Consider the following 72,089-nt stretch of genomic DNA (forward strand, 5'->3'; position numbering starts at 1 on the left):
TATGTTAATGAGGTTGAATTTGTATTTGGATTGTGTTTTATTTGATACATTAGTTGAATTTTATTTAGATTTTATTATAGTTGTGTTAAATTTTTAAATTTTTTTAAAAACTCAATATCTATAAATACTTGTAGGTATACGTATCCCATAAAAAACAAATAAATAGGGATCCATGATCGGAATGGATGAGAATAGAGGGCGTTTTACTAAATCAGATGGTCTCTTGTCCCTCATAAAAATCCGTTATCATGCCTAATTATATATGTATATCTAATTAAGTAATTCTATGTTAGTAATATAATGTAAATTGCATGCTTCTAAAAATCGATCCAAATTGGTTAATTTAATAAAAAATTAATCGATAGTTAACTGGTGAATAGTCAAAACCTGCTAGATTTTTAAAGGGTCAGCTATTCGGCTGTTAACCCCCCCACCCCAAAGCGGCATCGTTTTGCTTTTTTAAAAGAAAAAGCAAAAAAAAATAGAAATCCTCCCTTTCTACCTGGCTCAAAGGCCTTGCAATCCTAAATCTTTTTCCATTGCATTACCCCATAGTAATATCCAACCACCATCCACTTTAAGCTCTTCACTGACCCCTTCTCCTCGGGTAGAGGGAGTTGTTGCCGCCGGTGGGGACAAGACATGAGTGCCGTTGTCGCCTGTGGAAGGTCTGTTCGGCCCTAATCTCATCGTTCTTCTTCTCCTCGCTGTCTTTGCATTGAGCTCGTAGCACCACAGTCGCGAAGGGTTCCTCTTCTCCTTTTCTCCTCTCAAGGTTCCTCTTCTCTTCGATCTCTCTCTGTCGAGCTTTCTCTGTCCGAGTCTCGTTCCTCCTTCGCTGTCACTTCGCTTCCTCCCTCCCTCGCCGCTGGTAAGCATAGCTTTGTCAATTTATTTTTGCTTATTTTGTTAATAATACTAACTCTAAGTTGCTGGGTTTACTGATTCTTATTTTGCTAATTTTTTCTTATTTTGTTAAATTTTCTAGAAAGAGTTTGTTCTTTAGTTTTTTATTTTGTTATTTTTTTGTTTTAAGAGTAAAGTATCGTTTTTGTCCCTAACGTTTGGGGTAAGTCCCAAAGTTGTCCTTAACATTTCAATCGTTCTATTTAAGTCCCTAACATTTCAAAATTGGCTCAATGTTGTCCTGCCATTAGGCATCCGTTAACAGAATTGACGGTGGGACAAAATTGAGACGATTTTGAAACGTTAGGGGCTTAAATAGAACGAAAACGTTGGGGACAAAAATGATACATAGAAATAAATTTTAATTTTATCCTTCAATAATATCAATTTTTTACTATACATAATATTTAATTATTTTTAATTACATCTAAGTAAATTACACTTAATCACATTATTTTCATTCTAAATAAAATTTTTTATATGTTTATATTAACTTATAACTTTCAGTGTAAAATTATAAAAAAAAATTATTTAGAATGAAAGTAATGTGATTAAGTGTAATTTACTTAGATGTGATTAAAAAAAATTGAATACTATGTACAGTAAAAAATTGATATTATTGAAGGATAAAATTAAAATTTATTTCTATGTATCATTTTTGTCCCCCAACGTTTTCGTCGTATTTAAGTTCCTTACATTTCAAAATCGTCTCAATTTTGTTCCGCTGTCAATTCTGTTAACGGATCCCTAACGGCAGGACAACATTGAGTCAATTTTGAAACGTTAGGGACTTAGATAGGACGATTGAAACGTTAAGGACAACTTTAGAACTTACCCCAAACGTTAAGGACAAAAACGATACTTTGCTCTTGTTTTAAAAATTTTTATGAAACTGGATTTGATTATAACATAGTTATCAAATCCAGCTCGACCCGGCCGGTTCGACCGAAAACCTGGTCACCAGGTCGGGCCAAGCCACTCGTCGAACCGACTATGCATGGGACCCGGTGGAACCTGGTTCGACCCGATGGGTTTTCGTCAAAACCGGTGAGCCGGCTAGTTAATTCAACCTGGGCCGGGTTGAGCTTTTATTTTTTTGAGTATATACCCATTTTGGTCCTCAAAAAATTTCAAACCAGACATTTTAGTCCCCAACTAAAATTAATTACTCGATTGGTCCCTAACAATTAATTCCGTCAGTCACTTAGGTCCTTGACTCTGTCAACTCTAACAGAAGACAAAATGGTCCTTGAAAACTCTAACATGGGACAAAATGATCCCTGACAACTCTAACAAGGAACAAAATGATCCCTGACCCCTTTATTCGAAAATGACATTGTTCTTTCCCAATTTTTATCATATCTCGCATAACCCTAACATTCATACTCTCCTTATTCACCTTCACAGCCTTCTTTTCCATCTTTTCCTTCCTCCTCTTTAGCTCCAAGATTAAGCCATGGTGTAATTGTCACACGTGTCGTACCTACCTCAACATGTCATGGACCACACACTTCCTAAATCTTTGTGACTGGTACATTCACCTCCTCTGCACTTCACCCACCAAAAGTATCCACTTCCACGTCTTTGATAACATCACTTCCAACCCTGACAACGTCCACGACATTCTCAAGACCAAGTTCCACAACTACTCCAAGGGCACGCCTTTTTGCACTCTCCGGCAAGCAATATAGATTGTTGGACATTAGGACATCATGAGAAGATTCTTCTTCGACATCATATGTAAATTCTCATTTGAAATAGACACCGAGTGCTTCATTCCTTCTTTTTCGAAGCCCAAGTTGGTAGAAAGCTTCAACCTCGCATCCAAGCTATTACAACAAGCAATGTCACCGTTGCCATTCATATGGAAACTGAAGCGATTACTAAACTTTGGTTCGGAGAAGAAGCTGAAGAAAACGATCAGAGTGGTGGACAATGTGGTCATGGAGATGTTAGGGCAGAGGAGGAGGGAGATGGCAACGACGACGATAAGTCTTAACAAATCAGACTTGCTGTCTAGATTCATGGGATCCATCGAAGACGACAACTAGTTGAGAGACTGATGAGCGGATAATTTGTATGCTTTTTGGCATTGTTTTTAGTATGTTATAGTTAGTTTTTATTATATTTTTATTAGTTTTTAGTTAAAATTCACTTTTTTGGACTTTACTAGGAGTTTGTGTGTTTTTCTATGATTTCAGGTATTTTCTGGCTGAAATTGAGGGACTTGAGCAAAAATCTGATTCAGAGGCTGAAAAGGACTGCAGATGCTGTTGGATTCTGACCTCCCTGCACTCAAAGTGATTTTCTGGAGCCACAGAAGCCCAATTGGCGCACTCTGAACAGTGTTGGAAAGTAGACATCCTGGGCTTTCCAGCAATGTATAATAGTCCATACTTTGCCCGAGATTTGATGGCCCAAACCGGCGTTCCAAATCAGCTCAAAACTGCCCGGCGTTAAACGCCGGAACTGGCACAAGAATGGGAGTTAAACGCCCAAACTGGCACAAAATGCTGGCGTTTAACTCCAAGAAAAGTCTCTACACGAAAATGCTTCAATGCTCAACCCAAGCACACACCAAGTGGGCCCGGAAGTGGATTTTTATGTCATTTACTCATTTCTGTAAACCCTAGGCTACTAGTTCTCTACAAATAGGACCTTTTACTATTGTATTTTCATCTTTTGATCACTTTAGATCTCTAGATCATCTTTTGATCATGTTTTTATGATTGAACCCTCTTTGGGAGGCTGGCCATTCGGCCATGCCTAGACCTTGTTCTTATGTATTTTCAACGGTGGAGTTTCTACACACCATAGATTAAGGTGTGGAGCTCTGCTGTACCTCGAGTATTAATGCAATTACTATTGTTCTTCTATTCAATTCGGCTTGTTCTTATTCCAAGATATTCATTCGCACTCAAGAACTAGATGAATGTGATGATTATGTGACGCTCATCATCATTCTCACTTATGAACGCGTGCCTGACAACCACTCCCGTTCTACAAGCAAACAAGGCTTGAATGTTTATCTCTTGGATTCCTTAATCGGAATCTTCGTGGTATAAGCTAGAATTGATGGCGGCATTCAAGAGAATCCGGAAGGTCTAAACCTTGTCTGTGGTATTCTGAGTAGGATTCAATGATTGAATGACTGTGACAAGCTTCAAACTCCTGAAGGCTGGGCGTTAGTGACAGATGCAAAAGAATCAATGGATTCTACTCCAACCTGATTGAGAACCGACAGATGATTAGCCGTGCCGTGACAGGGTGCGTTGAACATTTTCACTGAGAGGACGGGATTGTAGCCACTGACAACGGTGATGCCCAACATACAGGTTGCCATGGAAGGGAGTAAGAAGGATTGGATGAAGATAGTAGGAAAGCAGAGAGACGGAAGGGACAAAGCATCTCCATTCGCTTATCTAAAATTCTCACCAATGAAATACATAAGTATCTCTATCTTTATTCTATGCGTTATTCATATATCATCTATAACCATTTGAATCTGCCTGACTGAGATTTACAAGGTGACCATAGCTTGCTTCATACCAACAATCTCCGTGGGATCGACCCTTACTCGTGTAAGGTTTATTACTTGGACGACCCAGTACACTTGCTAGTTAGTTGTGCAATGTTGTGATAAAGAGTTGAGATTGCAATTGAGCGTACCATGTTGATGGCGCCATTGATGATCACAATTTCGTGCACCAAGTTTTTGGCGCCGTTGCCGGGGATTGTTGAGTTTGGACAACTGATGGTTCATCTTGTTGCTTAGATTAGGTAATTTTCTTCAGAGTTCTTAAGAATGAATTCTAGTGTTTCAAGGTGATGTTCTTATCATCACCAAAGCTGATTGATTCTCATCAATTTAGCTTTTGAATGTAATGTCCTGCTGAAGCTTGGCTAGCCATGTCTAATTTCTTTAGACTAAAGCTTTAGACTAACATTGCATGATTCCTGGAATTCTCATTGAGAATTTTGATATCTTTATTTTCTTCTTCCATTTAATTTTCGAAAAATCCAAAAAAAAAATTACAAAATCATAAAAACCAAAAATATTTTATGTTTCTTGTTGAGTCTAGTGTCTCATGTTAAGTTTGGTATCAATTGCATGTTTCTGTTCTTCTTTCATTCATTCATGTGTCTTAAGTGATCTTCAAGATGTTCTTGATGATTTCCTTGCTCTGATCTTTGAATCCTCTTGACTTGAGTGTTCTGTTATATGCATTCTCATTTTGTTAGTGCCAGTAGTATACAAACTGCTAAGTTTGGTGTCTTGCATGCATTGTTATTTGATTTTAGTTGCATTTTGATTATTCTTCATTATTAAAAATCCAAAAAAATATTTTTAATTTGTGTCTTTCAAGTCAATAATACAGAGAATTGAAGATTCAGAACATACAGCAGAAGAATTACACAGAAAAAGCTGGGCGTTCAAAACGCCCAGTGAGGAAGGCAAACTGGCGTTTAAACGCCAGCCAGGGTGCCTGGTTGGGCGTTTAACGCCCAAAAGGGTAGTGCTTTGGGCGTTAAACGCTGATGAGCGGATAATTTATACGCTTTTTGGCATTGTTTTTAGGTAGTTTTTAGTAAGATCAAGCTACTTTTAGGGATATTTTCATTAGTTTTTATGTTAAATTCACATTTCTGGACTTTACTATGAGTTTGTATGTTTTTCTGTGATTTCAGGTAAATTCTGGCTGAAATTGAGGGACTTGAGCAAAACTCTGAAAAAGGCTGACAAAAGGACTGCTGATGCTGTTGGAATCTGACCTCCCTGCACTCAAAATGGATTTTCTGGAGCTACAGAACTCCAATTGGCGCGGTCTCAACGGCTTTGGAAATTAGACATCCAGGGCTTTCCAGCAATATGTAATAGTCCATACTTTATTCGGAAATTTGCGACGTAACTTGGCGTTGAACGCCAAGTTCATGCTGCTGTCTGGAGTTAAACGCCAGAAAAACGTCATGATCCGGAGTTGAACGCCCAAAACACGTCATAACTCGGAGTTCAACTCCAAGAGAAGCCTCAGCTCGTGGATTGATCAAGCTCAGCCCAAACATACACCAAGTGGGCCCCGGAAGTGGATTTATGCATCAATTACTTACTCATGTAAACCCTAGGAGCTAGTTTATTATAAATAGAACATTTAACTAATGTATTTGACATCTTTTGATCACTTTAGATCTTAGGATCAGATCTTTGAACGCATAGTTCTTAGACCATGGGGGCTGGCCTCTCGGCCATGCCTGAACCTTTCACTTATGTATTTTCAACGGTGGAGTTTCTACACACCATAGATTAAGGGTGTGGAGCTCTGCTGTACCTCAAGTTTCAATGCCAATAAGATGATATCCTATTCAATTCTATTTATTCCTATTTCAAGATATACGTTGCACTTCAACTTGATGAATGTGATGATCCGTGACACTCATCATCATTCTCACCTATGAACGCGCGTGATTGACAACCACTTCCGTTCTACTCTAGGCCGGGCGCATATCTCTTAGATTCCCCAACAGAATCTTCGTGGTATAAGTTAGATAGATGGCGGCATTCATGAGAATCCGGAAAGTCTAAACCTTGTCTATGGTATTCCGAGTAGGATTCTAGGATTGAATGACTGTGACGAGCTTCAAACTCCTGAAGGCTGGGCGTGATGACAAGCGCAAAAGAATCAATGGATTCTATTCCAACCTGATTGAGAACCGACAGATGATTAGCCATGCGAGTGACAGCCGCAGAGGACCATTTTCACTGAGAGGATGGGATGTAGCCATTGACAACGGTGATGCCCTACAAACAGCTTGCCATGGAAAGGAGTAAGAAGAATTGGATGAAAGCAACAGGAAAGCAGAGATTCAAGAGGAGCACAGCATCTCCATATGCCTATCTGAAATTCCCACCATTGAATTACATGAGTATTCCTATCCCTTTTCAATTATTTTATTATTAATTTTCGAAACCCATAACTATTTAATCTGCCTATCTGACAAATACAAGGTCACCATAGTATGCTTCATACCAACAATCTCCGTGGGATCGACCCTTACTCACGTAAGGTATTACTTGGACGACCCAGTGCACTTGCTGGTTAGTTGTGCGGAGTTGTGAATTGAATTTTAGACACCGTAATATTGAGCACCAAGTTTTTGGAGCCATTACCGGGGATTGTTTCGAGTTAGAAAAGAATGAATCACAATTTCGTCCACCAAACGCCAGAATGGATACCATTCTGGGCGTTTAACGCCAGGATGACATCCTTTGAATTAGCATTTGATTATGAGAGTTCATTGTTGGTTTGGACTATTCTACTAACGAATTGATTCTTGTTTTAATTGATTCTAAACCAGCAATGAGTTATCGTTATCAAACTTGGTGCCGTTGTCGGAGAATTGCAATGGTGTATGTTTTTCCTTTTGTAAATATGTTAATATGTGAATAGCTTGCCCATGATGCAAGGAGATGAACACCCTTACACTAGAAGGGTCAACTTTGATCAAAGGTTGGACCAAGTCCTCACAGTCATTTGTGAAGAGGGCGCCCAATGGAAGAGAGATTCAAGAGGGAAGCCGGTTCAATTGAGAAGGCATGACCTCAAGCCCGTAGCTAGGGGATGGTTGGAGTTTATCCAACGCTCAATCATTCCCACTAGCAACCGGTCTGAAGTTACTCTAGACCGGGCCATCATGATCCATAGTATCATGATTGGAGAAGAAGTAGAAGTTCATGAGGTTATAGCCCAAGAACTTTATAAGGTGGCGGACAAGTCCTCTATCTTGGCAGGGTTAGCCTTTCCTCATCTCATTTGTCACCTCTGTTATTCAGTTGGAGTTGACATAGAGGGAGACATCCCCATTAATGAGGACAAGCCCATCACTAAGAAAAGGATGGAGCAAACAAGAGATCCCACTCATCATGAAATCCCTGAGATGCCTCAAGGGATGCACTTTCCTCCACAAAACTATTGGGAGCAAATCAACACCTCCCTAGGAGAATTGAGTTCCAACATGGGACAACTAAGGGTGGAGCACCAAGAACATTCCATCCTCCTCCATGAAATTAGAGAAGATCAAAGAATCATGAGAGAGGAGCAACAAAGGCAAGGAAGAGACATTGAGGAGCTCAAGCACTACATAAGATCTTCAAGAGGAAGAACAAGCTGCCATCACTAAGGTGGGCCCGTTCTTTAATTTTCTTGTTCTTTATTTTTCTGTTTTTCGAAAAAATCATGCTTATGTTTATCTATGTTTGTGTCTTGTGATCATTGGTGTCTTAGTGTCTATGCCTTAAAGTTATGAATGTCCTATGAATCCATCGAAAAATGTTCTTAATTGAAAAAGAGAAGAATTGCATGAATTTTAAATTTTATAACAGATTAATTATTTTGATGTGGTGGCAATACTTTTGTTTTCTGAATGAATGCTTAAACAGTGCATATGTCTTTTGAATTTGTGGTTCATGAATGTTGGCTCTTGAAAGAATGATGAAAAAGGAGACATGTTACTGAGGATCTGAAAAATCATAAAAATGATTCTTGAAGCAAGAAAAAGCAGTGAATACAAAAAAAACGAAAAAAAAAAAGAGAAAGAGAAAAGGAAAAAGAAAGAAATAAAGTTGTGATCCAAGGCAAAAAGAGTGTGCTTAAGAACCCTGGACACCTCTAATTGGGGACTCTAGCAAAGCTGAGTCACAATCTGAAAAGGTTCACCCAATTATGTGTCTGTGGCATGTATGTATCCGGTGGTAATACTGGAAGACAGAGTGCTTTGGGCCACGGCCAAGACTCATAAAGTAGCTGTGTTCAAGAATCATCATACTTAACTAGGAGAATCAATAACACTATCTGGATTCTGAGTTCCTATAGAAGCCAATCATTATGAATTTCAAAGGATAGAGTGAGATGCCAAAACTGTTCAGAGGCAAAAAGCTAAAAGCCTCGCTCATCTAATTAATATTGATCTTCATAGATGTTTTTGGAATTCATTGCATATTCTCTTCTCTTTATCTTATTTGATTTTCAGTTGCTTGGGGACAAGCAACAATTTAAGTTTGGTGCTGTGATGAGCGGATAATTTGTACGCATTTTGGCATTATTTTTAGTATGTTTTAGTTAGTTTTTATTATATTTTTATTAGTTTTTAGTTAAAATTCACTTTTCTGGACTTTACTAGGATTTTGTGTGTTTTTCTGTGATTTCAGGTATTTTCTGGCTGAAATTGAGGGACTTGAGCAAAAATCTGATTCAGAGGCTGAAAAGAACTACAGATGCTGTTGGATTCTGACCTTCCTGCACTCGAAGTGGATTTTCTGGAGCCACAGAAGCCCAATTGGCGCGCTCTAAACGGCGTTGGAAAGTAGACATCCTGGGCTTTCCAGCAATGTATATTAGTCCATACTTTGCCTGAGATTTGATGGCCCAAACCGGCGTTCCAAATCAGCTCAAAACTGCCCGGCGTTAAACGCCGAAACTGGCACAAGAATGGGAGTTAAACGCCCAAACTGGCACAAAAGCTGGCGTTTAACTCCAAGAAAAGTCTCTACACGAAAATGCTTCAATGCTCAGCCCAAGCACACACCAAGTGGGCCCGGAAGTAGATTTTTATGTCATTTACTCATTTCTGTAAACCCTAGGCTACTAGTTCTCTACAAATAGGATCTTTTACTATTGTATTTTCATCTTTTGATCACTTTAGATCTCTAGATCATCTTTTGATCATGTTTTTATGATTGAATCCTCTTTGGGAGGCTGGCCATTCGGCCATGCCTAGACCTTGTTCTTATGTATTTTCAACGGTGGAGTTTCTACATACGATAGATTAAGGTGTGGAGCTCTACTGTACCTCGAGTATTAATGCAATTACTATTGTTCTTCTATTCAATTCGACTTGTTCTTATTCCAAGATATTCATTCGCACTCAAGAACTTGATGAATGTGATGATTATGTGACGCTCATCATCATTTTCACTTATGAACGCGTGCCTGACAACCACTCCCGTTCTACAAGCAAACAAGGCATTCAAGAGAATCCGGAAGGTCTAAACCTTGTCTGTGGTATTCTGAGTAGGATTCAATGATTGAATGACTGTGACGAGCTTCAAACTCCTGAAGGCTGGGCGTTAGTGACAGACGCAAAAGAATCAATGGATTCTACTCCAACCTGATTGAGAACCGACAGATGATTAGCCGTGCCGTGACAGGGTGCGTTGAACATTTTCACTGAGAGGATGGGATTGTAGCCACTGAAAACGGTGATGCCCAACATACAGCTTGCCATGGAAGGGAGTAAGAAGGATTGGATGAAGACAGTAGGAAAGCAGAGAGACGGAAGGGACAAAGCATCTCCATTCGCTTATCTGAAATTCTCACCAATGAAATACATAAGTATCTCTATCTTTATTCTATGCGTTATTCATATATCATCTATAACCATTTGAATCTGCCTGACTGAGATTTACAAGGTGACCATAGCTTGCTTCATACCAACAATCTCCGTGGGATCGACCTTTACTCGCATAAGGTTTATTACTTGGACGACCCAGTGCACTTGCTGGTTAGTTGTGCGAAGTTGTGATAAAGAGTTGAGATTGCAATTGAGCGTACCATGTTGATGGCGCCATTGATGATCACATTTTCGTGCATCAGAGACACAGGCATTAGTTTTCTGAGTATGAATTGGTTGAGAACAAGTTGAGGATTTTTTTCTTATGAACATTAAATTTATAGAGTGTGCATTGTGTAGTTTGAAGTTATAGTGTTAGACGGTTTGTGTTATGCGAGATATGATGGAAAGTGGGAGAGAATAGTGTCGTTCTCGAACAGAGGAGATCCGAGACCATTTTGTCCCCTGTTAGAGTTGTCAAGGACTATTTTGTTCTCTGTTAGAATTAACAGAGTAAAGGACATAAGTGACTGACGGAGTTATTTGTTAGGGACCAATCGAGTAATTAATTTTAGTTGGGGACTAAAGTGTCTAGTATGAAATTCTTTGAGGAACAAAATGGGTATATACTCTATTTTTTTAAAACAATCGGGAACGACGTCGTTTGGCTATCAGATCCCCCTACCCTTTTATTCAACGAAACCCTAACGCTATTCCTCCCCTCCCCATTGCCCATAATCTGATTCTAGTGGAAGCCCCCAGGCCCCAGCACTTGTTTGTCGTCTCTCTGCTCCTCCGTCCTCCGTTGTCGCCTCGTCGACACTCGGCAGTCCCTCACCCTCGCCCTCACCTCGTCATTCCATCAATCCATCGTGGGTCACCTCGTTACTTCATCGCCTCTCTACTACCTCGTCACTCTCGGTCTCTCACGGTCACGACCTCACTCCCTCACCTTGTCACTCACCTCGTCTCCTCACTTCGTCATCGTCGCGGTCCCGTGCTCCTGCCTTGCGTTCATTTCATTGACGGCAGAAAGCTCATAAAAACAGAAATCAAGCAGCATCTCTGCATCTGCTCCCTCAGGTCAGTCGGGTGATGGTGATCGTCTTCTTGGTTGCTGTCTGGGAACCAGTTATCCAGGTGAGCTCCCTTCAATTTTTTTACCTGGCCTTTCACTAGAATTGTTGCATACTAAACTTGGTGGTTGCTGTTGACTATTGTAATTGAATTTTAGAGTTGTTGAATAGTTGAAGCTGAGCATATTTTAGTTAGTATTGTTATTGAATATGGTGGTTATTACTAATTTCCTATTGTATTTGATTTGTTAGAGTTGTTATTGAATCTGGAAGTTATTACTTTAGTTAGAATTATTGTTGAACTTGAATCTGGTGGTTGCTAATATTGCATTTAGTTTTTTAGTGTTGTTTGTTGCTGGTTGCTATGTTTTAGAGTTACTATGTTTTAGAGTTGCCGTGTATTTTAGAGCTGTTGTTATTTGTTGTTGGCGCTTTTATTGAATTGTTGTTTGTTCACTCTGTTGAATCACAACGTCAGTGAACTTTGGTGGAATGGTGGTGGTTGCTGTGTTGCTTAAAAACTGACTGAAGTAAATCTTTTGTTGCTGAAAATATTTTTAGTTTCTTTTGCTAGAATTTTAAAAATGTCTTCATCTCAAACACCACCAGAAACACCACCATCTCAAGAACAAGCATCATCAGCAACTCCTACCCCTGATCTTACCACTAGAGACTAGTTTATTATCTTTTTTTAAATTATTAGTTATGTTTAAGACTTGATATTAGATAATTAATGTGTGTAAAGACTTACATTTTAAGTTTTAAGACATTACTTTAATTTTATTTATATAATTTTATATTTTTTTATATTTTTGTTGATTCTGGAGTCTGGTGGCCACTACAAGAAAACAGCTCTATTGCCACGCTTTTAAAGCGTGGCGAAAAGCTGAAAAAAGCGTGGACAATTGAACCCAGTTAATATGAGAAAGTTGGCTACTATGACAGGCTCAGTTCAAGAAAATAAGGAGAGTTTGAGAGAATGGACAATTGAACCCAGTTAATATTTTCTCATCCACCAGCATTGCCCTCTGCTTAAAACTAGTTGGAACATTCACTGGTTGAGCCTGTAATGCAAGATATATATATATATATATATATATATATATATATATATATATATATTAAAAAAAAACTCAAAAGCTACATGCAAGATATATATCCAATGCCTAATAATACTTCAAAGCAAACAAAACATCATCCGATGTACTTCGAATTTCAGATCCAAAAACAGCAGAGTCCCATTGTTTCAACCACAAGAGTACCTGTCTCAGACAATAAACTTAAGAAACTGCATTGTGAATTCTTGATTCCTCTACTTGTCCCTGCATACATGCCCTTTATTTTCGTTTCCCATTCAAGAACAGATTCAAATTTAGAAGGACGCAAAACATGAAAATTAAATCTAAGTAATCAAACAATGATGCATTTAGTTCAAGTAATTGGAATTTAGAAGCATGGAGAAGTGGGTGCTTACTGGGATATGGTAAAGAACAAAAAAAGAAAGGAAGTGAAGATAGGGGCAACCACTTACCATACCACTTGGCGAGTTCATCATTGGCAGGAGTGATAGCAGTAGCAGCTTTCTTTGAAGGAGGAGGTGGTGCTGCCTTCTTCTTACTAAAGAGAGCCAGTGGAGAGTATAAGTACTCAAAACTCGAAAGAATTCCTATCTTACCACTGAGAAAGATAAGAGAGGAAAAAACAAACCTTGCCCTTCAGTATGACGACATTGGAATTGCTGCCGGTCCTCCTCAAAGGAAGCGGTAAAGCTGATCGTGTTACACCAAATCAAAACCGTCCAAATCCATAATTTGATAAAGAACAAATAAATCTCTAAAACAGATCAAAATTTGCACAATTAAAATCAGAACCAAATAAGGATAACAAATCATCATAATAGTTTTTCCAATCAGGTCTATAAACTAATCATAGGCTTGCAAACAATTTTTTTTTTCTATTAAAAAGATTTTAACAAAAAAAACTAAGCAAAAAACAAACTAGATTAACCATATGCATCATATAACTAAAATTTATCATGAAAGTAGTAGACTATGACCTGTGCAAGACCAGGCTGCCGGGAACATTGAATCATCAAGCGGCCAATGACATCATGAGCTACAACAGTTTCAACAAATAAATAAATCACTGATTAAACTTGATATTATGCTGAAGGGGCCGAGCAATTTACCTATTGCTTTGCCTGAAGTCATAACCATAACCAAGCAATGTGGTTCTTGTAGCTACACCCGACAAGCATGCAATCATATCATGGAAATGATACACCTCAGTCGAATGTATACATTTCGTAAACTGCAACAACATTTCACATAACAGCAGAAAATCAAATCAAATCACTTAATTAAAATACCCAAAAATAACAAAAAATAAAACAGGCTATGTTGAACTGTTGATTATTGGTTTAATCAATTAACAATTCAATAAATTACCAAGGATGGATCTAGAATATCAATTGCATAGAGGCCGAGATCATCTTCAGGGACCACAATATCAGATTTCCGGTCAAGTGTTTCAGTGTAACCTGAAAAGTTGAACACAATCTGACTAGGAATCAGAACTAATCAAGTTTATCAGAACATAACATGTATCATTTTGAGTATAAATTTGAAAATTTTACTCCAAAAACAAGCTGATAGAACCACGAAGCTCCATTTCCATTTTCAATTAACCCTAGCCTTTAAGAAATGTTTTGATTTGGGGGAAATAGGTGAAACTCACGGAAAGTGAAGGATTGAGAGAAAGGGCAGAAGAGAACTTTGGACGAGTAAGGATTCGATTGCAGACAGAGCTCCATGATTTGCTGACGCAAGCAGCGGAAGTGAACCAACGAGCCGGGAGCCTCGCCAGAATGTTCTGGAGAAGGTCCTTGTTCACCGAATCAAAACTTCTACCGTTCCCATTGGCTGAGAAGGCAGTAGAGCAGAAGAGGAAGGAGGGCAGAGACTGGCGGTGCGGAGGAAGGAAAGGCGACCTCCGTTGGCTAACCGACGCGGTGAGTAATGAGCGCCAAGGGAGTGCGAACGCCAGCAAAGACGGGTTAGGGGAGACGACGGAGGGAGCGCCGGCAGATGAGAGAGTGCAAGCGATGCCGATGACGAGGTGGCGCTGACGCTGACGGTAAGGATGCTGGTAACGGCGACGAGGAGACGAGGCGGAGAGGGAGCAGAGGCTAACGACGCAGCGAGGGTGGTGCTGGTGACGGCGTGCTTCTAAGCTCTTCCAGGGTAGCTCGATTAGGGTTGGTGCTGGTGGAAGAGTGACTAGGGGATGTGCGCTGGATTAGGGTAGCTAGATTAGGGTTGGGGACCGGGTTGAAAGAGGGTCAATTGGATTGGGGACCGGGTCTTAGGGTTTTTTTTTTAAAAAAGCTTTTGGCCACGCTTTTTTAGCGTGCCAAAAGTGGTACCAGGATATGGCCACGTTTTGTAAGCGTGACCGTAATGAAACCCTGTCGCCACGCTTTTAAAACGTCCCTGTTTCTCTCTATGGCCACGCTTTAAAAGCGTGGTAGAAAAAAAACGTGGTACCAGGATATAGCCACCTTTTGTAAGCGTGGCCGTAATGAAACCCTGTCGACACGCTTTTAAAACGTCCCTGTTTCTCTCTATGGCCACGCTTTTGAAGCGTGGCAGAAAAAAGCGTGGCTTTTTCTCAAATCAATTGCCACCCTTCCAAAAGCGTGGCCGTTGACCCTTTTCGCCACGTTTTTGAAGTGTGGCAAGAAAAAACGTGGCCAAATCTCTATTCAATTGTCACCCTCACAAAAGCGTGGCCATTGACCACTTTTAGCCACGCTTTTGAAGCGTGGCAAGAAAAAAGCGTGGCCATAAGCCTTTTTTCTTGTAGTGTGGCATTCTTTTGTTTTTTATTTTGTTGATTATAATGATTGTGAGTTGTTATTTTTTTTAATCTTGTTTTTGTTACTTGTAATAATTTTGAGTTGCTATTTTTTTATTGTGGTTGCATTCTAAAACATTTTGTTTTTGTAAGCAGCTTTTCGATATCTAAATAATTTCTAAACATTATGTGTGTTGCTTTTGTGCGTTTTGATTTTTTTATTAACAAACTTTGATGTTTGAAATTGTGTGTGAACTTTTAATGATAAATTATGGACAATTTATTATTTGAAATTGTTAAATTTAAATTTATTAGTTTAGAAATCATTGAATTTTTAATAATTTTATTTTATATATAGTTAATCCGGTTGAACCGGGATTAGACCTAGAGGTGACAAATGGGCCGAAAACCACTGGGCTGGCTCACGTAACTCGCCAAAAAAGGTGGGTCAGAGTATAAATTTTAGACCGCCATAATAAAAAATCCCGCCTAACCGATACCGCCTAATCTATGGGTTTTGGCAGTGTCTTACTTTTTTTTTCAGCCAATGATAAATTTATTTAAATTTAATAAAATTGTCCGTAGACGCTTAAAGCACAAATTTCAACTCCAGGGTCAAAATTCAACCACAAATTTTGTCTTAGATATTGCTTCAATTCCATATTGTTCTACTTTCTTTCCCAAACATGTTGCATACTTCCACAAATTTGTGACTTTATATTGGGTTATTTTTTCTGCTAATGGCATCAATTCTCAATACATGAACATCATATTAGAATTCCGATATAAATCATAAAAGAATGAGAAAGTTGCTTAAATTTCTAAAACAATTACATGCAAATAAATTAGGAATTTACTTTCCACATGTTCACTTATGTGTCTGATAAATTAACATTTGAGTAAAGTGACAAATAAGCCCTTGAATATTTATACTTCGGACAAATTAGTCCAAAAGAAAAAAAAAGTACCCATGAAGTATTCACGATAGTAGACGTGAACAAATTAGTTCAAATTAAGATCTTCTGCCTCGATCATAGGGCTAATTTGGACATAATATATCCATGTCTATTATTGTAAAGGACTTCATCGGTTTTTTTCCGGGGGCTAATCTGTCCAAAGTATAATCAAGTTGGCCATCGTCAATCCAAAAACACTCACTCCAAAACCCATGAAACCACGTATTCATGCTCAGTTCATCTCTTTCAAATGATTACAAACATTGAGTAACATCATGTTTTTCACTCTTGCTTTCTGTATTTGTATGTAAGAGTTTCTATTTTGGTATTAAAGACTAAAGAGTTTAAGTTGGTTCCAAACGATTTTCTCAGTTGCTTCAGTAAATTTCCAAGTTAGTTTAAGAGCATTTATGTGTTATGTACTCATAATTTCTGTGTTGGATTATGTGGTTTGGTGTTTATTTGAACCAACTTGATTTTTGCACATTTCGTTGAATTTTGACATTTTTTGTTGGCTAAGCTGCAAAATAGGTTCAAGTTGACCTCACAGCTTGTCAGTGAAACATAGGCAAAATGTGCACTATGATAAAGATTTCAAAATTTAAACAAATTTCAAATAAATAATTTTTTTAATATTTAAAAAGAATACCAACAAAATTTTGTCCTCTAGAAGCAGCAATATTTTATCATCTACATTTGCTTAGTGTCCATAATAATAATAATAATAATAATAATAATAATAATAATAATAATAATAATAATAATAGTGCTTATGTTATGTTTTATTGAGACAGGGGATAACGTGAAAAATATATAAAACATTGAGCAGAGTGTCAGTGACCTCAACTACCAGCTATGGCAATAAGCTTTCATCCCCTCACTCTACCTTCAGCTATACCAGTCATTTTTCTTAAACTCATATTTCATTCTCTTCCACCCCCCCCCCCCCAAAATTGTATCAAATTACTCAATAGCTAAAATCAATTTCTTTTCTTTCCATTAAATTCTTTATTTTTATGAAGCTGCTACTTCAAAATCAAATCATAACTATATTCAATTTTCCAGACGATAGAGCTAAGAGTTGCAAATTCATGGAACCCTAGTGGTGCGCGAAATCGTGATCACTACAACTTCACACAACTAACCAGCAAGTGCACTGGGTCGTCCAAGTAATAAACCTTACGCGAGTAAGGGTCGATCCCACGGAGATTGTTGGTATGAAGCAAGCTATGGTCACCTTGTAAATCTTAGTCAGGCAGACTCAAATGGGTATAGATGATGAATAAAACATAAAGATAAAGATAGAGGTACTTATGTATATCATTGGTGAGAGCTTCAGATAAGCGTATGAAGATGCTTTCCCTTCCATCTCTCTGCTTTCTTACTGTCTTCATCCAATCCTTCTTACTCCTTTCCATGGCAAGCTTATGCAAGGGTTTCACCGTTGTCAGTGGCTACCTCCCATCCTCTCAGTGAAAATGTTCCTATGCTCTGTCACAGCATGGCTAATCATCTGTCGGTTCTCGGTCAAGCCGGAATAGAATCCAGTGATTCTTTTGCGTCTGTCACTAACGCCCCGCCTGCTAGGAGTTTGAAGCACGTCACAGTCATTCAATCATTGAATCCTACTCAGAATACCACAGACAAGGTTAGACCTTCCGGATTCTCTTGAATGCCGCCATCAGTTCTTGCCTATACCACGAAGATTCTGATCTCACGGAATGGTTGGCTCGGTTGTCAGGCGAGCACTCGGTTGTCAGGCGATCAACCATGCATCGTGTATCAGGAATCAAAGAGATATTCACTAGAGCCTTGTTGCTTGTAGAACAGAAGTGGTTGTCAGTCACTTTGTTCATAAGTGAGAATGATGATGAGTGTCACGGATCATCACATTCATCAAGTTGAAGAACAAGTGATATCTTGGACAAAGATCAAGCGGAATTGAATAGAAGAACAATAGTAATTGCATTAATACTCGAGGTACAGCAGAGCTCCACACCTTAATCTATGGTGTGTAGAAACTCCACCGTTGAAAATACATAAGAACAAGGTCTAGGCATGGCCGAATGGCCAGCCTCCCAAAGAGTGTTCAATCATAAAAACATTATCAAAAGATGAAAATACAATAGTAAAAGGTCCTACTTATAGGAAACTAGTAGCCTAAGGTGTACAAAGATGAGTAAATGACATAAAAATCCACTTCCGGGCCCACTTGGTGTGTGCTTGGGCTGAGCAATGAAGCATTTTTCGTGTAGAGACTCTTCTTGGAGTTAAACGCCAGCTTTTATGCCAGTTTGGGCCTTTAACTCCCATTTTGGTGCCAGTTCCGGCGTTTAACGCTGGGATTTCTGAGGGTGACTTTGAACGCCGGTTTGGGCCATCAAATCTTGGGCAAAGTATGAACTATCATATATTGCTGGAAAGCCCAGGATGTCTACTTTCCAACGCCGTTGAGATCGCGCCAATTAGGCTTCTGTAGCTTTAGAAAATTCACTTCGAGTGCAGGGAGGTCAGAATCCAACAGCATCTGCAGTCCTTTTCAGTCTCTAAATCAGATTTTTGCTCAGGTCCCTCAATTTCAGCCAGAAAATACCTGAAATCACAGAAAAACACACAAACTCATAGTAAAGTCCAGAAAAGTGAATTTTAACTAAAAACTAATAAAAATATACTAAGAACTCAACTAAAACTACTAAAAACATACTAAAAACAATGCCAAAAAGCGTACAAATTATCCGCTCATCACAACACCAAACTTAAATTGTTGCTTGTCCTCAAGCAACTGAAGATCAAATAAGATAAAAAGAAGAGAATATGCAATGAACTCCAAAAACATCTATGAAGATCAGTATTAACTAGATGAGCGGGGCTTTTATCTTTTTGCCTCTGAACAGTTTTGGCATCTCACTCTATCCTTTGAAATTCAGAATGATTGGCTTCTTTAGGAACTCAGAATCCAGATAGTGTCATTGATTCTCCTAGTTAAGTATGATGATTCTTGAACACAGCTACTTCATGAGTCTTGGCCGTGGCCTAAAGCACTCTGTCTTCCAGTATTACCACCGGATACATACATGCCACAGACACATAATTGGGTGAACCTTTTCAGATTGTGACTCAGCTTTGCTAGAGTCCCCAATTAGAGGTGTCCAGGGTTCTTAAGCACACTCTTTTTGCCTTGGATCACAACTTTATTTCTTTCTTTTTCTTTCTTTTTCTCTTTCTTTTTCGTTTTTTTTTTTCGCATGCTTCTCTTTTTTTTTTTTTTGTATTCACTGCTTTTTCTTGCTTCAAGAATCATTTTTATGATTTTTCAGATCCTCAGTAACATGTCTCCTTTTTCATCATTCTTTCAAGAGCCAACATTCATGAACCACAAATTCAAAATACATATGCACTGTTCAAGCATACATTCAGAGAACAAAAGTATTGCCACCACATCAAAATAATTAAACTGTTATAAAATTCAAAATTCATGCAATTCTTATCTTTTTCAATTAAGAACATTGTTTATTCAAGAAAGGTGATGGATTCATAGGACATTCATAACTTTAAGGCATAGACACTAATGATCATAAGACACAAACATAGATAAACATAAGCACTAAAATTCGAAAAACAAGAAAATAAAGAACAAGGAGATTAAAGAACGGGTCCACCTTAGTGATGGCGGCTTGTTCTTCCTCTTGAAGATCTTCTCTAATTTCATGGAGGAGGATGGAATGTTCTTGGTGCTCCACCCTTAGTTGTCCCATGTTGGAACTCAATTCTCCTAGGGAGGTGTTTAGTTGCTCCCAATAGTCTTGTGGAGGAAAGTGCATCCCTTGAGGTATCTCAGGGATCTCATGATGAGAGGGGTCTCTTGTTTGCTCCATCCTTTTCTTGGTGACGGGCTTGTCCTCATCAATAAGGACGTCTCCCTCTATGTCAACTCCAATTGAATAACAGAGGTGACAAATGAGATGAGGAAAGGCTAACCTTGCTAAGGTAGAGGACTTATCCGCCACCTTATAGAGTTCTTGGGCTATAACCTCATGAACTTCCACTTCTTCTCCAATCATGATGCTATGGATCATGATGGCCCGGTCTAGAGTAACTTCGGACCGGTTGCTAGTGGGAATGATTGAGCGTTGGATAAACTCCAACCATCCTCTAGCCACGGGTTTGAGGTCATGCCTTCTCAATTGAACCGGCTTCCCTCTTGAATCTCTCTTCCATTGTGCGCCCTCTTCACATATGACTGTGAGGACTTGGTCCAACCTTTGATCAAAGTTGACCCTTCTAGTGTAAGGATGTTCATCTCCTTGCATCATGGGCAAGTTGAATGCTAACCTTACATTTTTCGGACTAAAATCCAAGTATTTCCCCCGAACCATAGTAAGCCAATTCTTTGGATCCGGGTTCACACTTTGATCATGGTTCTTGGTGATCCATGCATTGGCATAGAACTCTTGAACCATCAAGATTCCGACTTGTTGAATGGGGTTGGTAAGAACTTCCCAACCTCTTCTTCGGATCTCATGTCGGATCTCCGGATATTCACTCTTTTTGAGTGAAAAAGGGACCTCGGGGATCACCTTCTTCAAGGCCACAACTTCATAGAAGTGGTCTTGATGCACCCTTGAGATGAATCTCTCCATCTCCCATGACTCGGAGGTGGAAGCTTTTGTCTTCCCTTTCCTCTTTCTAGAGGTTTCTCCAGCCTTGGATGCCATAAATGGTTATGGAAAAACAAAAAGCAATACTTTTACCACACCAAACTTAAAAGGTTTGCTTGTCCTCGAGCAAAAGAAGAAAGAAGAGAGTAGAAGAAGAATAAATGAGGAAGAAGGGAGTGGCTTAGTGTTCGGCCAAAGAGGGGGAGAAGTGGTGTTTAGGTTGTGTGAAAATGAAGGGGTGAAGAAGGGTATATATAGGAGAGGGGGGCTCATGGTTCGGTCATGTATGGGTGGGTTTGTGAGGGGAAGTGGTTTGAATTTGAAGGGTGAGGTAGGTGGGGTTTTATGAAGGATGGATGTGAGTGGTGAAGAGAAAGATGGGATTTGATAGGTGAAGGGTTCTTGGGGAAGAGGTGTTGAGGTGATTGGTGAATGGGTGAAGAAGAGAGAGAGTGGTGGGGTAGGTGGGGATCCTGTGGGGTCCACAGATCCTGTGGTGTCAAGGAAAAGTCATCCCTGCACCAAATGGCATGCAAAATCACGTTTTGAGCCATTTCTGGCGTTAAACGCCGGGCTGGTGCCCATTTCTGGCGTTTAACGCCAGGTTCTTGCCCTTTTCTGGCGTTTAACGCCAGTCTGGTGCCCCTTTCTGGCGTTAAACGCCCAGAATGGTGCCAGACTGGGCGTTAAACGCCCACCTGCTAGCCTTACTGGCGTTTAAACGCCAGTAAGTTCTTCCTCCAGGGTGTGCTATTTTTCTTCCTGTTTTTCATTCTGTTTTTGCTTTTTCACTTGATTTTGTGACTTCTCATGATCATCAACCTACAAAAAAAACATAAAATAACAAAAGAAAATAGATAAAATGTAACATTGGGTTGCCTCCCAACAAGCGCTTCTTTAATGTCAGTAGCTTGACAGAGGGCTCTCATGGAGCCTCACAGATGCTCAGAGCAATGTTGGAACCTCCCAACACCAAACTTAGAGTTTGAATGTGGGGGTTCAACACCAAACTTAGAGTTTGGTTGTGGCCTCCCAACACCAAACTTATAGTTTGACTGTGGGGGCTCTGCTTGACTCTGATTTGAGAGAAGCTCTTCATGCTTCCTCTCCATGGTGACAGAGGGATATCCTTGAGCCTTAAACACAAAGGATTCTTCATTCACTTGAATGATCAGTTCACCTCCATCAACATCAATCACAGCCTTAGCTGTGGCTAGGAAGGGTCTGCCATGGATGATGGATTCATCCATGCACTTCCCAGTCTCTAGGACTATGAAATCAGTAGGGATGTAATGGTCTTCAATCTTCACCAAAACATTCTCTACAAGTCCATGAGCTTGTTTTCTTGAATTGTCTGCCATCTCTAATGAGATTCTTGCAGCTTGCACCTCAAAGATCCCTAGCTTCTCCATTACAGAGAGAGGCATGAGGTTTACACTTGACCCTAAGTCACACAGAGCCTTCTTGAAGGTCATGGTGCCTATGGTACAAGGTATTGAAAACTTCCCAGGATCTTGTCTCTTTTGAGGTAATTTCTGCCTAGACAAGTCATCCAATTCTTTGGTGAGCAAAGGAGGTTCATTCTCCCAAGTCTCATTTCCAAATAACTTGTCATTTAGCTTCATGATTGCTCCAAGGTATTTAGCAACTTGCTCTTCAGTGACATACTCATCCTCTTCAGAGGAAGAATACTCATCAGAGCTCATGAATGGCAGAAGTAAATCCAATGGAATCTCTATGGTCTCATTTTGAGCCTCAGATTTCCATGGTTCCTCATTTGGGAACTCAGTGGAGGTCAGTGCACGTCCACTGAGGTCTTCCTCAGTGGCGTTCACTTCCTCTCCTTCCTCTCCAAATTCGGCCATGTTGATGGCCTTGCACTCTCCTTTTGGATTTTCTTCTGTGTTGCTTGGAAGAGTACTTGGAGGGAGTTCAGTAACTTTCTTGCTCAGCTGTCCCACTTGTGCCTCCAAATTTCTAATGGAGGACCTTGTTTCAGTCATGAAACTTTGAGTGGTTTTGATTAGATCAGAGACCATGGTTGCTAAGTCAAAGGGGTTCTGCTTAGAATTCTCTGTCTGTTGCTGAGAAGATGATGGAAAAGGCTTGCCATTGCTAAACCTGTTTCTTCCACCATTATTGTTGTTGAAACCTTGTTGAGGTCTCTCTTGATTCTTCCATGAGAAATTTGGGTGATTTCTCCATGAAGAATTATAGGTGTTTCCATAGGGTTCTCCTAGGTAATTCACCTCTTCCATTGAAGGGTTCTCAGGATCATAAGCTTCTTCTTCAGATGAAGCATCCTTAGTACTGCTTGGTGCATTTTGCATTCCAGACAGACTTTGAGAAATCAAATTGACTTGTTGAGTCAATATCTTGTTCTGAGCCAGAATGGCATTCAGAGTATCAATCTCAAGAACTCCTTTCTTCTGATTAGTCCCATTGTTCACAGGATTCCTTTCAGAAGTGTACATGAATTGGTTATTTGCAACCATTTCAATTAGCTCTTGAGCTTCTGTAGGCGTCTTCTTCAGATGAAGAGATCCTCCAGCAGAGCTATCCAAAGACATCTTGGATAGTTCAGAGAGACCATCATAGAAAATACCTATGATGCTCCATTCAGAAAGCATGTCAGAAGGACATTTTCTGATCAGTTGTTTGTATCTTTCCCAAGCTTCATAGAGGGATTCTCCATCCTTCTGTCTGAAGGTTTGGACTTCCACTCTAAACTTACTCAATTTTTGAGGTGGAAAGAACTTTGCCAAGAAGGCATTGACTAGCTTTTCCCATGAGTCCAGGCTTTCTTTAGGTTGTGAGTCCAACCATATCCTAGCTCTGTCTCTTACAGCAAAAGGGAATAGTATAAGTCTGTAGACCTCAGGGTCAACCCCATTAGTCTTGACAGTGTCACAGATTTGCAAGAATTCAGCTAAGAACTGATGAGGATCTTCCAATGGAAGTCCATGGAACTTGTAATTCTGTTGCATTAGAGAAACTAATTGAGGCTTAAGCTCAAAGTTGTTTGCTCCAATGACAGGGATAGAGATGCTTCTCCCATAGAAGTCGGGAGTAGGTGCAGTAAAGTCACCCAGCACCTTCCTTGCATTGTTGTTGTTTTTGGCTGCCATGGGTTCTTCTTCTTTGAAGATTTCTGTTAGGTCCTCTACAGAGAGTTGTGCCTTAGCTTCTCTTAGCTTTCGCTTCAAGGTCCTTTCAGGTTCAGGGTCAGCTTCAACAAGAATGCCTTTGTCTTTGCTCCTGCTCATATGAAAGAGAAGAGAACAAGAAAATGTGGAATCCTCTATGTCACAGTATAGAGATTCCTTGAGGTGTCAGAGGAAAAGAAAATTAGAAGAAACAGGTAGAAGAATTCGAACTTAGTCAAATAGAGTTCGAATTGTGCATTGAGAAGGAGTGGTACTCCATAAATAGAAGGATGTGAGAAGAGGGGAAGAGAATTTTCGAAAATTAAGTGAAAGATTTTGAAAACATTTTGAAAAACTTGAATTGATTTTCGAAAACCAAGAGTGGGAAAGAAATCAAGTAATTTTTGAAAAAGATTTTGAAATTAGAAATCAAAAAGATATGATTAAAAACTGTTTTGAAAAAGATGTGATTATAAAAAAAAGATATGATAAAAAAAAGTTATGGTTTTAAAAAGATATGATTGAAAAGATATGATTAAAAAAATTAAAAAGATTTGATTTTAAAAATTAATGACTTGCCTAACAAGAAAATATATGATTCAAACATTAAACATTTCTCAACAGAAAAGGCAACATACTTGAAATGTTGAATCAAATCATTAATTGATAGCAAGTATCTTTGAAAAAGGAAAGAAATTGATTTTGAAAACATTTGATTGAAAAGATATGATTTGAAAAAGATTTGATTTTGAAAAACTTTGAAAACTTGAAAAAAATTGATTTGAAAACAAAATCTTCCCTCTTGTGCCATCCTGGCGTTAAACGCCCAGAATGGTATCCATTCTGGAGTTTAACGCCCAAAATTCTACCTTTTTGGGCGTTAAACGCCCAACCAGGTACCCTGGATGGCGTTTAAACGCCAGTCTGTCCTTCTTCACTGGGCGTTTTGAACGCCCAGCTTTTTCTGTGTAATTCCTCTGCAGTATGTTATGAGTCTTCAATTCTCCGTATTATTGACTTGAAAAGACACAAATGAAAAATATTTTTGGATTTTTAATAATAAGGAATAATCAAGATGCAACTAAAATCAAATAACAATGCATGCAAGACACCAAACTTAGCAGTTTGTATACTACTGACACTAATAAAATGTGAATGCATATGAGACACATAAACACTCAAGTCAAGAGAATTAAAAATCATAGTAATAAAATCATCAAGAACAACTTGAAGATTAATGAAGACACATGCATGAATGCAAAAGAGCAGAAACATGCAATTGACACCAAACTTAAAATGAGACACTAGACTTCAAACAAGAAACATAAAATTATTTTTGGTTTTTATGGTTTTGAAATTTTTTGTGCTTTTTCGAAAATTATATGAAAATAGAAAATGAAGGTTTCAGAATTCTTAGTTTGGATTCCAGGAATCATTGCAATGCTAGTCTAAGACTCCGGTCCAGGAATTAGACATGGCTTCACAGCCAGCCAAGCTTCCAAAGAAAGCTTCGGTCCAAAACACTAGACATGGCCAATGGCCAGCCAAGCCTTAGCAGATCATTGCTCCAATAGCAAGATTGATAGAAATCAACAAGCTCTTGTGATGATCAGTTGAAACCTCGGTCCAATAAGATTAGACATGGCTTCTCAGCCAGCCAGACTTCAACAGATCACCATGAAACACTAGAATTCATTCTTAAGAACTCTGAAGAAAAATACCTAATCTAAGCAACAAGATGAACCGTCAGTTGTCCATACACAAAACAATCCCCGGCAACGGCGCCAAAAACTTGGTGCGTGAAATCGTGATCACTACAACTTCGCACAACTAACCAGCAAGTGCACTGGGTCGTCCAAGTAATAAACCTTACGCGAGTAAGGGTCGATCCCACGGAGATTGTTGGTATGAAGCAAGCTATGGTCACCTTGTAAATCTTAGTCAGGCATACTCAAATGGATATAGATGATGAATAAAACATAAAGATAAAGATAGAGGTACTTATGTATATCATTGGTGAGAGCTTCAGATAAGCGTATGAAGATGATTTCCCTTCCGTCTCTCTGCTTTCTTACTGTCTTCATCCAATCCTTCTTACTCCTTTCCATGGCAAGCTTATGCAAGGGTTTCACCGTTGTCAGTGGCTACCTCCCATCCTCTCAGTGAAAACGTTCCTATCCTCCCATCCAGTGATTCTTTTGCGTCTGTCACTAACGCCCCGCCTGCTAGGAGTTTGAAGCACGTCACAGTCATTCAATCATTGAATCCTACTCAGAATACCACAGACAAGGTTAGACCTTCCGGATTCTCTTGAATGCCGCCATCAGTTCTTGCCTATACCACGAAGATTCTGATCTCACGGAATGGTTGGCTCGGTTGTCAGGCGAGCACTCGGTTGTCAGGCGATCAACCATGCATCGTGTATCAGGAATCAAAGAGATATTCACTAGAGCCTTGTTGCTTGTAGAATAGAAGTGGTTGTCAGTCACTTTGTTCATAAGTGAGAATGATGATGAGTGTCACGGATCATCACATTCATCAAGTTGAAGAACAAGTGATATCTTGGACAATGATCAAGCGGAATTGAATAGAAGAACAATAGTAATTGCATTAATACTCGAGGTACAGCAGAGCTCCACACCTTAATCTATGGTGTGTAGAAACTCCACCGTTGAAAATACATAAGAACAAGGTCTAGGCATGGCCGAATGGCCAGCCTCCCAAAGAGGGTTCAATCATAAAAACATGATCAAAAGATGAAAATACAATAGTAAAAGGTCCTACTTATAGGAAACTAGTAGCCTAAGGTGTACAAAGATGAGTAAATGACATAAAAATCCACTTCCGGGCCCACTTGGTGTGTGCTTGGGCTGAGCAATGAAGCATTTTTCGTGTAGAGACTCTTCTTGGAGTTAAACGCCAGCTTTTATGCCAGTTTGGGCGTTTAACTCCCATTTTGGTGCCAGTTCCGGCGTTTAACGCTGGGATTTCTGAGGGTGACTTTGAACGCCGGTTTGGGCCATCAAATCTTGGGCAAAGTATGGACTATCATATATTGCTGGAAAGCCCAGGATGTCTACTTTCCAACGCCGTTGAGAGCGCGCCAATTGGGCTTCTGTAGCTCCAGAAAATTCACTTCGAGTGCAGGGAGGTCAGAATCCAACAGCATCTGCAGTCCTTTTCAGTCTCTAAATCAGATTTTTGCTCAGGTCCCTCAATTTCAGCCAGAAAATACCTGAAATCACAGAAAAACACACAAACTCATAGTAAAGTCCAGAAAAGTGAATTTTAACTAAAAACTAATAAAAATATACTAAGAACTCAACTAAAACTACTAAAAACATACTAAAAACAATGCCAAAAACCGTACAAATTATCCGCTCATCACCTAGCCTTACAGTTATCTCACAAGTACAAGAAATAAAAATAGAAAATAATCTCGAGTTATTTTCTGGAGTGTCACTGACACTGAGCTTATTAATTAATTAATTAATTAATTAATTTAATTATTTGTGTTTTTGCAAGATGATGTCCCAAATGCAAAAGGATAGTCGGGGACGATGAATATGGCAGCGAAGGAAACTGGTATTTTTTCTTCATTGCGATCCTCACTTATGGAATTGTTTATTCTTTTCTTTTTATGCTTTCACCTTAACTATTTGTCAAAATTCCCAAACAACTTAAAAATAGTATGGTTTTGGCACTTTTCTATGTATTTGTGGAACAACATAAATGACATGACACACCATCAGAAGCAAAAGTGTTTGTTTCGTTCTGCTTGTTGTTTCCCACTTTGGAAAAAGTTTGCTGGGATTATAACGTCATGTTTAGGGTGTAAAATTGCATTGTTTTAGTAAAGATGTAAATACTCATTGTGGGAATATTGTTGAGCTAAAATGGTTATGTTGTGAAGTGTTTTAATTTCTTTTTGTTTCAAGTTATGGTTGCAGGTTGGGATAGGTGTATGTTGCTGGTTATCTCGAGCATAAGTCTAAACTGGGGTGTTTTGCTTTAGAGGTAACCTTGTAAATGAGGAAAGGAAGGGTTTTGGTTGAAGTACTCTATACTATATTAGTTTGAAAGGGGATGGAGGTTAAAATATCTTACTATCATAGATGGATTTATAAAAATTGTGCTATTTGAAGATGTACTTGAAAAGTAAAACGGAATTAAAATATGAAATTTTAGTCATGCATGCGATTGTTGCACGGCCTTGTTATCAAAGAACATAACGATTTGCAAATGATATCTTCTTTTGTATCTTGGTTGCACACTTGCACTCTCCTGAAATAGATAATCGTTTTTTGCTGAATCTTGATGCATGTAACCATTGTGCTTATGATAAAAAAGATATGCTATTGGTAGTTTGGTACTTATTCTTGTAATGTCATACGCAATTCACCTGAATGCTTAACCAAAAAAAGTTGTATGTTTTATTACAGACTAAAAAGGATGAATACTTGCCGTTCAAGATGGAGCGGGTACCTTTCCTGGAGGAGCAAGTTTGGATTACAAAGGAGCAGGGGAAACTGTTGACATTGGATATATACAGGTTGTTCTTATCAAAGGACAATCAGTTTGATTTTGTGAATGAGATAGCAGCTGAGGCAAATGAATATGTAGATGAGTATGGAGGTTAGAAGAAGGCCATTCTTCATGTTCTAAGCAACATAATGAACAATATGGGGTTTCCCCGACCAGATGCATATGCCGAGTCTGATCCCTTCAAGCCTGGGCCTGCTTATTTGAAACAAGAGTTCACATGAGTTTAGATCAAATGTTATGCTGATATCTTAAAGCAGGGTTGAAAAATCAATTCTTTGCTTCACTTGCATAGTTGATGTTACTCCATGTCGGCTGTAGGTATTTGTATGTATACAATTAAAAGCTATCTTGAAAGTATATTTAAAAAAAGAATGAATGTATTGTGCAATTACTCCATTGTTCTATATTGAGATTTTTCGAAATCGTGAACAAAATCTGATAGTAAATCGCTGTGGAAAGGAAAGGAACGATTTACCATAAAAGCAAAATCATAAGTCGTCTTAGGTAAGAACGTCTATATAAATAGTTAAGAGACGAGGATTTAGTGTGCTACTGGGTGGACAAATCATTTTATGCTATAGTGATTTAGTAAGATTGGCTCCTTTGTATAAATTCATTTGAGCCACTGATTGTGTAAAGGAGAGCAAGCACACAAAAAGTGTGTCTTTACTAATTAAATAACATTGCTCATGTTGTAGGACATATAAATGGAGAGGTAAGTGTTTAAAATTTTTGTTAATTTAATGTTAGATGAAAAATACGCTTTTTTACAATGTTGATATAGTTAGTTTTTATAGATAAGACTAGATTTGTCTAAGATTAGGATGTGTGGTATATATGTTGTTATCAGCTTTAGATTTGTTATAGATAATGTAACATTCTAACTTTTAGCACATTATGATCGTACTAAAAGTAAGGCATTACTAATCTAAATCCTTTTATTATCTATTTAATATTGAGCCTTTACGCGTAAATCTATCGATAGTTTTACTAAAACTATAACTTTTCCAACTAGTACAAACAACACATATTCACATACTTAAGTATGATTTTGGTCCCCAATGTAGAGGCCGAAAATCGATTTCGTCCCCGGTTATCATGATGGTCATCATCATCATCATCATCATTAGAACAACAAAAACAACCAGAAGTCCAAGTTAAACCAGAACCCACCACCACCACCACCACCACCACCACAATCATCATCATCATCATTAGAAACCTTAGAAAATTTAGAATTTAGATATTCCACAGCAAATTCATAACAAATTCCATAAAAAATTCAGATATTCCACAACAAATTCAGAATCACTAAGCAAAAATTTCAGAAATTTCACAAAAAATCCAATTCACAGCGGCGGGTGGTGAGGGTCGTGGAGTAACAGCAGTGACGCGGGGTAACAATGCGAGCGGCGAGGAGGAGGTGCGGCAAGATGAAGGCAACAACAAAGGCAAGGCAATGACGTCGGCGAAGGTAAGGAGGAGGAGCAGAACGGCTCGCAGCGCATGGTGAGATCCAGCGGCGAGGACTGAACGACGAGGAGCAGGAGCAGCGGCGGTGGCCCTTAACTTTCTCCCTTCCAATCTCTCTCTTCTCCCTTAGCTTTCTCCTCTCTTGCTCTCTGTTTCTCCTTACGATCACAGGCGGCGGTGTGATGGTGTGGCGGTGAAGCGATGCGGCGGTGTGGCCTTCCCTCCTCTCTCCCCCGGATTCTCTTTCTCCCCCCTCTCCCTTCTCGTTCTGGCCCCCCTCCCCTGATTCTGTCCCCCCTCTTATGCCTTTCTTTCTTTTTTTTTCTTTTTTATTTTATAATTTTTTAATGAAGGGTAATTTGGTAATAAAAAATAAAATTGATAAAAATGACGATTTTAAAACAAACTGAAACCTTGGGGACCATTTTGTAGTGAAAAGAAGGTCGGGGACGAAATCGATTTTCGTCCTCTATGTTGGAAATCAAAATCATACTTAACCCTAATATTAATAATACGTTGTAGTGTTACATACAAAAGAAATTACAGAACCTACCCCTCTGAATAAAACTCTAACTAACAAGGCGAGGGGAAAATAGATTCTAACATCTCAACTCGTAAACATATTCCTCTGTACTCTTGCAGCTTCGCAATAAGTCTTCACACCTGTAGCTAAAAGGGGTGAAAATATGGGGTAAGAACTGGGGAGTTTTTAGTTGGGTCGGGGTTAGAAGTTAAGTTCATTTTATATATACTTGATCAACAACAACAGACAACAAAGTATGAGCCAATTCAACAATTATAGAACACAAAACCCAATCACAAGCACACACAATCATAGAAAACACGCTCACAAACAACTATGCGCAAACAAGCATGATGCATGTCTATCCCTAGTGCAGGTAATGAGCTCATATGTCGGTTTCGACCTGCTCCCGACGCAACTCAGCAACCTTTGTCTGAGTTTGGTTTCTAGTGTCATAACTTCTGTAAGCAACCTCTGTCTTACAGGTGCGACTCTCTTGAGCCGATGTATGCAAACATAACCTCTGTAAGCAACCTCTGTCTTACAGGTGAGGCTCTCTCTAGCCAATGTATGTAGTGATAACCTCTGTAAGCAACATTTATCTTACAGGTGCGACCAGCCCCTAGATTGGCGGATGTATCTCTGGAAAGTAAATCTCGGTAGACTCACCACCATATCTCTGCTCGTTTTCAGCAGGTAAACAATCATCTCTGCTTCTCTCCTTTTTTTTCGTTCTTTTTTTTTCTTTTTTTTCCTTTTCTTTTCTATTCTCTGCTCTCCTATGGCAGATGTTCTTTAAATTCTTTTAATCTTTTGACTCTCTGCTCTCCTGTGGCAGAGGTTCTTTAGATTCTTTTAATCTTTTGCTCTCTGCTCTCCTGTGGCAGAGATTCCTTTAACTAATATATTCTTTTCTTTTCTCATCTTTAATTCCATACTTTTAACATCAAAAACTATCTTCACACTCTTCCCTCATCTTTCCCTAAATATTTTATGAAGAGGGGATCATGAGATCCTTAGTTTAGATTTGTCCTTCTAAAACTTTAAGAAAAACTTGTCTGTTTACCACTTTCTGTTTTATTTTTCATAATACATACAATAATATTCTTATAAAATAATATCTTGATAAATAATAATTTGTAATAATAATTTACTCTAATGTAAATGAGTAATTTTAAACAAATATTTAAAATAATATTTATAATACTCTAAAAACTTATTTTATAAAACCTTATTTTCAAACTTTTATTAATTACTTTCTAAACCACAAATTCTTTAATATTTTATTTTTAACTTCAATATTTTAAAAAATTATATTTAAACCTTCACTTTGTTTTATATTTATATAAATAACTCTAAACTTTTATAAAATACCCGAAAACTTATATAATTATAATATTAAACTCAATCTTTTCATAAAAATACAAGTATATTTCCTCAAAAATAATTCATCTTGGGTGATTCTTCTCTTCACCAAGAACCGAAACCCTCCTTATTTTCTTTTTAAAATATACATTCAAATCTTAATTCGTTTTTGAGTTTTATGATTACTGATTTTTTACAGCTTTTAATTTAATTCCTCGGCCATTAAACCTCACCCATTTTATTCAAAAACTAATACAATGATAGTCCCAAATCAACCTCATTATCACAGTTTGGACAGCACAAATATGACAAATCACAAGCTTAATTACATATAACAATATATTAACAAAATTTAATATAAAATCAATCAAACTTCATCAATAGTCAATTAAAACAACCATTCACTTATCCAACACAAATTTAATTGGTGAGAATTTATCGAAACCCTACCTCCGTGTAAAATCAAAATATTCGAGGCTTTAGAGAAGCTTTTTGACCAAGTTGCTAAAGAAAAAAATGTCAAAAATTGTATGTGCCTCCTAGAATTCTAATTGGCTGAACTCAAAGGATAAGAGAGCTACGTCACCATCAACTTCTACTGGACTAAAATAATACCAACATGTAGAGAAAGAGATACAAACACTTTTTACCGGATTAAATTTTTTTATTGGAATTATGGACCTCAAGAAATTAGAGCCGGAAATTCATGGTTTCATAGAAGCTTATTCGACCTTTCTTTCTTCTTTTTCCCAAGTTCATTCAGTGAGTAATGAATAGAAAGGAAGATGATAGTGATGAATGAAGTTTTGTGGTGGTTAAAGCATTATAAGTGTCATTAGTTAATTAATAAGGAATGAAACATGTGTCATGATATTAACATATATATACATATATGTATTAATACAAGCTACGTTAGGTTTTTCTTACTTTTTGTTTTCTTAATTGTTTCGGCGAAGAAGAATAATAATAATAATAATAATAATAATAATAATAATAATAATAATAATAATAATTCTTTATATATATATATATATATATATATATATATATATATATATATATATATATATTGTTTAAAATATCTCATTATAATAAAAAAATAATTTAAAAATTTTAATAAATTTTAAATTCAAAATATTATAAAATTTAATTTAATCTTTTTTAGGAGAATAATTTTTTAAAATAAAATAATAAATTATGAATAACTCATTATTCAATTTTTTAAGGATTCGGAATGTTATAAATAAGGTTAGATTTGCTATAAATAAGATTAGATTTGTTATAAATGTTGTCCTCCTCTAAGTTTTACTATTTTTGTAATGAGGCTCTATTTCAAAATTTGTTGTACATGTTTTTTTTTTTTTTGGTGTAATTACAAGATTTTGTCCTTAAGTATTTGTTTAATTATATTTTTCAATTAAACAAGTTTATTATAGTGATCAGGGTTGATGCTTCTAATGAGTTTAATTTACTTAGCGTATGTATTAAGTGTGAAATATTTTTCTTACGATGTAGTCGACCCGCTGTGTTACGACCATATATTTCTCTTCATGATCACACCATTCTATATAGCAAAGTAGAATTTGTTGTGCAAAGTTAGTTGCAGAACAATGAAACAGCAATATTTCAGGAAGTCCATAAATTATGACTCAACCATGAACTAATCCCGATTCCTAAGTCCAGTAAATATATATTAACAAAAGGTTAACTAAAGGAGAAACTGAATATCAAATTCGTTTGGTCCATAATTTCACTCCAAACCATGTCTTTCCATCAAGGGTGTTCATGATTAAAAACAGGGTGTCTGTCCAAAAATATAAAACAATTGTGCTTTGAAATTGAAGTAAATAATAGATAAAAAAAATGAGTTAAAAAATCTATACACCAAACCCAAAAGAATCATACTCATGCAATTGCTAGAATCTCATCTCACAAATAAGCTTTATCGAAAACTTATTTAAAAAGAATGAGTATATTGTGCAATTACACCATTATTCTATATTTGACTTCCGAAATCGTTAACGAAACGATTTATTATTGAATTAGTAAATCGCTGTGGAAAGGAATGATTTACCATAAAAGTAAAATCATAACTCGTCTTAGGTGTGAAGGATATAGCATGTGAGAAGTGACCTATATCATTTGTTCGAAACTTATTTGTTATTAATAATTAAGTTACTAGTTATTGGCAGATTTAATTATTGATGATAAATTCAATGATAAATTTAAGTTTAAATTAAAAAAAATATTTAAAAATTTAATATATAATTTTAAATATTTAAATTTAATAATTTTTAAATTAACAAAATTTAAAATTTAATTATTTCTTATAATAATTTGTCTATAATTTTTAGTTAAAAATTCATAAATAAATTTAACTATAAAAATTGAACAAAATTAAATCAAAAATTAAAAGAGCAATTATTTACTTAATATAGGTAAATAATTTACTTTACATTTAAAAACATATATTTAAGCATTCAATCCAAGAACATGTTGTCAAAATCAATTATACTATATGAATTACGAATCTACAACAAAGGAAAATAACTTATATATACCAAAAATAATTATATTAGATCGACTTCTAGGTCATGTTATGTTCCTATCACTAAGCAATCTATTAGAAAAATTATCATAACTAACAATGCAAGATTATACATAAAAGAAAACTTGAAATATTTTCAACAAGTTATTAAAAACATCAAGAAGATATTACATTATACAATCTAATGATACACAAAAACATGTTCAATGTCTATTACACTAAACATTAATTATTACTTCATGAGAGAGTGTACAAATTATTGCTAATTCATTTTCATTCTATCTTAGAAAAATTAAAATTGCAATTATAAGTGTAAGAACCGGCTTAACCTCTTTAATAAAATAATAATTTAATTATTCGAAATAGGTTTGAAAATATAGAAATGATATTTTGAGAATAAAAAAATGAAATTTGATTTCAATAAATTTTTCTAAGTTGGAAAATGTTTTTTTTTTCCGAAAATTTTTGTAAAAATGCGTACTGGCGCTTAAGTTGGCAGTACCGACTCTAGTCTGTCCAGTACCGCGTATTTTGGAAAATAAGATTTAGAAAATTGATTTATTGTTTTGAAAGGACAAAAATAATTTAGAATTGAAAATCGGGCACTAATCTTAAAGGTTTTTGCCCAAAGTGAGCTAAACGGACCAAAAATACTTAGCAGGTTGGACCGGGCCCAAATCCAACATATCAATGCCCTAACTAAGAGGCATTCAGCGGCATTTTCAGAAATGAGAGAGAGAGGGACGGTGAGCAAAGAGAAGATAAGGGGTTTGGGGTTTTACTATTCACCCAAATCTTAGCTTGTTTTGATCATAACTTGAGCTATGGAGCTCCGATTGACGAGCCGTTTGCGGCCACGCGAAACGCTTGCTGAGCCCATAAATTCTAGCTAATTTTTGTAGGTAAGATCTCTCAAATCACGCTCCAGTTTCCAGCCCTAGAATTTCTGCATTTTTAGGTTTGGCTTTTGAGTAGGTTTTGTGGTTTTGGTTGTTTAGGTGATCTCTAGTAGGGGTAATGATCAGGCTTTGTTGCAATCACCATTGGATAAGGTAAGGAACCTCTTTATCCTTGTAGTTTGGTGTAGTATGAGCTTTAGTTATTAATGCATGGTTATGTTGTATGTATGAAGCTTGTTTTTGGAGTTGGTTGTGGCTTTTGGTTTGGCTTTGGTGGTTTAGAGCTTGGTGGAAGCTTGTTGGAACCAAGCTTTTGGTGTTTGCGCATATTGAAAATCGGCCAAAGTATGATTTTGGTTTTCTTTATGTAATATGTAATGTTTCTAGACATTTCGACTAGTTGACCTTAAGATAGGATTGAATTGAATGTATATGTTAATTGAATGTGAATTACGATTTAGTGATTGATATAAAAGTGTATGGAGTGGATATGTTTGAGGAGTGATATTATATGTTGATAGTTGTTGATGTTGAGAAATTTGATGATGAATGTTGAGATTTTTTATGGTTGTTGATAGTTGTAGGTATTGTTGATGATTAATGATGATTAATGGGAATGTTATTGGTGAATGAGGAGAATTATGAATCTTTATGATGATTTTAGATGTTGATGAATAATGATTATGATGTGTGATGATATATGTTGATGATGATTTTGGGTTTTGAATCTTGTGGTTGGTGTTGATATTGAATGGTGGTTGAGGAATTTGGATGTGATATTAGGTTAAATTTAGAGTTGGAATGAGGTGAGTATTAAAATGGTTTAATGATTGAGAAGGTTGTGTGATTGAAAAAATGGTTGGAGAAGTGTTTGGTATGAATGTTGGATTGTTTTGGTATGGTTAAAAATGGGATTGAGTTGGTTTTGAATTGAGAGTTGTGGCAAAATTGAGTTTTTAGTGTTTTCAGTAAAAATGGATTTTTGGTTAATTTTGACAGGTCATATCTTGAGCTACAGTATTTGAAATTGAAGGATTTTTGTATCAAATTAAAAATAATTCAAAGAGCTTTAAAACGGTATAGAATTTGTAGAAATTGAAATTTTGTAGAAAAAGATATGATCGTCGAAAGTTGGTATTAAAAATCTGAATCCTGTGATATTGCAGAATTTGTGATTTCTGGTTTGTGTGTGCACACATAATGCTATACGCGTGCTCTGATCAGTGGCTGTATTTTCACTTGTGCGTATGCACAGCCTTGTGCGCACGCACACCATGCGAATTTTTGAAAAACGTGCGTACGCACACTCTGGTGCGCACACACACACAGGGAGCCGCCTACTGTTGAGAGCGATCGAACACTCTAGTGCGCACACACACCCTATGAATTTTGCAAGTTGTGCATATGCACAACCCTATGCGTACGCACACTGCCCTGTTTTTCAAAGAAAACCTTGTTTTTAACTGTTTTACCTTCTCGGCAAGCTTGCAAACTTCCGTAACACTTATTTAAAACCTTTTTGCTTGTTTTTAAGCCTTGGAATAGACGAAAATACTATAAGTGAGTTTAACTACATTATTCTAGCAAAAAGTCTAGAAGACAAAGACTTAGGTTTCTGGAGTACTGAGGGTGAATTAGTTGAGTAAATTGGTAGAGTGCTGTAAAGATGATTGGTGTGATAAAATTGTGGAGTTGTGGATTTGATGATGAACTTGTGATATTAAGGATGGATGATGAGTTTAAGACTTGGAAATGAATGATTATCGTTAATGGAATGAGTATGAGCGGAAGTGTGCTATGAGCAGTGGCCTCTGAAATTGAATATGTGATTACGATATGCATTGTTCTCCGTCATAGGAGTTGTGACAGACTCCCGTCTACGTTTGGATGTGAGGGTTGAAGCTGGACTTCTCACTCATATTTCTCGCTCAAGAGGAAAGTGGTAGGGCACTCTCTCTCGAAACGTTTCCCTCTGAAAGGAGAAGGTGGTAGGGCACTCATCCCTAAGAATTATTCCTCATGAGCATGCGTTTTCTCTTCTGGTTACAAGGTGGTAGGGCACTATCCCTCGGAATCATACGGCATCCAGAGGAAGGTGGTAGGGCACTCTCCCTCGGAATGTTTTCCTCTGAAAAGAGAAGGTGGTAGGGCACTCATCCCTCGGAATTATTCCTCCTGAGTATGCGCAACAAAGAGACTAATCCGGGAGTTGCCGACCGGATTATGTGTCGGGTTTGGCACTATAACCGACATGTGATATCACAGTCAATAGGACAGGCATTCATCATATGCATCTCTTATGTGCTTGGTTGCTTTGATTACTTGTGGTTTGCCTAAATGTATAATATGCCTACTTGCCGCTTGGATCATTTGTTATATATGAATACTACCTGTATTTTACTTGCTTGCATTATCTGTGACTATCTGGTACTAAGGAGGTTAGGTAGGCAGTGGCGATGGGATCGCACAGAAGGTAGGTTGGTGAAGGTTGTGGGACAGCGGCGACTAGTTTTGGTTAGAAATTCCCTAAGTTTAGATAACCTTGTTTATGGTTTAAGGTTTAAGTTATTTATTTTGTTTTAAGGTTGAATATCGATTTGGTGTGAAGTTCTAGGATTGCCTTCGGCATTTCGAAACCTTACATCTTACATATTGGGCATTGTTACCATACTGAGAACCTCTGGTTCTCATTCTATACTTTGTTGTTGATTTTCAGATGCAGGTCATAATTCACCTTGGTGAAATTGCGGACATGATGACAGAGCGGAGTATGGTTCCTTCCTTGTTTATTTCTATTTTACTTTTGTTATAGTACTCTCACCTTTTGTATATTTAACATTTTTGCCTTAGAGGCTTTATGTCTGAAAAACTTTGAGGGATAGGTTGTTGCTATTTTAAACTTCAAAGCTCTTTTGTATTTCAGTTTGACTAGCCGGCCTAAACTCCGCAGGCTGTGACTAGTCCTCCTTTTGGTATTTCAACTTATATATATATCTTGTTTATTTTAATTATTGCCTTGTGTATCCTGGAGCTATCTACAAGGTTTATATGTATTATGTCTTGTCCTGTTTGTGCTTACGCGTTTAGTTATCGTGTGTGAACGTTTCGCATTTCATAATTCTGCTTTACGCGACTTTGAGCTTTATTCCTTCATCCGGCTTCTAATTATATAAATTTTTAGACATATATTATATATTATAAGCTTTAGAACTGTCGTAGCACTTTGTTATTCTTTACTTTACGGCTAGAGGTAAGACTTAGAGTAACAGGATGTTACAATAACTGTATATGACTTAAATTAGTAACTTACACAAGAGATATCTTCTCATTTTATAGTATACAAGCATTACTCATTTAAACGTCAAAATAACAATTATCTATATAAATCCTAGAGTCCTTGAAAGTTGCATAAGCCAAACAAACAAACTAACAAAAAAAAGTCAATTTTCACAGCAAAAAATAGTAAAATCCTATAGCAACGGTCACAATAATTTCCATTACTTTCTAAAAAGTTGAAATAGATATATTATCAATTTCAAAATTTAGACAATTTTAAGTACTATTTTAATTCTTACGGAGTAGCATCCAAGTCTATGCGCAATTTAATATCACATGAAAAAAAAAGAGGTATGTCAAATTTCATGAAATAGCAAATAAAACAAAAAAAATTGCAGATACTTGGGACTCGATTCAATACTCCTTTATAGTTTGGAGTTTTGAAACTCCTTTATAGTATTAATATTATAATATACGTTGGTCCAGTATTTGAGGAAATATTTCATTAATGTAACTTTTAATGTACATTGATAAAATCATTAAGCAATTAATATATTTTTTTTGTAAAACTACAAGTACATTAATTATATCCTCTAAAATATATTTTTCAATAAAATGACAATTATAATTATTATTGAATTTTTTTATGACTTATTATTAGAAATTTAACATGTTTTATTGGTATATAAATTATTAAAATTATTAAATTCGTTTATAAATTCTAATTAATTAATAACTTTTATTTTTATTTATTTTAATTATTTATTTAATATTATAATTTATCTCATAAAACTTTTCTTATATATTACTTTTCTTTCCATCTATAGCATCATGATTTTAAAAACTAACTATATTATAACATACCATTTAATTAGGACATATATAAGGAACAGAATTAATATTTTTTGAAGTGTTATTTCAAATTAATTTGTCAAAAGATACTTCAAAAGAAAAAAGAGATATTAAAATAAATTTAGATGCATTGAGCTATTGAGGTACTGCATAATTTTTTTTTTTAGATTTTATTAGAGATGTTTATTTTAGGTTATTAGTTGAATGTAATATTAGCTTTTTATAGTTAAAACTAAATTCAAAAATAATTTTAAGTAGTCACAAATCAAAGAGAAGAATAGTGTTACATTATCGTCATATTCGTAACTAGAGTTGTTGCTTCTAATGTTTATTCCATGAAGTTAGGATGTAATAAGATTGGTTTATTCTTTTTTTTTTTAAACCAAAGAAGCTCAACACAATAGAGTGGAGCGAAGCCAAACAAAAGTACTACAAAAGGAAATCATCACGCCTGTCATCTCCCGCCATGTCAGCAACCACCCCAAGGATCTCAACACTTGATTCCTCATTCTTAAAAATCCTAGCATTACATTCTAACTAGATGTTCCAAATCACTGCAAAGAACCCAACCAGTCACAGCTTCTGCTCATGTTTTCGCTTGTGCATGCCAATCCACCTTTCAAACAGTTCTCTTATAGTTCCAAGAATAGCCCAAACTTGACCAACAGAGCTCAACCAACTGCACTAGGGGTGTTCGCGGATCGGATCGGATCGGATATAACCAAAAATTCGATTCGATCCGCATTAAAATCATCGGATCGGATCAGATCCAATATCCGCAGCTTTTAAGGTTGGATCTGATCCGATCCAATCCGCAATATTTGCGGATCGGATCGGATCGGATCGGATATCAGATATATCCGCAAAACACAAAAATATTTTTAAAGGCTTATTTTTATTAAAAAAATATCAATAAAATTCATTTTTTCTATTCTTTTAAATATGTTTACTCTTAAAATAATATTAAACATACTTTTCTTAAATAATAAATTAAAATAATATAACATATATGATAATTATTAATTGAAATAAAATATAAAAAGAATATTTATTTATTTATTTCTTTAATTTTGCGAATACGCGAATATGCGGATCGGATATGCGGATACCAACACAAAATCCGCAATCCGATCCGATTAGTGTGCGGATCCGATCCGATCTGATCCGAAAGCCTTGCAGATCGGATCCATATCCGCAATTTTCGGATCGGATTCGGATAAACACCCCGGATATGCGGATCCGATCCGATCCATTGACACCCCTAAACTGCACCACACTTGCCATGTTACTTCACAAAGTAGAAATAAATGCTGGACAGATCCCACCTCCTTCTTATATAGTACACAGATATTATCACGTGAACGGGCATGCCTAATCTACTCAACCTGTCCTTGGTATTAACTCTATAAACAAGTACAAACCACCCAAAGAGCTCAATTCGCGGAGGTACCACTCCTCTCCAGATGGTATTTGTGAAACTGTAGCTCGTTATCTCATCTGACAGAGACTCCGATTGCAGGATCTTCATAAAAGAGTTTGTAGAGAAAATACCTTTACTATCAAACTTCGAAACCACCTTATCCTTGCTACCATTTGACAACTTCACCAGCCTTAGCCTCTCATGCAGTTGATGGACGAGTTCCAACTCCCATTGGAATAACTCCCTCCTCTACTGAAAGTTTCATATCCACTCGAAGCCATCCCGGAAGCCACAATCTCCTATCATAGTTCCTTGTTGGTTTGACACATAGTAGAGCCTTGGAAGTGCCGCCTTCAGATGCCCATCTTGTAACTAGTTATCTTCCTAAAACAGGGTGCTTATGTCACTCCCTACTTCCATCGCTAAGCCAGTCACCATCTTTTCTTTTAACCGTTGATCTTTGATATTTAACTGACATATATCCTTCCATGGCCCTTCTTTAACCGGTAGCTGATGATTTACCAGCATTACAACAGGGTTCAGGTTGTTGCACAAACACACAATCTTCTTCCACAAGGGGCAATCCTCTTTTGAAAATCGCCACCACCACTTAAACAAGAGGGTTGTGTTTCGAAGCAGTGCATCTCCAACCCCTAAGCCCCCTGCCTTCTTTGGTGCCTGAACCAACTCCCACTTCACTGAGGGAATACCATCTTTACTATCCCCCTTACACCACATAAAGCATCTTTGCAGCGCAATCAGCTTATCAGCAACTGCCTTTGGTATCTTGTACAGACTTAGGTAATATACCGGTAGACTATTCAGCACCGATTTGATTAGAATAAGCTTACCTGCTTTGTTTAGAACCTTCTCTTTCCAAAGGCTAAGCTTCTCCTCCAATTTATCTATGATTAGTTTTCAAGTCTTCACCAGCCTCGGATTCACACCTAAGGATATCCCGAGATACCTCACTGGTAACACCGCTTGCTTGCACCCCAGAAGGTCGCACACATGATCTACCCAATCCTGCTCACAATTCACTGAGATCATATTCGACTTCTCAAAATTAATGCTCAGCCCCAACATCAACTCAAAGCACTGCAAAAGCCTCTTATAATTCACAACCGTCTCTATTTTTGGGGGACAAAACAAGATCGTATCATCTGCAAACTGGAGATGCGACAATTCTATATGCTCCCCGCCAACCAGTAGCGGATCAATGCGCCCATTTATGACGGCTTCCCCCAACATCCGATGCAACACATCCACCACAAGCACGAACAAAAGTGGAGAAAGTGGATCCCCTTGTCTGAGTCCCCTCTCCATGTTAAACGGCTTGGATGGTGACCCTTTTACTAGGACTGACATAGTGGCCGTACTAACACACTCCTTCACCCAATTCCTCCACCTCTGGCCAAACCCCATTTTCTGGAGTACAATATCCACAAAACTCTATCTAACTCTATCATAAGTTTTTTGAAAATCCAGCTTAATAATCACCGTTTCCTTCTCCGTGCCTTGAGCCAGTGGACCATCTCACACCAATGAAAGCACCTTCATGAATTTTCCTACCTTTCACAAAAGCCGTCTGAGTCTCGCCTACCAATCCTGGCATAACTGACCTCATTCTTCTTACCAGAACCTTTGAAATCACCTTATACACACACCCCACCATACTAATAGACCCGAAGTCCTTGATCTCCTTAGCACCCACAAATTTTGGTACCAACGTCACCAGGATTGGTTTATTCTTATTTTTCTTCGTTGCAAATTTTTTGTTTTTTTATTTTTTAAAAATCTAATTCTAATTCGGTATTCAAATCAATGCAAATTGATATGATCGATTTAATCACAAAAACATATTTATCTGATTTATTTCAAAACGATCAAATTTAATCAGGTCAGTTTTCAATTTCTTCCAAACTCAACCCAAGTCAATCCAATTACACCCTAAATTCATGGATTAAACATTAAAGTAACAACTCTAGTTATGAATCTGACGATAATGTAACACTATTCTACTTCTTGATTTGTGACTATTTACTTAAAATTATTTTTAAATTTAGTTTTAACTATAAAAATCTAAAATTACATTCAACTAATTACCTAAAATAAACATCTCTAATAAAATATTAAAAAAATTATGCAGTACCTCAATGCATCTAAATTTATTTTTAATATCTCTTTTTTTTCGAAGTATTTTTTGATAAATTAATTTGAAATAACACTTTAAAAAATATTTATTTTGTTCCTAATATATATTTATATATCCTAATTAAATAGTATGTTATAATATAATTAATTTTTAAAATCATGATGCTATAGATGAAAAAAAAAGTAGTATATAAGACAAGTATTATGAGATAAATTTAAATAATATTTTGTTTATGTATTAATTATTTTCTAGATATCCGTACGTATAAATATTCTATTAACAGTGTTTCTAAGAAATATGAGGTTTATACATTTAGATATTAAGAAATATGAGACTTATATATTTAGATATATTAAACTATTAATGTATTAAAATTTTAAAATAAAAATAAATTTCATTTTAGAACGTAAAATAATAATTTTTCATTTTTCCTTTTTCAAAAATATTGGCAAACACCCATCTACTAAAATTAATATTCATTTCAAGATGTTTCTTTCAAAAATAATTTTTTGGATTTAAATTTTGTAATTTTTATAATCAATTTTATTTACTAATATTAAAAATTCAAAATTTAAATTTAATTTTAAAAGACTACTATAATAAAAAAATTATCTAAATGAATTAAAATAATTTTTTAATTTTTAAAACAAATAAAAAATATTACTATACCATATTTATTCCTTCATTTATTATAAAAATATGGTATAAAATAGAAGAATAAAATATTGTACATGTTGAAAGTATAATAAAAGTATTAACGAGTTGGATAAAAAATATTAATAAATAATTATTTTATTATACTCTTTAATATTTGTTATAGTATAATAAATATTTAAATATGTAGTTAAGTATTTATAATTTAAATATAAATATTTGTTTGTAGTTTTATAAAAATAATATATTAATTATTTAATAATTCTATCAATATACATTAAAAATTTCATTAATATAATACCTTTTAAAATACTGTGTTAACATATATTATAATATTAATAATATAAAGAAATTTTAAAATTTCAAACAATACAGGAGTATTATAATATTCACTCAGATACTTGAATAGATGCATATTCTAATGACTGATGCAAAAGAATTCTAAATCACATTGGAGGCTGTCACCACTCACCAATATATTCCCAAAATTAACACTTGGCAGAATAAACTTTGCTCAAATTGAATGAAAAGATGGATTTCATTCTCAATATAACTAACAAAAGTGAAAAAGATGGCTCCTAACTATGACAATAGCATGACACAATTTTCTAGTAAAAAAACTAAAGGGAATTAGTTTATTTATGAGTTAAGTATGAGATTTTTTTCTAATATAAATTATAAAAATTATTTATTTTGTTAAATTTATTTTTGAATTTTATTTATCGAAATGCATGTTTTTTTTATTTAAACAAGAGTACATAAGCTTATATAAGAGTACACAAGAGTACACAGAAATAATTGTATTTTATTTTTAAAAAATAGTTATTTTTTAACTTATAATTAAAAAAAAATTATTATTAAATATGACTTATTCCGATATAACCGTGTATAATTCTAATTTATATTTGGCACATGTTAGCCAAACAATGACAAGTTTCGTTATAGGAAATTTGTGAACCACAGTACCTACAAGCTATTTTGCATGCACCCCTGCACAAGCATGGTACTGCACGCTAGGTTCCCGCGCACCACCACCACGAGCTCCTAGTTGAAGCTCCGCAGATTTTTTATTGCGATTTATCGTTTTACTATACGCAAAATCTTTACTTGACTTTACTTGTATTAGAAGTCGTCGCATATAACCGCGACTTGTATATAAAAGAAAATAGAAAATATATTCTATAATTTTATTATTATTATTATTATTATTATTATTACTATTATTATTATTATTTCATTGGCTATGATTCGACTCAAGTAAAACTATAAATCGAAATTTGGGTCCTGTATCAGGAGTACTTGGAGAGTACGTCTTTTGCTCTCCAGACTCATCCTATAAAATTAAATAACTACGTGCAAATTCAGATGGGTACACGAATCTCTTCGCAAATCTTTCTGTAGAAGCTCACTAAAGAGCAGTTATCACATAATTAGACTCACTAAGTAACCTTCTGTAGTACAATAATTCTATAAATATATCAACTCCTGACATAAAGAAAGTGAAGGTACGCTACTCACTCTGATTAATATTATACTTATTTTCTATCCACGCAAGAATAATTTATTATTATTATTATTATTATTATTATTATTATTATTATTATTATTATAGAATTTAATTTTAATATATTGATAATATAAAATTTGAACAAAAATAAAAAATTGTGTGTTTAAATAACCTTTTATGTAGTGAATTTAAAAATGAATTAGCTTAAGTTTTATTTTTTTTTAATTTTATCTCAAAAGTTTTCGATTTGGATCAAATATACTCGTGACATCTAAGGTTTTAAAAAATTTAAGACTCATGTAACAATAATACATGAAAATTATGCTTGATTTGCTTGTGCTGAGAGTTGATCTCATGAAATTATTGTTGAATTGGTCTTTAATTTTTTGAAAAATTAGCCGTCAGAAATATATTTGATACAAATCGAAAATTTTTGGGACAAAATTGAAACAAAATAAAATTTAGAGATATTTTTAAAATTTTTACTAAATTTCAAGGACAAAAAATATACTTTACCCTAACGAATTTTATTAGAAAGATTAATTATTCTGTTGGTCTCTATAATTTCGTGAAATTTTCAATTAGGTCTCTGTTCATACCCTGACCCAATGATAAGGCCCAGGTCCCAACAAAAGGCCCAACCCAAAAGGGTTGAGCCTCACCTTGTACCGACCTCTTCCCTACGAAGTCGGTTCTTACCACGACTAACCCTAAAGAAGTCGGGGACGAAGATTAGCTGGTAGATAATCACTCATTCAAATGAGTAACTACCCCTAAAATCTCTCTACCCACTTCCAGGAGCCATATCTCAACCTCCCTAAGATAAAGGGACGGTTATCCACCTCAAAAGGCGGAACTACTTCAGCGGTAGTTATGGGTTCACCACTATAAATACACTGGCACCTCTCGGGTATCTCAGAAGCCCAATACTCTCTAGACCTATTTTACCCCTTTGCTGACTTTGGCATCGGAGTGTCTTTGCAGGTACCACCCCCCATTCTCCCTTACACAATTCGGACGGGGGTCTCGGAGCACAAACCCACTTGGACGTTTCACCGTTCAGACGATTGGGCCAGCCAAACTTGTCCAACCCATTAATCTCCGGTTACCCATCGTAACATTGGCGCCGTGATGATTGGATTTTTGACGGTTTAGAATTTCACTAATAAAATCTCGTTGTAAAGTATAGTTTCTAAACCAAACAATAATCCTTTCATACAAAAAGTTATTTGTCACTAGTACAAACCCCTAAAATTTATAAACCGAAGTATTCAAACCTCGGGTCGTTCTCCCTAAGAATTACAATAAAGTGTATTGTTATTGATTATGAGTTATTTTGGGGTTTTGGATAAGAGGCATGAAAGTAAATGACAATGAAAATAAACTAACAACTAACAAAGCTCTTGGCAAGATGTGAGAACTAGAAATCCTATCCTAGTTACCTTTCTCAATTGTGATGAGAATTGTTCATTGCTACCACTTAGTTAACCTCTAACTATGGAGGGAAGTCAAGTGGATGAATCAATTTGAATCCTCAAGCCCTAATCATCTCCTAAAGGAATGACTAGCTTTAGAGGTATTCAAATTAATTAGCAACTTCTAATTATCAATCAACAAAGGAATTAGATAACTCAAGAGTCACTAATTACTCTCCCTAGGCCAAGAGGAACAAAACCTACACTATATCTAGAAGAGACATTTCATCAAACACATAGAGTGCAATACAAGTAAACATTATTAAATGCAAGAATTAAAGGAATCTACAACTACAAAAACAAGAGATCAACAATAGAAAAGTAATGAAGAACAATTCTTATGAATTACCTCTTATTGAATTGAAAGAAAATGGAAGTAGCAATAGTAGATCTACAACAAAGTATAAGAGCAATATAAAGGAAATTACAACAAAGGAGTAGAAGAATGATGAATGTAACAACAATGAATTGGAAAGTAGAAGTAGAAGGAAACTAAGATAAAAACCTAGATCTAAGAACTAAACCTAATCCTAATTCTAGAGAGAAGTGAGAGCTTCTCTCTCTAAAACTCTAAACTAATCCTAAGTATATTCTATATTAGACTTAGATGATTCATTCCTTTATTGATTCATGCCTTCCCCTTAATCCTTCATCCTTTTATTCCTTTCCCTTAGCAATTGGCGCCAAAAATGGGTTCAGAAACCCTCTCAAATCGCCAGGCACGTGTTGCATTAATGAGGTCATGTGCTGTCATCGACGCGTGCGCGCACGGTACACGTGCGTGTGCATGGCCTAGATCAATTCTTTGGCTTTTTGTGCTTCTCTCCACTTGCATGCTTTCTTCCTTGCTCCCTTGATTCATGCCTAACCTATTTCATCCTGAGATTACTAGCAAACACATCAAGGCATCTTATGGAATCAAAGAGGAACTAGAATTCATCAAAATAAGGCTTAAAAAGCATGTTTTTACAATTAAGCGCAAATACGGGAGAGATTACAAAACCATGCCAATTCATAGGTTAAATGCGAGAAAAGGTTATCAAAATACTCTAAATTCAACACAAGATGAACCCTAAAAATGGGGTTTATCAACCTCCCCACAGTTAAACCTTAGCATGTCCTCATACTAAAATAAGAAGGAACTAAGGGGTATGACATTTATTGAATGCAACTAAACTATATGAATCCTATCTAAATGCAATTATCTAAGCAAATAGAAATGCTTAGTTCAAACAAGTCAATTCCCAAGAGAGCATGTGTAAGCACAAGAGCTAGGCAATAGGAATTAAGTCCAAACCACAATTGTATTGAATTATCAAAAAGAGTTCAAGCTTGTAAGAATATAGATAATATGGGTGAACACATGTGATTGAACTTTTGAACCCTCACCGGATGTGTATCCGCTCTATTCACTCAAGTGTTTAAGGGTTAATCCACTCAATTCTCTTCTAATCATGTTTTCCAAAATTTGATTTTCTTCTAACAATCAACACTTATTTAATGCATGCATACATTCATCATGAGGTCTTTCATTTAGGTTGTAATGGGGTTAGGGTCAAGGTAAGATCATTTATGGTTAAGTGGCTAGGATTTGAATCTTTGATTAGCATAGACTCTCCCACCTAACTATATAATGACCTATACAAGTTCAAACTATTCTAACTACCCATTCTTCACTTTTGTTCTTACATATTCATGCATTCTATTTTTTTAGTTCATAACACTTATGCATTAATTCCTTTTTATTGAATTTCACCTTGGGGCATTTTGTCCCCTTTTTATTATTTTTTCCTTTTTCTTTCTTTTTCTATTATTATATTTTTTTCTTTTTCTATTCTTTTGTTTTTCTCGTTTTCACTTTTATTTCTTTTTCTTTTCATTTTTTTCCTTTTTCTTCCAAACTATACACAAGAGCATCAATGCATAAGGTCTCTACATTTAACCAATACATGAGTATGTACCCAATTCCTAAACATGAAAGTGTACTACCCTTTTTATCCCATCCAATGTTCCCAAGCCTCACCAACTTTGAATAATAAACACTCTCACTAGCCTCGGCTAATCAAAGATCCAAACAAGGACTTTTCATTGGTTTTCTGCCTTGGGCTTGTAATGTGCTAAAATGAGAATAAGTTGGTTAATCGTAGGCTCAAATTGGCTAACAAAAGAATATAAAAGGGTTGGCTATTTGGATAAGTGAGCTAATGAAATGATGGCCTCAATCATATAAATGCATAAATACAAGAAATAAATGGACATATAGAATCAAGCAAATCAAGGATCATAATCATAGAAAGAGAACAATTTCACACAAGAATGGAAGATAAGTGGTTATAAAATGTAACCACATCAATAGGCTCAAGTCTCACAAGCTTGTGCTCTTAGTTCAATACATGCTTCACAAAGTATGAAATTCAAGCAAGTTTCACCAAAAATAAATTTTCTTTCAATCAATTGGGTTAATGCTCTATATTTAAACTTCTTGAAAAATCTCAATGTTTGACTAAGCATTGTTGTGATTGAAAAATCCAAAAATTTCCTTAGTTTACCCTTTCCTTTTGCTTAAAACCAATTTCTTATGCAAAAAGGGTGACTAAGTTTTTGCAATTCAAAGTATGATTTCTAAAGAAAGATATGCAAAAATGTATAAAGAAAAATCCAACTAAAAGTATGAAATCTAAAGATATCCACAAGCATCAAAAGCATCAAAATATCTAAAATCCAAAATAAGCAGTAAAGGTGTCCAAAACAAACTCAAAATGCATCAAAATATATACAATAGGTATGCAAAGTGAGAATAAGTTGGTTAATCGTAGGCTCAAATTGGCTAACAAAGGAATATAAAAGGGTTGGCTATTTGGATAAGTGAGCTAATGAAATGATGGCCTCAATCATATAAATGCATAAATACAAGAAATAAATGGACATATAGAATCAAGCAAATCAAGGATCATAATCATAGAAAGAGAACAATTTCACACAAGAATGGAAGATAAGTGGTTATAAAATGTAACCACATCAATAGGCTCAAGTCTCACAAGCTTGTGCTCTTAGTTCAATACATGCTTCACAAAGTATGAAATTCAAGCAAGTTTCACCAAAAATAAATTTTCTTTCAATCAATTGGGTTAATGCTCTATATTTAAACTTCTTGAAAATCTCAATGTTTGACTAAGCATTGTTGTGATTGAAAAATCCAAAAATTTCCTTAGTTTACCCTTTCCTTTTGCTTAAAACCAATTTCTTATGCAAAAAGGGTGACTAAGTTTTTGCAATTCAAAGTATGATTTCTAAAGAAAGATATGCAAAAATGTATAAAGAAAAATCCAACTAAAAGTATGAAATCTAAAGATATCCACAAGCATCAAAAGCATCAAAATATCTAAAATCCAAAATAAGCAGTAAAGGTGTCCAAAACAAACTCAAAATGCATCAAAATATATACAATAGGTATGCAAAGTGAGAATAAGTTGGTTAATCGTAGGCTCAAATTGGCTAACAAAGGAATATAAAAGGGTTGGCTATTTGGATAAGTGAGCTAATGAAATGATGGCCTCAATCATATAAATGCATAAATACAAGAAATAAATGGACATATAGAATCAAGCAAATCAAGGATCATAATCATAGAAAGAGAACAATTTCACACAAGAATGGAAGATAAGTGGTTATAAAATGTAACCACATCAATAGGCTCAAGTCTCACAAGCTTGTGCTCTTAGTTCAATACATGCTTCACAAAGTATGAAATTCAAGCAAGTTTCACCAAAAATAAATTTTCTTTCAATCAATTGGGTTAATGCTCTATATTTAAACTTCTTGAAAAATCTCAATGTTTGACTAAGCATTGTTGTGATTGAAAAATCCAAAAATTTCCTTAGTTTACCCTTTCCTTTTGCTTAAAACCAATTTCTTATGCAAAAAGGGTGACTAAGTTTTTGCAATTCAAAGTATGATTTCTAAAGAAAGATATGCAAAAATGTATAAAGAAAAATCCAACTAAAAGTATGAAATCTAAAGATATCCACAAGCATCAAAAGCATCAAAATATCTAAAATCCAAAATAAGCAGTAAAGGTGTCCAAAACAAACTCAAAATGCATCAAAATATATACAATAGGTATGCAAAGTAAGATAACTATGAGAGTAGCCGAAAAGTTCAACGGTCCCCAAATAATGCTACCGGTGCCCTCCCCACACTTAAGATCAAGCATCGTCCTCGATGCTAAACCGGAGGATCAGTGGGAGGTACAACGGTAGGCTCTGGCTGTGGCTGTGGGACTGGCTCCGCATGAGTCAGAGCCGTCTCTGTGGTGTCTGGGGCATCTGGAGGAGCAGCCTGCTGAGTCGGTGCCCCCGCATCCTCCTCCTGATGATCCTGCTCATCGGAGGCCGGAGAATCGAGAAGCGGAGGTAACTCAGCACCCAGAGAAATAAGCGCCTGGTCCATCCGATCTAATCGGCGTCTGACATGGAGTCTCTCTCACTCTAAAAACCGGAATAGACGCTGGACCAGTAAGTAGGTGGTCTCAGGTGCTGCAGGTGGAACTGTCGATGATGAGGGGGCTGCTGTAGTAGAGGAAGATGGTGCTGCTGTAGGGGCTGACTGTCCGGCTGTCCCCACTACCGCTCTAGCCCTGGAACGGCGTCTAGCTGGCAGCCTCTCGTGTACCCAACCACCCCAAGGAATAGTAATCTCTCTGTCATCTGCATCAGGCGGTGGTGGTAACACATCGTCATCTGACCAAGGGACCTCGGCTAGGGCAGCCATACTCGTGACCAAAGTAGGAAATGGAAGTAGGCCACGAATATGCGCCCGCCACATGCACTGCCGGATGAGCCGCGGAAAATAGACATCCTTCCCCTCCATGACACACCCAATCAGCAGAAGCATCTCCATGGGGATCTCAGAGAAGTGAGTGGTAGGCAAGACGTAGTGGCCAAAGATCATCTGCCAAGTCCTGGCCTCTCTAATCAAGTGAGCGAATAGCATCCCCTTAGGCTTGGTATTGTTTGCATCCATAACCCATGTAGCCTCTGGTAGACCAATCACGCTCCTCAGTGCCTCGTAATCAAAAGTCATGCTGTGTATGGCCAACTCGGCCTGCTGATGGGCGCAAGTGCCATCAGGAATATGTCGGCACTGCAAAGCCTCCTCTATGGCCGTCTCAGTGATCATGATCTCTCTACCCCTCAACTGGACCGAATCCAAAGTCGGACGGAAGAAGTTGCAATAAAATTCCTTCACCCAAGATATGTTGATATCCCCCAAATCTCGGTCAACAAAGTCTATACCCAACTCAAGGATCCGACTAGTAATGGCCCGTCGGACATCATTGGGGAGAACAAGCTTCTTCTCGGTGTTTAGTTTTGTTGTCCGATACTTAGAAAGTCGAAGCTCACAGTAGAGATTAGGGAACTTGGTTGGGTCAGTAGAAGGTAACAGCTGATTTTTCCTTTCTTCGTCATTTAGAGGATTCTTAGCATAATTCTTGTAGATGGAGGGAATAGAGGGTGTAGAGTGTTTTCTTTTCTTGGAAGAGGTGGCTATAGCCTATCCTTTATCCGACATCCTGAAAAAGAAATATAATGGAATATAAGCAATAAAGTATGTAGCACAAAGCAAAGAAAGCATATTCAGGATGTAGAATAGATGACAAGCAAACATGATGTGAATGGAACTTGAAATATGGCCAACAAATAAGAACAGAAAACACAGCCATATTCCAAGAATTCAATGTTCACTAATGACCAAAATTCATAAAGAATAAGCATGTGCATCATCAATACTCAAAGAATGGTTAAAGAGTTAAAATGCAAATTTGGAAGAAACAGAAGCAGTGAGTTAGAAAAATTGGAGTTAAAAATTAGTAGCATGATGAGAAATGAACATTTCAAGCATACAAATCATGGTCACAACATATCATGCAAATCCCGGAAGTCGAAAATAACAAAAGGTAGCCCAAATTCGTAATAGAGAGCAAAATGAAATTAAAATTTTCAAAAATTGGGCAGCATTTCGGCTTAAAATTGGACGTTCCTGGATTGCAAAATGGCACAAACAATCATGATTACAAAGTTATTAATTCAAAGCAACACAAAATAGCATCCAGGCAACACAGAAGATACACAGAGCAACTCAAACATGGCACTTATCAAACAAATGAACAAGCAGAAAATAAACACAAACGGAGCACTTATCAGGCCTAGAATCCTCTATCCAGCCCTAGCTACCTAACAGCAGATATTTCTATCTAATCCTAACATGCAAAACTCAAATTCTAACTAAGTAATAGAAAATGTCAAAAACTAACAAAATTGAACGGTGAAGAACAAACAGAGTATGAACAGGAACCTGGGAGCGGGAGAAAAATTGTGGAGGAAAGAAGAATTGGGATTGGTGGCCAGCAGAGGCGCGCCGCCGTGGACGGTGGCGGTGAAGACAGTCGCTGCGGTGGTTGAGGTTTGACCGAGGAGGAGAGAGTGAGTGGATGGAAGAGAGAGAGAACGAAGTGAATGGAGGAGAGAGAGAGGGTTAATGGGGAACGATGGCGGCCGCGGTGATGGCGGTTGCTGCGGCAGTTATGGGAGAGGAGAGGAAGAATGGAAGTTGGGGAAGAAGAAAGGGGGCGCGGCTGCGCGACACTCTTCGCGTGTTAGGGTTATCCCCTTTTTTGGATCGACGCGGGCGCGCACCTTGCGCGTCCGCGTACATTGAGGAAAATGGAGATCCACGCGTGAGCGTGAAGTGCGCTCTCGCGTGGGTTGGCAGACTATACAACGGCGCGTGCGCGTACAGTGCGCGCACGCGTACATGGGGTTGGGCCTGAGGCTTAGAGTGGGCTTGACGCACGCCCAACTTTCGGGGCAAAGGCCTAGAGTGGCAGCATCATGTAAGGGACGCGCGCGCGGCAAGTGCGCGTCTGCGTACGTTGGTAATTTGTGATAAGGCGCGCTAGTGCGATGCGTGCGCTCGCGTCTGTTCCTCCTTGGGCAAATGGGCACGCACACGGCAAGTGCGCGTCCGCGCAGAGCGAGTTGGGCCAGGGACTTAAGGTTGGCCCAGAGCTGGCTCAACTCTCTGGGGCTTGGCTCAAAAATTGCGGCAGCAAATCGACACGGACGCGGCAGGTGCGCGTCTGCGTGAACTTCCATGTTCTCATAATCTGCGCGCACGCACGTAGTGCGCGTCAGCGTGGGTCATGTTGGGCTCAGGGCATAGTGTTTGCCCAAGAGAGGCCCAACTCTCGGGTACGTGGGTGATGATGTATCAGCTCAGGGACGCGTGCGCGTACATTGTGCGCGCGCGTCCACCCCCTCCTTTTTTTTTCATGAGACTTATGTTCAAGTGTGCTCCCCCTACTGCTCACAACTCTTTATGCATCTACTTACTAAGCACAAGAATGCAATTCACAAAAATACAATATGATATTATTCATCTACTACTAAACACAACATACATGTGACTAAGCTAACAATTGAGTTGTACAAACAAATTTATATGAAACATCTACCTACAATGGTAACTCAAATCACTTGTTAAGCAAATTTAAAAGAGAGTGGAAAGAGTTTACCATGGTGGGGTGTCTCCCACCTAACACTTTTAGTTTAAGTCCTTAAGTTGGACATTTTGAGGTGCTTATTGTCATGGTGGCTTATGCTTGTGCTCATCCTTGAATTTCCAAGGATCCATGCTTCTCAATTGGTTGACAGAATTTCCAACCGTCTTCATCGAGCTTGGGCAAAGTTCTACCCAAGATATGAGTTTCCTTAGTTGGTCTTCACAAAGCGAACCAGGATCCCATATCTTATCTTCACACCCGTCCGTCAGTTTTGTTTCATGATTTTGTCGGATGGGTGGTTGACATAAGGGTGATTGACGCATAGAATTCTCTTTATTCCGCCAATGCTTCCTTCTAAGCCCATATATGGTAATTTTCGTACCATCCTCATTCATACACCTTAGAGTCTTAGCCTTTATGATTTTTATACCGAAATTCCAACCACTACACGACTCTTTCCTATTCTTAATTCCACAAAGAGTTCTAAGTTGACCATCATTTTTTATTAAACCATATTCAAGTGAGAAAGTAAAGCTTAGGGGTGAGAGTTTTACCCACTTGAAAGTTGATTTAGGGAGGGGGACCTCCCCACACTTAGACAATGCAAGGTCTACTTCTTTAGGCTCTTCTTTGGTTGTTTCCACCTCTTCACAAGCTTCTTCAATTTCAACCTTGTCCCCTTTTTCGCTTGGCTTGGTGTTGTCTTCAAGAACTTCATCTTGGCCAATGGGAGGTGATTCAATTTGGGATAGGAATTCATGGATAGATGAATCCATCTCTCGATCAACCTCTTCATATTCTTCAATTTCAATATACACCATGCCATTTCCGTCTTCCTTGGGAGGTTGTGCACACTCTTTTATAATTTTAACTTCATGTCCAAGGGAAGAGGATTCCATTGTAGAGAGAAACTCATCCATGATTGAATCCATCTCTTGATAGGCTTCTTCTAAATCTCCAACGATGGTATGCCTTGGAGGTTGAGCACCCTCCTTAACATCAATATCGAGCTTCTTGGAAGAGTGCTCCATGATGCTACATTCCCATGGACTTTCAACATCTCCCAAATCTTCAACCACTTCTTCCTTTTCTTCAATGATCATTGGCTCCTCCAATTGTTCCAACGTAAAACTTGGCTTCTCCTTCTCTACCGTATTGCCCGATTTCTCCTTCATACTTTGCTCTTCTGTTGACTTTTCAAATGTCGTCATGGAAGTACCTTGAGTATTCAAATATTGGTGGGCTAAAGTGTGCACCACCTTGGTCAAATTGGTCACAAACTCAAGTGTATCCCGCTTCATGGCTTCTTGTCCTTGGAGTAACAAAGTGAGAGGATCGTCTATTGGGGCTTGGGGTGAGTAGGAGGGTTCATTATTTTGGGAGGATGGTTTATGGTAGGAAGGTGGTTCTTCTTGGTGAAATTGTGGAGGTGGTGTGCATCGAGGTGGTTTTTGGTAGTAGTAATCTTGGGATTTGGGTTCCATGTATGGCTCATATGGTGTGGTGAATATGGATTGGGTTCATACGGAAGCGTTTGGTGAAAATAGGCTTGTGAGTATGGTTGAGAGTTATGTTGAGGATATGGTTCATAGGCATATGGTGGTAGTTCTTGAAGGTCACGAGGTGATTCACCATAGCCATTGGATTGGTATGCATCATAGAATGGCTCTTCTTCATAGTGCATTGGCGGAGGTTGTTGCCATGAAGATTGATCATATGCATATGGCTCCTCCCACCTTTGATTGTCCCATACTTGATGCACATCTTCATTATAGTCCTCATTACCTACAACATAATTGTAATCACACTCATAGCCAAAGTGAGAATTCATGATAGCAAGAGAGGGCAAAAACAAAAAAAAATAGTAACAAATAAAGAGAACAAACTAAAAACTAACAAAGAAGCAAAAAGCAAACATATTCACAATATTCACATATATACAATAACCAATAACATAACACCATTGCATTCCCCGGCAACGGCGTCATTTTGATGATTGGATTTTTGACGGTTTAGAATTTCACTAATAAAATCTCGTTGTAAAGTATAGTTTCTAAACCAAACAATAATCCTTTCATACAAAAAGTTGTTTGTCATTAGTACAAACCCCTAAAATTTATAAATCGAAGTATTCAAACCTCGGGTCGTTCTCCCTAGGAATTACAATAAAGTGTCTTGTTATTGATTATGAGTTATTTTGGGGTTTTGGATAAGAGGCATGAAAGTAAATGACAATGAAAATAAACTAACAACTAACAAAGCTCTTGGCAAGATGTGAGAACTAGAAATCCTATCCTAGTTACCTTTCTCAATTGTGATGAGAATTGTTCATTGCTACCACTTAGTTAACCTCTAACTATGGAGGGAAGTCAAGTGGATGAATCAATTTGATTCCTCAAGCCCTAATCATCTCCTAAAGGAATGACTAGCTTTAGAGGTATTCAAATTAATTAGCAACTTCTAATTACCAATCAACAAAGGAATTAGATAACTCAAGAGTCACTAATTACTCTCCCTAGGCCAAGAGGAACAAAACCTACACTATATCTAGAAGAGACATTTCATCAAACACATAGAGTGCAATACAAGTAAACATTATTAAATGCAAGAATTAAAGGAATCTACAACTACAAAAACAAGAGATCAACAATAGAAAATCAATGAAGAACAATTCTTATGAATTACCTCTTATTGAATTGAAAGAAAATGGAAGTAGCAATAGTAGATCTACAACAAAGTATAAGAGCAATATAAAGGAAATTACAACAAAGGAGTAGAAGAATGATGAATGTAACAACAATGAATTGGAAAGTAGAAGTAGAAGGAAACTAAGATAAAAACCTAGATCTAAGAACTAAACCTAATCCTAATTCTAGAGAGAAGTGAGAGCTTTTCTCTCTAAAACTCTAAACTAATCCTAAGTATATTCTATATTAGACTTAGATGATTCATTCCTTTATTGATTCATGCCTTCCCCTTAATCCTTCATCCTTTTATTCCTTTCCCTTAGCAATTGGCGCCAAAAGTGGGTTCAGAAACCCTCTCAAATCGCCAGGCACGTGTTGCATTAATGAGGTCATGTGCTGTCATCGACGCGTGCGCGCACGGTACGCGTGCGCGTCCCTGGCTTGTTTCGCAATGTGCGCGCGAGCGCCTTGTGCGCGTGCGCGTGCATGGCCTAGATCAATTCTTTGGCTTTTTGTGCTTCTCTCCACTTGCATGCTTTCTTCCTTGCTCCCTTGATTCATGCCTAACCTATTTCATCCTGAGATTACTAGCAAACACATCAAGGCATCTTATGGAATCAAAGAGGAACTAGAATTCATCAAAATAAGGCTTAAAAAGCATGTTTTTACAATTAAGCGCAAATACGGGAGAGATTACAAAACCATGCCAATTCATAGGTTAAATGCGAGAAAAGGTTATCAAAATACTCTAAATTCAACACAAGATGAACTCTAAAAATGGGGTTTATCACGCCGTTGCCGGGGACCCGAGAGATCAACCAGTAATGGCGGATATGTCACCGGAAGATGGTCATGTGCCATCAGATTCTGAACAAGAGAATCTAGATACCGGAAATAATGACCCAGACTTAACCCTTCACCAGGGAACCAACGACCAACATAGGGAAGGCACCACTGGATTTAAAAATCCGAAGATGAACTCCTCCGAGGGGCGTGAATCGGAAATGGATGGGCCACCCCATACAACCGAACTAATGGGGCTATTCCATGGCCACCAAGGTTGCTTGGAACAACTGAAATAGGAGCGGGAGTGACAAAGGGAAATAGAAAAGCACTTAAGAGAGGAGATGGAACGACAAAAAGAGTTAGAAGAAAAACTCTTAAAGTTAGAATCCTTCCTCAAAAGTCGGAACTCCCACGGCGACCGAGAAGAGTCGCCCCCAGGAGGGGAAGACCCCTTTAGTGATGACATAATGAGGGCAAAAGTTCCAAGAAACTTTAAAATCCCCGACATGGACCTCTATGATGGAACCACAGATCCAAAGCATCATTTAAGCAATTTTAAAAGTCGGATGTATCTAGCTGACGCTTCTGATGCAACACGCTGCAAAGCTTTCCCGACCACCTTATCGAAAACCGTAATGAAGTGGTTTGATAGCCTCCTGGGAATAAAACAGGAGGTCGGAGAACCTCTACGGGATTATATGGAAAGATTCAACAAAGCATGCTTAGAGATTCAAGACCTGCCCACCGAGGCGGTCATTATGGGGCTGGTAAATAGGCTTAGAGAAGGACCCTTCTCACAGTCCATATCAAAAAGACATCTCACCTCCTTGAGTGATGTACAAGAAAGAGCTGAGAAGTACATCAATATGGAAGAAAACGCCAGACTAAGAGAGTCAAGCTGGCGACCTGGACACCTCCCCTCGATAAAAGATAGAGAAAGGAAGCCAAAGAAGAAAGAAGACCTCGGTCTCGACAGACCCAGGAAATACCACTCTTATACTCCTCTAAAGGTCTCCATAGTGGACGTATACAGAGAAATTTGCAATACTGAAAGGCTGCCGCCTCCCAGACCCATCAAGAATAAAAAAGGGGGGAGTCGCAGCGACTACTGCGAGTACCATAATATATATGGTCACTCAACAAACGATTGTTACGACCTCAAGAATGTGATAGAAAAGCTGGCCAGAGAAGGCCGACTTGACAGATATCTCATGGAGATGTTGGACAATCATGGAAAGAGAAAGCGGGATGATGCGGACAAAAGAGACCCACCACCGCAGACTCCGGAGAGACATATACATATGATCTCAGGCGGATTCGCGGGAGGGGGGCTCACCAAGTCCTCTCGCAAAAGACATCTCAAGCGAATCTACCAGGTCGGAAGTGAATCGCCCGACCTTCCTACCATCTCATTCACAAAGGAAGATGGGCAAGGAATAATCCCCGGACATGATGATCCGGTGGTGATAACCATGATCCTAGCCAACGCCCATCTCCACAGAACTCTGGTGGACCAAGGAAGTTTAGCAGACATCCTTTTCAAGCCTGCGTTTGATAAACTACGGCTCGACGAAAGGGAGCTGAGAGCCTACCCTGACACCTTGTATGGGCTAGGCGACACGCCAATAAAACCACTGGGTTTCCTTCCCCTCCACACTACTTTCAGAAAAGGAGAAAAATCCAAAACTCTGAATATAGACTTCATAGTCATCGACGTGGGGTCAGCATATAATGCCCTAATCAGAAGAGCTACCCTAAACCAACTAGGAGCAGTGGTATCTACCCCCCATCTCTGCATGAAATTCCCGACATCAGCGGGGATAGCAACGGTGCGTGGGGACCAGAAATTGGCAAGAAAGTGCTACAATGAAAGCCTGAACCTAAGGGGAAAAGGCAAAGAAGTCAACACCATAGAACTCGGTGGAGCAAGGGCCAAAGAAGAGTTGCGACCACAGCCAGGGGGAAGAACCGAGGAAATACAGATCGGCGAAGAAGAAAGAAAGAATACCAACATAGGAGCCAGCCTAGGGGAAACCCTGAAGCAAGGGTTGACTAAGCTCCTAAGAGACAATTCCGACCTCTTCGCCTGGAAAGCCTCCGACATGCCAGGATAGACCCCAAGCTAATATCCCATAAGCTCTCGGTATACCCAGGATCCCGACCTGTACAACAGAAAAGGCGCAAGCTTGGCCCTGAACGAGCTCTAGCGGTGGAAGAGCAAGTACAGGCACTCCTAGAAGCCGGCTTCATCAGAGAAGTCAAATATCCAACATGGCTAGCAAATGTAGTGCTAGTCAAGAAGCAAAATGGCAAATGGAGAATGTGTGTCGACTACACCGACTTAAATAAAGTATGTCCCAAGGACCCTTATCCACTTCCAAGTATTGACGCTCTAGTAGACTCCAGCTCGGGGTATCAATACTTGTCGTTCATGGATGCCTACTCAGGATATAACCAAATCCTGATGTATGAGCCAGACCAGGAGAAGACATCGTTCATCACGCCCAGAGCAAATTGTTACGTGGTCATGCCATTTGGATTAAAAAATTCAGGGGCCACATATCAAAGACTGATGAACAAAGTGTTCGCTTCCCACCTGGGGAGCTCAATGGAAGTCTACGTAGATGACATGCTAGTGAAAACCAAGGAAGAAGTCGACCTCTTGTCAGACCTCTCACAAGTCTTCGACACCATAAGCCTACACGGGATGAGGTTAAATCCCGCAAAGTGTACCTTCGCAGTAGAGGCCGAAAAATTTCTAGGGTTCATGCTAACACAAAGAGGGATCGAAGCAAATCCCAACAAGTGTAAAGCTATCCTTGAAATGAAGAGCCCGACTTGCTTAAGAGAGGTCCAAATATTGAATGGCCGACTAGCAGCCCTCTCCAGGTTCTTGGCAGGATCAGCACTCAAATCCCTTCCACTGTTTTCTTTATTAAAAAAGGGATGCCAGTTCGAATGGACTCCAGAATGCGAAGGAGCGTTCCAGGAGTTCAAAAAGTTCTTGAGCCAACCACCAATCTTGACCCGACCTCTAAGCGGGGAAGATCTCGTCCTATATCTGTCAATAGCAGATAAAGCTGTCGCATCAGCCCTGATAAGGGAGGACGAGGTCGGACAGCATCCAGTTTACTTCATCAGCAAAGTTCTACAGGGCCCTGAACTAAGGTACCACAAACTAAAGAAGTTTGCCTACTCCTTAGTAATAGCCTCACGAAGGCTACAGCCTTATTTCCAAGCACATACCATAAGAGTCCGAACGAACCAACCCATGAAGCAAATCCTCCAGAAGACGGATGTTGTAGGGAGAATGGTTCAATGCGCAATAGAGCTTTCCGAGTTCGACTTAAAGTATGAAACTCGGACAGCAATTAAGGCCCAATGCCTCACCGACTTCATAGCGGAATACGCGGGAGATCAAGAGGAAAAACCAACTACATGGGAACTTTATGTAAACGGATCCTCAAACAAGACAGGAAGCAGCGCAGGCATAATACTAGTCGAAGAAAGGGGAACCCAAATAGAGGTGTCCCTCAAATTTCAATTCCCAGCTTCAAATAATCAAGCAGAGTATGAAGCCCTGATTGCAGGGTTAAAACTGGCAGAGGAGGTCAGTGCAACGAAAGTGATGATATACAGCGACTCTCAAGTGGTGACCTCCAGATAAATGGAGAGTATCAGGCCAAAGACCCAAACATGAGAAGGTACTTGGAAAAAACTCTGGAACACTTAGGGCACTTCGCGGAAACCGAAGTTAAGCATATAACTCGGGATCTCAATAGCAGAGCAGATGCCCTCTCCAAGTTAGCAAGCACCAAACCAGGAGGGAATAACAGAAGCTTGATCCAGGAAACTCTCCAAGAACCCTCTGTAGTAAAAGTAGAAGACAAACGAGATGTCCTTGAGATAACAGGGCTAAACCTTGGATGGATGAATCCTTTGGTCGAATACCTAAAATTCGACATCCTCCCCAAAGAGGAAAAAGGGGCTAAGAAAATCCAGAGGGAAGCACAATACTACACTATGGTGAAAAATATTCTCTATAAAAGGGGAATATCAACACCGTTGTTGAAGTGCGTACCGACCTCAAGGACCACGGAAGTACTAGAAGAGGTTCATAATGGGATCTGCGGAAACCATCTCGAAGCCAGGTCACTAGCCAGAAAAGTAATCCGAGCTGGATTCTACTGGCCAACCTTGGAGAAAGATGTCACATAATTTGTGAAAAAGTGCCAACCATGCCAGATGCATGCAAATTTCCACGTGGCTCCCCCCGAGGAGCTCATCAGCATAACTTCTCCATGGCCCTTTGCAAAATGGGGAATGGATTTGTTAGGTTCTTTTCCCCAGGTGCCAGGACAAGTCAAATACTTGATCGTGGGAATAGACTACTTCACAAAGTGGATAGAAGCAGAGCCATTGGCCACCATCTCAGCCCAAAGAAGTCGGAGGTTCCTCTACAAAAATATCATCACAAGGTTTGGAATACCCTATTCCATTACTACAGACAACGGAACCCAGTTCACCGACTCTACCTTCAAAAGCCTAGTGGCCAGCATGAAAATCAAACACCAGTTCACCTCGGTGGAGCATCCACAAGCCAATGGACAAGCCGAGGCAACCAACAAAGTCATACTGGCAGGGCTGAAGAAAAGACTACAAGAAGCAAAGGGAACTTGGACAGAAGAGCTCCCACAAGTGTTATGGGCTTATCGAACGACGCCACAATCTGCCACTGGCGAAACACCATTCCGACTTGTTTATGGCATAGAAGCCATGATACCGGTGGAAATCAGTGAACAAAGCCCAAAGGTGATTTTCCATGATGAAATCGGGAACATACAGGGACACAAAGAGGAACTCGAGCTCCTCCCTGAAGTCTGCAAACAAGCCCATATTAAAGAAACGGCATTAAAACAAAGAATGGCGAACAGATACAACCAGAAAGTCATTCGAAGGAGCTTCGCTACAGACGACTTGGTCTTGATTAGAAATGACATAGGAGTCAACAAGTCTGGGGAAGGAAAGCTCACTGCTAATTGGAAGGGACCATACAAGATTAGAGAAGTCTTAGGAAGAGGTTATTATAAGGTGACCGACCTAAACGGCACCGAGTTACCAAGGTCGTGGCATGCTTGCAACATGAAAAGGTACTATAGTTAAAAGCGAACCCTACTCCCTGATGTACTCTTTTTCCTACTTCACGATTTTTTCCCAAAAAAAAACAAAGGATTTTTTCTGAAGAAGGGTTTTTAATGAGGCATCACAGTAGGGCCTAAGGGGAATAAATTGCTAAAAACCCTTAGTAGCAGTAAAAGTACCTTTCCAAATAAATAAAGATCTTTTACAAACATCTCTTACAAAAAAATTCCTTCTCGATTATTCTTTTTCTTTTTCTACGAAACGCGCCGACTTAAGCTCGACAAAGCGTGAAAATCCCATGAACCGACCTAGATGGTCGTCAGGATAAAACGACGAGGTACAAGTCGGTGTAAAGAGGTTATAAAAGTTGATCGTAAGAAACTTGGAAACACTCCGACTCATAAGTCGAAATGAAAGCCCGAGTAGCTCGGAAACACTTCGACCCATAAATCGAAATGAAAAACCGAGTAGAAAAAATGCATCGCAAAAATAACCTAAGTCACAAAAACTCAATAAACCGCAAAGTTGAGTATAAGGAATAGTGAAAAAGAGATCAAAAAACCTATTAAAAAAGCTAAAAGACTGTCCTAAGTCCTCAAAGCGAAAAAAGCTCAGAAGGACAGACAAGCCAAAGGAGGTTTTTCAAGAAAAGATCGAAGAAATTTTCTAAGTATCAAAAACAGAAAAGCATGCACACGAAAGATAACTTAAACCCTTATCCAAAAAAGGGTATTTCTAAAATATTTTGTTTACGGCCTTAAAAGGCCAAATAAAATGTCAACTACCACCACCAACATAAAAGAGAGAGTTTAAAAAGAGGGGACCCACAGGCCGGGCCCCCATATAGCCAACAAAAATTTTAAGCATCACCACCGGGAGTAGTTGGATCACCACCAGAATCAGGAAGATCGGCCGCAACGCCACCAGGACCAGGGAGAGGAGCACCCACAGAAGTTGGAAGAGAAGTCTCGGGAGCCTTGGAAGAACTCGGAGCGTCGTCTGGTCGAGGAGGAGACTCTATGATTCTCTGACCCCGAGTCTTCAACTCGGACTCAGACACAGTTCGGGGAGGAGACACAATGGCCCCATCAATGACAATCTTGTCAGGGTCCAAAGGAGAGAGATCCAGATCGGGAGCAAGGACTCCGACCTGCTCCTTAAAAATCCTCCAAGCCTCCTCGGTTCCCTCAGCAATAGAGTCCTCCAACTCGACGTAAGCAATCCGAGAATTCAACAAGTCCTTCCTCACCTCCACGAGGTCCTTGAACAAGCTCGAATAACTCTCTTGCGCCTTCTTCCTCAAGCCCTCCTCCATATTGCATTGGGCTTGTAACTTGCTCCCCTTCTCCCGAAGGCCATCCCTCTCCTCCTTCAATTTAGCGACCTCCTCCTTCAACTCCTTCTCATGTTTATGATACATGAGAAGCCTTTCCTCCAACTCTTCAACCCTCGAAGTTGAACCCATAGAGCTAAGAGGAGCCTTCTCAAAAATATCAAGAAACTTAGTGCACACCGCCACCGCCCTGACATTTTTCTGAGCCAGAATAGTGAGGTGGTTCCGGAAAGAAACATCATCCATACCTATACGGGTATGGGGATAGATGTGTTTCCGGATAAATGCAGGAGCATCCACCTTAGCCTCACCTTCAAAAGAAGAGGAAGACTCTAAAGTCTTGCGCTTCTTCTTGTCTGACTCAAGAAAAGATCGGGGGGAAGGGGGCGGCTGAGAAGAGGCCGAGGAGGAAACAACAATAGTACGAGAAGAGGTCCCCAAATTTTGGGAAGAAGGGGGAGGAAGAGGAAGAGGAGAGCTAGTTACCTTGGCGCTACCGGTCCTAGCACGGGACTTCGCTTTGGCCTCCTGGACCCTCTGGTAAGATTCACTGGAATTCCTCTTCACCATCTCTGCAAAAAATAAATTAGTAGCCAAAAAAGTCAGACAAGTCGGGAAAACAAGTTGGAAATAAAGCAGAAAAGACAAAGGCTACCTAATTGTGTTTGGACAAAGGTCGGCGACCCCTGGAGAAATTTTTTGGTATCCAGATATGGGGCCCTCCCCCACACTTCTCGGAGGAACCCCATAATGGCTGCCTCCACCTCATCCAAGTCGTCCAAACCATGTTTCTCACAGGGGGAGGCCTCCAACCAGTACAGAGGAAAGCGAGGAACAGAATTTTCATCCAGAAAAAAGGGGTGGTGACCCTCTACACGTTGAACTTTGAAAAAATAATTTTTGAAGTCATGGAAGGATTCATCAAAAAGGGTAAAAACTCTCCGACCTTGTATGGCTCGGAAAGACACCCATTGCTGCTTGTTATTTAGCCCACTGAAGGGCTTGGTCATGTGGAAAAGATAGAAGAAAATCCTCAAAGAGGTCGGAAAATCTAAGGCATGGCTGATAAACTGGTAAATTTTCAGAAAACCCCAAGAATTGGGGTGAAGTTGGGTAGGAGCAATTCGGCAGTGACGTAAAACAGCTATTTCAAAATTAGAAAATGGAAGAAAAACACCCAAACGGATAATCATGCTTTCATACATGTAGAAAAAATGAGGGACCTCCTCAGTATCCCTCCCAAAACAAACCCGGTCTTCCAGATCCGGGACCACCAATTCATACTTTGGCTCATCCTCCTCAGAGGTACAAATATGGTGATGAGTGCGAAGGTTGGTGATAAACTCGGCATCAACCAAGGGTTCCTCCCCCAAGACCGTAACATCAACCCACTGAGCAAGAACTTCTATAGAAGACATTTTTTCCTAAGGTACGATGAAAACCTACAAAGGAAAAAGAAAAAAGAATAAAAAATGAGAGCTCCTAAGGGGGCATGGAATCTAACAGAAACCTACGGCGTCATCTTCTCCCTCTCCAAAGAAAATAAAAGGCATGCAAACAGAAGCACTTAATAAAAGGGAAGAAAGAACCAACCTTTGCCTGAAAAGGGGTAGAGGAAGATGAAAGCCTTCAACGAAAGTGTTCCACGAACAGATACGAAAGTGTTCCACGAACAGATGAAAGGGAAAATTTGAAAAATCGAAAAAACGAAACAACGAAAGAAGGGGGAAGCACTTATAAGCACGTTAGGGGCATAATGGTAAAAATGGAAGCGATCATTAATGAATGCACCGTTACCAAGGTAATTAATACCTACGCATACCCCTAACGGACGCGACGTTTGATTAGATGTAACTGTGAAAATCAAAAGTCACAAAAATTCATGTCAGTTGCAAACAATCACGTCGGTTCCCTCACAAGCCGGTCACGACCCCGAGTAGAATACTCGAACCCAAATCTTAAAAGAAATTGGGCTCGAGTAGGGGCACTGTTCATATCCTGACCCAATAATAAGGCCCAGGTCCCAACAAAAGGCCCAACCCAAAAGGGTTGAGCCTCACCTTGTACCGACCTCTTCCCTACGAAGTCGGTTCGTACCACGACTAACCCTAAAGAAGTTGGGGACGAAGATAAGCTGGCAAATAATCACTCATTCAAATGAGTAACTGCCCCTAAAATCTCTCTACCCACTTCCAGGAGCCATATCTCAACCTCCCTAAGATAAAGGGACGGTTATCCACCTCAAAAGGCGGAACTACTTCAGCGGTGGTTATGGGTTTACCACTATAAATACACTGGCACCTCTCAGGTATCTCAGAAGCCCAATACTCTCTAGACCTATTTTACCCCTTTGCTGACTTTGGCATCGGAGTGTCTTTGCAGGTACCACCCCCCATTCTCCCTTACACAAGTCGGACGGGGGTCTCGGAGCATAAACCCACTTGGACGTTTCACCGTTCAGACGATTAGGCCAGCCAAACTTGTCCAACCCATTAATCTCCAGTTACCCATCGTAACAGTCTCTATACTTTTTTTTTTAAATTGGATCCCTGCACCAATTTTTTTTTTCAATTAGGTCCCTCTTAGCAGTAATTGGCTTAATTTTATAGGAACCCAACTAAAAAAAATAATTAGTGCAGGGACCCAAATAAAAGAGAAAAAAAATATAGGAATCCAATTAAAAAAAAATTTTGGTACAAGACTCAATTAAAAAAAAAATATAGGGACCTAATTAAAAATTTTACAAAAATATAAAGACCAACAGAATAATTAAACCTTATTAGAAATAATAGTTAAATCAAATAGTTTTTTTTTCTAATTAAAAGTTAACAAGAGAATTTTTCAAATAAAAAATTAATTAATTCACATAAATATATATACTTATTGCCATTATATCTCTTCTTATTTTGTTTTAAAATCAATTATCTAATCTAATTATTCTAATAATTTTATTTTAGTTGTAAAACGTGTATGAAAAAAACTAAATGGTACTTAATTTTTTTATCTAAAAATAAATTTAAAAATCTTTTCAGGTCTTTATTTGCGTCCCATAAAAATTTAAGTTTACGTCTTTAAATAGGATGCGAATTTCACAAACCACAAATTTAAGTTGTTTTAAAAAAAAATTTAAATAATAAATATTTATATTAAAAATAATTTATAAATAAGTTATTTTATTTTTAATTTTTTAGTTCTGTTTATTTTAAAAAATGAGTGATAAAAAAAATTTTATTACAAAAAAAGTTATCTTTTTTAATTTCTCCATAAACACTAAAATAATTTTTTAAAAAACTGTAATTTGATTTTAAAAATTGTACCAGACTTATCCAAACGAGCTAATGTCATGATCTCAGCATCCCAAATTTCAGTTTGGAATTTAAGCCCAATTTGAGTAAATAACTTAATTAAGTTATTTTTTTAAAAATAGATTAAACAATAAATACTTATATTAAAAGTAATTTATAAATAAGTTTTTTTGTATTTAGTTTTTTAGTTTTAAAAGTGTTTATTTTAAGAAAAGAATCATAAAAAAAAATTTATCATGAGAGAAGTCATTTTTTTAACTTCTCCATAAACACTAAAATAGTCTTTTAAAAAACTGCAATTTAATCTTAAAAATTGTACTAGACATTAATATTATATATTTTCATAAGTTAAAAAAAAAAGTAATTTATGGACCTACTCAAACAGATCCTTAAAGCTTTCTTAATTCTTTAGTTCATGGAAGCCTTCTTTTAGAGTAGCTTTTTAAATACGGCAACTACTCCAATAAAAATGCTAAAAATATCTTCTCATGATCTTTGTTTAAAAAGATGTGACTTATTTATTTAGTAATATTTTAAATAAAGATAATACTTTTACTTTAAATAAAAATCAAAGCTTACAGAACTACGACTTATTATCCAATAATCAAAATAAAATATCTTTGCATGAATCTTCTTGGAGCAACCACCTTTAAATATACTCTCTAAAGCCTCTACTCCAATTACCAGAATCTCATATGGAATCAAATAACCAGTTAACTTGACCGTAGTATATCAACTCATGATCAAAATTTAAAAAACGCAAACAACAGCAATAACAAAATAAGTAAATTAAATAACTAAACAACCCATGAGCCAAAGAGACATAAACTCAAACAGGGTGGACCGGCCATGATCATCTTCTCCATGATGAGCTCAATAATGTTACAGGTTCAATCCTTGTATCTCTCTTCTTCACCTATCTAGAAGGGCCTCCATTGAAACACAAAGAAACCATGAACATGCAAAATTAAATCAATACATCAAAAGTACCTCTTATATCAGCACGTGGTTAAGGAAGGTAGTATGGATGAACTCTCAGCCATCATCAATTCAACAATCCTTACAACATAACAACCAATGATCAAGCATCCATTGCACAAAAGCAGAACACAGAATAGCCACCGATAACAACAGTCACTCAGTTCATTATTTCAAACCACACTAGAAGAATGCAATCTCAGTATATATAACACACAGTTCTCTATAATTTCACAAACACATTTAATTGTATAAAAAAAATGAAAAAATTCACTGACACATTAAAGCAAAACACCTTACACCTCACAGACTAAAAACTGATCCAAGAGCCCTAACCAACTGAATTTATCAATCTCAGCAAAACATATATAAAGAGAAACAAAGAAAGAATTACTCCGGTTTCTCCTGCACGAGCTTTTCCGAGTCAATCTCACTGCTTTCTTCATCTTCGTCCTCGTCGCTGCCGCGGTTCTTGCCGCTCACGGTGATGGCAGAGACGGCGGACGCAGCGCGGCGCTGGCGAACAATTCCAGAGAAGCTTGTAGACATATCGGAGTAGATGGATAGAACCTTCGAGATGTTTCCGTTGATCTGACGGATAAGACCAACGTTCTTCGCCATGTTATGAGGGATCTTCGACTCATGGTTGCTGTTAACCTTCTGAATCAGCGTGCGGTTCTCGTCCAGCACAGTTTGCGCCTGCAGGAAGCTCCGGCTCAGCGTGTCCCATGCCTCGCGGTCACACTCTCCTTTGTCTTCCTCTTCATCACCGGAAACTTCGGCCGTCTCTCCGTCGGCAGCATCAGCCGCCTTGGTAGGCCAGTCAGGCTTCGTCGTCGCAGCGGTTTCGTCCATCTCCGGCGTTAAACATTCCGTTCAAAATCCTCTCTCTCTCTCTCTCTCTCTCCGTTTAACAGTTGAAGAAACTTTTTGAGAAAAAAAATAAAACAACGGGTTTATAGCTGGGCGATTTTTTTTGGTGTCTTTATAGCTGGGCGATTGACTTGAGAGACGTCAATGGCGGTTTTTTTTAATAGCTTAAATTGGGAGATTGGTGGCGGTGACAATGAAACTTGACGGTCTAGTGAGTGTTAAGTTAATTTTTCAAAGGTTTGAGGAGGTGGCCAGTGATGATTGGGCCTGTGACAGATTTGGGTGACGGTAGGTGGAGAAATGGGATTTGAAATATCTTTTTGTGGTTTTTGATACGACGATGAATAAAATAGTCTAAATTAATAAATATCTTTGGATGGTTTATTAATAAATATTTGGAAAAATAAATATCTTCGGAGCAGACGAGCTGAGATGGACCGTTGGATCAAAGGATCGGAGAAAGTAAAATTAAAACAAATTTAAATAACAATGCCAACAATGCTAAAAGCACAAGTCCTAGACCATATTAAAAAGTGTAAATTTTATAAAAATTATTTTTAATATGGAAGTAGTGATATTGTTTTAGTTGAATATTGAAATTTGAAGTGTATTATATTATTGAAAAGTCTTTAAATTCATATAAAGTTTGTAAAATTTGAATTTTGGTATGTGGACACGCACAGCTCTGCGATATTTTAAACCTATGCATACGCACACGCAGAGGCAGGCAATCTGTTTAGAACGCTAGCACAGCTTGTGCGCGCACATACCCAATGAACGTTTGCAACCTGTGCGCACGCACACGTTGGGAAGGGCAATATGTAGAGGGTGCTAGCACACTTTGTGCGAGCGAACAAAATTGAAAAAATTGGTACCTGTGCATACGCACACCTCTATGCGTACGCACACATTTTAAAACTTCATCTAGGCGTGCGCACGCACGCTCTTATGCGTACGCACACGCCCTGTTTCTCAAAATTTAAACTTTGTTTTCAACTATTTCACCTTTCCAACAAGATTGTAAGCTTCTGTGACACCATTTTAAGACTCTTGGGCTTATTGTTGGGCATTGAATCATGAGATATGTCTTAAGAGATTTTATTTGGTATTCCTTTGAAAAGTTAGCAAACGAAGGTTTAGGTTTCTGGTGTATTGAGGATGAGTTTGGTTGAGAGAGAAGGAAGAGTAGTGAACTTGGTGATTACTGACAACGAATTGAGAAATTGATGGCTAACGAGTCGGAATAGAAATTAAGAACCGATGATGGTTATTATGAGCTTGATGGATATTGAACGTGGACAGTGTGTCAGGCACTGTATCTTTGGGTTAAGTACGATGAGAACTCAAAAAGGAATGATAATCTTGTTGAATGTGAAAAGTGTGTCAGACACTATATCCTTGGGTTAAGCATGATGGTGTGTAGGGCACTATATCCCTGGGAATGAATTATGATTGATAATTTTTTTCTACTGCAAGAGTGTGTCAGGCACTATATCCTTGGGTTACGCATGCGAGTGTGCCTGGCACTATATCCGTGGGTGAATAGAGTGTGCCCGACACTATATCTGTGGGCGTGGCAGAAAAGCTACATCCGAAAGGATGTGTCGGGTTGGCAGTTATAGACCGACAAGTGATATCACAAGCCAATAGGACATGCATTCATCATATGCATCTCTTATGTGCTTGTTGGCTTTGATTACTTGAGTTTGCCTATTTGTATAATATGCATACTTGCTTCTTGAATTACTTGTTATATATGAATATTATCAATATTTTACTTACTTGCATTATCTGTGTTTGTCTGGTGCTGAGGAGGATAGGTAGGCGGTGGTGATGGGGTTGCATGGAGGTTAGGTTGGCAAAGGCTGTGGGATACAGCGGTGTGATTTAATATTAGTTAGAAATTTCCTAAGTTTAGATAACCCTGTTTACGGTTTATGGTTTAAGTTATTTATTTTATTAAGGCTTGGATATTCTGTATCGATGTGAAGTTATAGGATTGTCTCTGACATCTCGGAACCTTATATCTTACATTATTGGGCACTGTTACCATATTGAGAACCTCCGGTTCTCATACCATGTTCTGTTGTTGTTTTTCAGATGCAGGTCGCAACCTACCTCGGTGAGTTGATTGGTGGTGACAAAGCGGAGGATCTTCTTTCTGTTTTGGAAGTCTTTTAGTCTCTTTTATTTACTCTCTCATCTTTTGTATTTTACTTTTGCCTAGAGGCATTACTTTGAGAGAACAACTTGTATAAGCTACTTTAACTTTCCGATTTCTGTATGGTCTGTATATAGCTAGCCGACTTAAACTTCGCAAGTTGTGGCTAGATCATTACTCTATTATATCCTACTATTTTGTTATATTATATCTATACCTTGTGCTTTAAGTTAGAAGTTTCGTTAGTACGTTTTGCGCTTTTTAAATCCTGTTTTTGAACTATATCCATCATTGGGTTCCTAGAATATATTAATTCTTCTATATATTATATGTATAAGCTTTAGACTTATCGTAACTTCTGATTAACCTTTACTTTACGCGCGAGGTAAAGTTTAGGGTAATTAGGGTGTTACAATTAGCCTATAAGGTGAATATTTGAACAATGTTGGGATGAGATTGAATAAGGAAAAGTTGAAGTGTTTAAGCTAGATTGACATTGTTATAAATGTTTATGTTGTACTTGAGTTAGTTGTAACATTGACTTTAGAGATCTGTTAATAGAATTGATGGCGGAACAAAATTGAGACGAT

The 72,089-nt window shown here is 37.8% G+C and overlaps 3 protein-coding genes, 1 non-coding gene and 1 pseudogene across 4 annotated transcripts; 2 read left to right on the plus strand and 3 right to left on the minus strand.

Annotated features, from left to right (window-relative positions):
• The first annotated feature begins 23,463 nt into the window (after positions 1-23,463).
• On the plus strand, positions 23,464-23,567 carry LOC130942371 (small nucleolar RNA R71). Its single transcript, XR_009070943.1, has one exon. It is a non-coding gene; the product is annotated as a small nucleolar RNA R71 (small nucleolar RNA).
• Positions 23,568-27,506: 3,939 nt separating this feature from the next.
• On the plus strand, positions 27,507-28,747 carry LOC130940504 (protein PLASTID TRANSCRIPTIONALLY ACTIVE 7-like; annotated as a pseudogene).
• Positions 28,748-51,155: 22,408 nt separating this feature from the next.
• On the minus strand, positions 51,156-54,826 carry LOC130939210 (uncharacterized). The gene is made up of 2 exons (XM_057867332.1): positions 54,793-54,826; positions 51,156-52,245 (listed from the first exon to the last, which is right to left on the minus strand). The coding sequence occupies exon 2, from the start codon at positions 51,849-51,851 to the stop codon at positions 51,156-51,158; it is 696 nt and encodes a 231-aa protein (XP_057723315.1). The 5' UTR covers positions 51,852-52,245; positions 54,793-54,826.
• An 8,882-nt stretch (positions 54,827-63,708) lies between these two features.
• On the minus strand, positions 63,709-65,600 carry LOC130939656 (uncharacterized). Its single transcript, XM_057867744.1, has 2 exons — positions 64,838-65,600; positions 63,709-64,754 (listed from the first exon to the last, which is right to left on the minus strand). The coding sequence occupies exons 1-2, from the start codon at positions 65,598-65,600 to the stop codon at positions 63,709-63,711; spliced, it is 1,809 nt and encodes a 602-aa protein (XP_057723727.1).
• A 2,466-nt stretch (positions 65,601-68,066) lies between these two features.
• On the minus strand, positions 68,067-69,446 carry LOC130940418 (protein ELF4-LIKE 1-like). The gene is made up of 2 exons (XM_057868548.1): positions 68,860-69,446; positions 68,067-68,546 (listed from the first exon to the last, which is right to left on the minus strand). Exons 1-2 carry the CDS (start codon positions 69,318-69,320, stop codon positions 68,486-68,488), a joined length of 522 nt encoding a protein of 173 aa, XP_057724531.1. The 5' UTR covers positions 69,321-69,446; the 3' UTR covers positions 68,067-68,485.
• Between the last annotated feature and the right edge of the window lie 2,643 nt (positions 69,447-72,089).

Source organism: Arachis stenosperma, chromosome 7 (genome assembly GCF_014773155.1).
Source record: "Arachis stenosperma cultivar V10309 chromosome 7, arast.V10309.gnm1.PFL2, whole genome shotgun sequence".
In the NCBI taxonomy this organism is placed as follows: Eukaryota; Viridiplantae; Streptophyta; class Magnoliopsida; order Fabales; family Fabaceae; genus Arachis; species Arachis stenosperma.

Coding starts and splice junctions, on each gene's coding strand:
- LOC130939210 (XM_057867332.1), bottom strand. CDS start 51,851: ATGATCACTGAGACGGCCATAGAGGAGGCTTTGCAGTGCCGACATATT.
- LOC130939656 (XM_057867744.1), bottom strand. CDS start 65,600: ATGTCTTCTATAGAAGTTCTTGCTCAGTGGGTTGATGTTACGGTCTTG. Junction 64,755..64,837: donor CTTTGTCCAAACACAATTAG/GTAGCCTTTGTC, acceptor TATTTTTTGCAG/AGATGGTGAAGAGGAATTCC.
- LOC130940418 (XM_057868548.1), bottom strand. CDS start 69,320: ATGGACGAAACCGCTGCGACGACGAAGCCTGACTGGCCTACCAAGGCG. Junction 68,547..68,859: donor CTCGTGCAGGAGAAACCGGA/GTAATTCTTTCT, acceptor TTATGTTGTAAG/GATTGTTGAATTGATGATGG.